At 41.8% G+C, this 72089-nt stretch overlaps 2 protein-coding genes across 9 annotated transcripts; one reads left to right on the forward strand and one right to left on the reverse strand.

Annotated features, from left to right (window-relative positions):
- Positions 1-5225: 5225 nt before the first annotated feature.
- On the forward strand, positions 5226-24945 carry LOC118389157 (myocyte-specific enhancer factor 2B-like). 7 transcript variants are annotated; one of them, XR_008146952.1, is made up of 10 exons: positions 5226-5486; positions 18055-18146; positions 18258-18461; positions 18774-18938; positions 19151-19340; positions 20046-20191; positions 21535-21649; positions 21733-21841; positions 22337-24357; positions 24833-24945. XR_008146952.1 is itself a non-coding variant. In XM_052529317.1 (9 exons), the coding sequence occupies exons 2-9, from the start codon at positions 18093-18095 to the stop codon at positions 22662-22664; spliced, it is 1311 nt and encodes a 436-aa protein (XP_052385277.1). In that variant the 5' UTR covers positions 5226-5486; positions 18055-18092; the 3' UTR covers positions 22665-24945. The 7 variants fall into 7 exon arrangements, 2 of the variants coding, with proteins under 2 accessions (XP_052385277.1, XP_035634858.1); XR_008146960.1 differs by having other exon boundaries at positions 22337-24332; positions 24658-24945; XR_008146953.1 differs by having other exon boundaries at positions 22337-24207; positions 24358-24945.
- A 7497-nt stretch (positions 24946-32442) lies between these two features.
- LOC118389164 (transmembrane protein 161A-like) lies at positions 32443-51330 on the reverse strand. Of its 2 annotated transcripts, none has more exons than XM_035778987.2 (12): positions 51119-51330; positions 50398-50501; positions 50065-50151; positions 49843-49934; positions 36534-36690; positions 36043-36194; positions 35865-35928; positions 35549-35692; positions 35334-35447; positions 35039-35213; positions 34826-34922; positions 32443-34206 (listed from the first exon to the last, which is right to left on the reverse strand). In XM_035778987.2, the coding sequence occupies exons 1-12, from the start codon at positions 51119-51121 to the stop codon at positions 33908-33910; spliced, it is 1488 nt and encodes a 495-aa protein (XP_035634880.1). In that variant the 5' UTR covers positions 51122-51330; the 3' UTR covers positions 32443-33907. The 2 variants fall into 2 exon arrangements, with proteins under 2 accessions (XP_035634880.1, XP_035634872.1); XM_035778979.2 differs by lacking the exon at positions 51119-51330 and adding an exon at positions 50692-51009.
- Positions 51331-72089: the final 20759 nt, after the last annotated feature.

Raw genomic sequence — 72089 nt, forward strand, 5'->3', positions numbered from 1 at the left:
CAATCTAAGCTAGATGCCCTCAATCTCACACAAATTATGAAGGAACCCACCAGGTACAACTCTAAATCTGTAAACATGGGCACCCTCATAGATATTATCTTGACAAACTTGCCCTCCAAATACAACTCTGCTGTTTTCAATCAGGATCTCAGCGACCACTGCCTCATTGCCTGCATCCGCTATGGGTCCGCGGTCAAACAACCACCCCTCATCATTGTCAAACACTCCCTAAAACACTTCTGCGAACAGGCCTTTCTAATTGACCTGGCCCGGTTGTCCTGGAAGGATATTGACCTCATCCCGTCAGTAGAGGATGCCTGGTCGTTCTTTAAAAGTAATTTTATCACCATTTTAAATAAGCATGCCCCTTTCAAAAAATGTAGAACTAAGAACAGATATAGTCCTTGGTTCACTCCAGACCTGACTGCCCTCAACCAGCACAAAAACATCCTGTGTCGGACTGCACTAGCATCGAATAGTCCCTGAAATTCTGCAACTCTTCACGGAAGTCAGGAACCAATACACGCAGTCAGTCGGTTTTGGGACACTGTGAAGTCCATGGAGAATAAGAGCACCTCGTCCCAGCTGCCCACTGCACTGAGGCTAGGTAACACTGTCACCACTGATAAATCTACGATAATCGAGAATTTCAATAAGCATTTCTCTACGGCTGGTTATGCTTTCCTCCTGGCTACCCCAACCCCGGCCAACAGCTCCGCCCCCCCGCAGCTACTTGCCCAAGCCTCCCAGCTTCTCCTTCACTCAAATCCAGATAGCAGATGTTCTGAAAGATCTGCAAAACCTGGACACCTACAAATCAGCTCTCTTTCTAAAATGATCTGCCGCCATTTTTGCAACCCCTATTACCAGTCTGTTCAACCTCTCTTTCATATTGTCCAAGATCCCTAAAGATTGGAAAGCTGCCGCGGTCATCCCCCTCTTCAAAGGGGGGGACACTCTTGACCCAAACTGCTACAGACCTATATCTATCCTACCCTGCCTTTCTAATGTCTTCGAAAGCCAAGTCAACAAACAGATTACCAACCATTTCTCGAATCTCACCATACCCTCTCTGCTATGCAATCTGGTTTCAGAGCTGGTCATGGGTGCACCTCAGCCACGGTCAAGGTCCTAAATGATATCTTAACCGCCATCGATAAGAAACATTACTGTGCAGCCGTATTCATTGATCTGGCCATGGCTTTCGACTCTGTCAATCACCACATCCTCATCGGCAGACTCGACAGCCTTGGTTTCTCAAATGATTTCCTCGCCTGGTTCACCAACTACTTCTCTGATAGTGTGTCAAATCGGAGGGTCTGTTGTCCGGACCTTTGGCAGTCTCTATAGGGATGCCACAGGGTTCAATTCTTGGACCGACTCTCTTCTCTGTATACATCAATGATGTCGCTCTTGCTGCTGGAGTGAGTCTCTGATCCACCTCTACGCAGACGACACCATTCTGTGTACTTCTATCCCTTCTTTGGACACTGTGTTAACAACCCTCCAGGCAAGCTTCAATGCCATACAATGCCATACAACTCTCCTTCCGTGGCCTCCAATTGCTCTTAAATACAAGTAAAACTAAATGCATGCTCTTCAACCGATCGCTGCCTGCACCTGCCCGCCTGTCCAACATCACTACTCTGGACAACTCTGACTTAGAATACGTGGACAACTACAAATACCTAGGTATCTTTCCCTACTGTATTTATTTTATTTATTTATTTATTTTGCTCCTTTGCACCCCATTATTTGTATTTCTACTTTGCACATTCGTCCACTGCAAATCTACCATTCCAGTGTTTTACTTGCTATATTGTATTTACTTTGCCACCATGGCCTTTTTTTTGCCTTTACCACCCTTATCTCACCTCATTTGCTCACATCGTATATAGACTTGTTTCTACTGTATTATTGACTGTATGTTTGTTTTACTCCATGTATAACTCCTTGTCGTTGTATGTGTCAAACTGTTTGGCTTTATCTTGGCCAGGTCGCAATTGTAAATGAGAACTTGTTCTCAACTTGCCTACCTGGTTAAATAAAGGTGAAATTAAAAAAATATTTTAAAAAGAAATTTGACCACCATTATTCCTGTGACTACACTACCGAACAAAAGTTTAGGGTCACTTAGAAATGTCCTTGTTTTTGAAAGAAAGGCACATTTTTTGTCTGTTAAAATAACATCAAATTGATCAGAAATACAGTGTAGACATTGTTAATGTTGTAAATGGAAAAAAATAACTGAAGATCTCATACAACGCTATGTACTATGGCTGTACTACTCCCACAGAACAGCGCAAACTGGCTCTAACCAGAATAGAAAGAGGAGTGGGAGGCTCCGGTACAAAACTGAGCAAGAGGACAAGTACATTAGTGTGTCTAGTTTGAGAAACTGACGCCTCACAAGTCCTTAACTGGCAGCTTCATTAAACAGTATCGACAAAACACCAGCTTCAACGTCAACAGTAAAGAGGCGACTCCGGGATGCTGGCCTTCAGTTTCTTGGCAATTTCTCACATGGAAAAGCCTTCATTTCTCAGAACAAGAAAAGGCTGACGAGTTTCAAAAGAAAGGTCTTTGTTTCTGGCCATTTTGAGCCTGTAATCGAACCCACAAATGCTGATGCCCCAGATACTCAACTAGTCTAAAGTTTTATTGCTTCTTTAATCAGGACAACTGTTTTCAGCTGTGATAACATAATTTCAAAAGGGTTTTCTAATGATCAATTAGCCTTTTAAAATTATAAACTTGGATTAGCTAATAACACAACGTGCCATTTGAACACAGTAGTGATGGTTGCTGATAATGGGACTCTGTACGCCTACGTAGATATTCCATAAAGATTCTGCTGTTTCCAGCTACAATACAATAGTCATTTACAACATTAACAATGTCTACACTGTATTTTTTTTATAAATGTGATGTTATTTTAATGGACAAAAAATGTGCTTTTAAAAAAACGAATTATGACATTTCCAAGTGACCCCAAGCTTTTGAACGGTAGTGTAATTATTTTTTGAATCCTAATCAATCTACACACAATAACCCATAATTATTATTATATATATTTTTTAACTGACATATCATATTTACATAAGTATTCAGACCCTTTACAGTCTTGAGTCTTCTTGGGTATGACACCACAAGCTTGGCACACCTGACTTTCTCCCATTCTTCTCTGCAGATCCTCTCAAGCTATATCAGGTTGGATGGGGAGCATCGCTGCACAGCTATTTTCAGGTCTCTCCAGAGATGTCCGATCGGGTTCAAGTCTGGGCTCTGGCTGGGCCACTCAAGGACATTCAGAGACTTGTCCCGATGCCACTCCTGCATTGTCTTGGCTGTGTGCTTAGGGTTGTTGTCCTGTTGGAAGGTGAACCACTACCACATATCTACAGTACAAAATCCATGTGTACTTGTGTATATAGTGTGTACGTTATCATGTGTGTGTGTGCATGTATCTGTGTCTATGTTTGTGTTGCTTCACAGACCCCGCTGTTCCATAAGGTGTATTTTTATCTGTTTATTTTAATCCAATTCTACTGCTGGCATTAGTTACTTAATGTGGAATAGAGTTCCATGTAGTCATGGCTCTATGTAGTACTGTGTGCCTCCCATAGTCTGTTTTGGCATGTCTTGTGGGGTATGCACGGGGGTCCGAGCTGTGCGCCAGTAATTAAAACGCACAGCTCTGTGCATTCAACAAGTCAATACCTCTCATAAATACAAGTAGTGAGGAAGTCAATCTCTTCTCCACCTTGAGCCAGAAGAGATTGACATGCATATTATTATTAGCTCTGTGTACATCCAAGGGGCAGCCGTGCTGCCCTGTTCTGAACCAATTGCAATTTTAGTAAGCCCCTTTTTGTGGCACCTGACCACATGACTGAACAGTAGTCCAGGTGCGACTGTTAAGAAGGTAGAGCAGTGCTTTATTATGGACAGACTTCTCCCCATCATAGCTACTGTTGTATCAATATGTTTTGACCATGGCAGTTTACAATCCAGGGTTACTCCAAGCAGTTTAGTCACCTCCACTTGCTCAATTTTCACATTATGTATTACAATATTTAGTTGAGGTTTAGGGTTTAGTGAATGATTTGTCCCAAATACAATGCTTTAAGTTTCAGAAATATTTAGGTTTAACTTATTCCTTGCCACCCACTCTGAAACTAACTGCAGCTCACCCTTCCATCACCAAACTTTTGGCAGAGATATGGCTTCAGGTCATGGCATCATTTGGTATGTCCTTCAATAGCCAGTGAAAAACGGAATTAAGCCTTTTTACACGTGAGTGAAATCCTAAAATAAGGTTATAGAAATATTATTTCATAATTGACTATTTTAATCTGCTAATACTTTGTCATAATGTATTATTATTAATAATAATAATAATGTATTAATAATGTCATGTCATGTACAGTAATGTGTATAATGAAACTATCACATTTAACAAAACATAAAAACTAAGAAGCACATTGAAATGCAATGGCAGTGGTGTAAAGTACTTAAGTAAAAAATACTTTAAAGGATTACTTAAGTCGTTTTTGGGGGTATCTTGTACTATTTATATTTTTGACTATGTTTACTTTTACTTCACTTACATTCCTAAAAAAAATAATGTACTTTTTCCTCCATACATTTTCCCTGACATCCAAAAATACTCGTTACATTTTGAATGCTTAGCAGGACAGGAAAATTGTCCAAATTTCTTGCAATTTATCAAGAGAACATCCCAGGTCATCCCTACTGCCTCTGATCTGGCAGACTCGCTAAATTTGTAAATTATGTCGGAATTTTGCCCCTAGCTATCCGTAAATTAAAAAAACAAGAACATTGTGCCATCTGGTTTGCTTAATATAAGGAATTTGAAATTACTTATACTTTTAGTTTTACTTTGATACTTAAGTATATTTTAGCAATTAGATTTACTTTTGATATTCAAATATATGTAAAACCAAATACTTTTAGACTTATACTCAAGTAGTATTTTACTGGGTAACTTACTTGAGTCATTTTCTACGAAGGTATCTTTTACTCAAGTATGACATTTGGGTACTTTTCCCACCACTGGTATTTGGGTAGTCAATTATGACAGCCTTCATTGAACGGTCCTTCTTGTCTCTCGTCAACTGAAATGATTGCCATCAGGGAGGCGGAGCCAACGGGCACAGCCGAAAGGGCGGTATATGGTCATTTACAAATGGGCTGCAGCCAGCTGTTGCTGCTGGAAATGTACGCGCGGTTGAAAGGAGCGCTCCTGAATCATTATCATCTAGAATCAGGTGGACATTTGTAGCCACGGCACCGCGTATTCACTTCAACGACAACGAATAGTTCTTGAATTTTTTTAAGACATTCCAAAAAATTATAAAATAGACACTGCTGTCATATTTATCCGTCAATACCGGCTCAAACACAGAGTAACCTACAGTTAAGAACAGGGCAGAACGTGACACCGGAGAGATATCAAAGAACAGGTGAGCTGGGAGCGGTCATTGTTTTCTTCTTATCAAAACAATATACATTTAGCCTCCACTCAGAGTTTCCTTAAAATGATCTGTGCTACTCTGAGAAAACGGTAAATGATGGCATAGGTTAGTAACATGCTATTACTGCTATAACTCATTTATAGTAGATACTTAGGAATGCGTAACTCTGGGCCATAAATACGATTATTAACCGAGTATTTTTGCATCAGAAATGCAGTAATTATTTGGGAGTCTTGTGTATTATTAACAACGACACATGCAGGCCTCACAGCTGTATTTATAGTGCTGTTGCCCAGTTGTATAATTTACTAAAGACTGCCATGTGCCTGGTTATGCTATATTTGACACAGTATTCCACTTGATAGGCTACATTCAAAGGGCCAATCATCGGGAGGCCTGTTTTTATTGATGGGTTCCTCTTGGTCAAAAGAGATAGGATCAATCAAAGATGTTTCTAACGTTAGCAAGAAGTTAGTTGTATTGTTCAGGCAGATGAAACGTGAGATTTCATCCAATAGAGAAAGTAGTGGGGAAAGTAAGCCTAACCCTTGCATGACAAATAATACATTTGCATTCTTTGGCTCTATCCCACTATGAGTCATCCCTAAGTCAGATCATATTTGTGTCACAATTGAAGATGAAAGGAAATGGATGGTGAGATTCTTACACATTTACAGTAGTGGAACAATAATGCCACAAGTGTACCTATCAAGACACAACACTTTCAAGTCATTTTTGCATCTACACATCATAGTAATGACTGACAAATACTGTGCCTATCATAAGTATTCACCCCCCTTGGAGTTCTTCACAGTTCATTGTGTTACAATGTGGGATTAAAATGTGATTCATTGTCATTCCTGTCAACAGTGTACACATACTATTCTGTAATGCCAACGTGGAATTAATGAAATAAAATAAAACATGTAAATGTTATCAAAATGAAAACACTAATATATCTTGATTAGACAAATATTCACCCCCCGGAGTCATGTTAGAATCACCATTTGGCAGTGATTACAACTGTGAGTCTTTTTGAGCAAGTCTCTAAGAGTTTGCACATCTAGACTGTGCAATATTTGCCCATTATTATTTTCAAAATTCTTCAAGCTCTGTCAAGTTGGTTGTTGATCATTGCTAGACAGACATTTTCAAGTCTTGCCATATATTTCCAAGCAGACTGTAAGTAGGCCACTCAGGAACATTCACTGCCTTCTTGGTAAGCAACTCCAGTGTTCCTTTGGCCTTGTGTTTTAGGTTATTGTCTTGTTGAAAGATTGGTCTCCCTCCCGGAGTCTGGTGGAAAACAGACTGAATCAGATTTTCCTCTAGGATTTTGCCTGTGCTTAGCTCCATTACGTTTGTTTTTATCTTGAAAAGCTCACCGTTCCTTGCCGATGACAAGCAAACCCATATTGATGCAGCCACCACCATGCTGACAAATATGAAGAGTGGTACTCAGTGTTGTGTTGTGTTGGATTTGCCCCAAACATAACAATTTTTATTCAGGACAAAAAGTATATTTATTTGCCACCTTTTTGGAGTATTATTTTACATTTACATTACACTTTACTGCCTTGTTGCAAACAGGATGCATGTTATGGAATATTTTTTATTCTGTACAGGCTCCCTTCTTTTCACTCGGTCATTTATGTTAGTATTGTAGAAGCATCCTCAGTTCTCTCCTATCACAGCAATAAAACCTCATAACTGTTTTAAAATCACCATTGGCCTTATGCTGAAATCCCTGAGTGGTTTCCTTCTTCTCTGGCAACTCAGTTAGGAAGGACATTTATATATTTGTGGTGACTGGGTCTATTGATTCACCATCCAAAGCCTAGTTAATTACTTCACCATGCTCAAAGGGATATTCAGTGTCTGCTTTAAAAAAATAAAATGTAAAGACCTACAGTGCATTCTGATAGTATTCAGACCTCTTGACTTTTTCCACATTTTATTAAGTTACAGCCTTGTTTTAAAATTAAAAATTAAAAAATCCTGGTCAATCTACACACAATACTCCATAATGACAAAGCAAAAAGCAGGTTTTGACATTTTTGCAAATATATTACAAATTAAAAACTGAAATATAATATTTACATAAGTATTCAGACCTTTTACTCAGTACTTTGTTAAAGCACCTTTGGCAGCGATTATAGCCTTGAGTCTTCTTGGGTATGACGCTACAAGCTTGGGACACCTGTATTTGGGAAGTTTCTCCCATCTACTCTGCAGATCCTCTCAAACTTTGTCAGGTTGGATAAGAAGCATTGCTGCACAGCTATTTTCAGGTCTCTCCAGAGATGTTCGATCGGGTTCAAGTCCAGATTCTGGCTGGGCCACTCAAGGACATTCAGAGACTTGTCCCGAAGCCACTCCTGCATTGTCTTGTGTCACACGGGACTAGGTGTGTGAGGTAAGAATCAGGCGCAGAGAGCAGAGAGTTCCAAAGGGAGAAGTGCACTTTAATATGGCACCAAAAGCAATGCCCAAAACACAGGGCGTGAAAAATATGGACCAACCCAAAACACAGGGTACCAGGTCCGGAGCACGAACACACCCAAGAACACAACACGTAACACAAGAACAATCCCGCACAAAACAAGGGCGGGTTTACTAGCCTTAAATAAGGAAGCCCATCAGGCAAACCCAATTAGACACAGATGCAACTAATAAGGCAAAACAAACAGAAAACGGAAAAGGGATCGGTGGCAGCTAGTAGGCCGGTGGTGGCTAGTAGGCCGGTGACGACGACGACCGCCGAGCACCGCCCGAACAGGCAGGGGAGCCAACCTCGGCGGAAGTCGTGACATCTTGGCTGTGTGCTTAGGGTCGTTGTCCTGTTGGAAGGTGAACCTTCGCCCCAGTCTGAGGTCCTGAGTACTCTGGAGCAGGTTTTCATCAAGGATCTCTCTGTACTTTGCTCAGTTCATCTTTCCCTCAATTCTGACTAGTCTCCCAGTCCCTGCCACTGAAAAACATCCCCACAGCATGATTCTGCCACCACCGTGCTTCACCTTAAGGATGGTGCCAGGTTTCATCCACTTGGCATTCAGGCCAAATAGTTCAATCTTGGTTTCGTCAGACCAGAGAATCTTGTTTCTCATTGTCTGAGAGTTCTCTAGGTGCTTTGGGCAAACTCCAAGCGGGCTGTCATGTGCCTTTTACTGAGGAGTTGCTTCTGTCTGGCCACTCTATCACAAAGACCTGATTGGTGGAGTGCTGCAGAAATGGATGTCCTTCTGGAAGTTTCTCCCATCTCCACAGAGGATCTCTGGAGCTCTGGAGCTCTCTCAGAATGACAATCAGGTTCTTGGTCACCTCCCTGACCAAGGCCCTTCTCCCCCAATTTCTCAACTTGGGACCTTCAATGCTGCAGACATTTTTTGGTACCCTTCCCCAGATCTGTGCATCGACACAATTCTGTTGCAGAGCACCACTGACAATTCCTTCAACCTCCTGGCTTGGTTTTTGCTCTGACATGTACTGTCAACTGTGGGACCTTATATAGACAAGTGTGTGCCTTTCCAAATCATGTCCAATCATTTGATTTACCACAGTGGACTTCAATCAAGTTGTCGAAACATCCCAAGGATGATCAATGGAAACAGGATGCACCTGAGCCTTTGAGTCTCATAGACTCAAAGACTCTGAATACTTATGTAAATCGTAAAAATAAAAATAAAATATTAGCAATAAAAAATTAACAGATTTTTTTTTAACAGATTTTGATTTGTCATTATGAGGTATTGTGTAGATTGAAAAAATATTAAATTAATCATTTTTAGAATAAGGCTGTAACGTAACAAAATGTGGAAAAAAGGAAGGGGTCTGAATACTTTACAAATGTGTTGTGTCTACCAATTGGTGCCCTTCTTTTCAAGACATTGAAAAGCTCCCTGGTTTTGTGATCGAATAGTGCTAGAAATGTACTACTGGACTGAGGGACCTTACATATAATTGTGTGTGTGGGGTTCAGAGATAGGGTAGTCATAAAACAATCTTGTTCATCTCTATTATTGAGTCCATGCAACTTATTATGTGATTTGTTTAGCAAATCTTTACCCAGGAACTCATTTAGGCTTGCCATAACAAAGAGGGTGAATAGTTATATAACCAAGAGATTCTAGTTTTTTTTTATGACAAGTAAAAATCACAATGAAATGAATTTAAAACCCAATTTCTCACGCACCAACATTTGAAGAAATCCAAGGGGGTGAATACTTATGATAGGCACTGTATAGCCTTTATACGGTGCATAAATAATGTACATTTGGGGGGTGTATTGTGTGTGTCCTTCAGGCCTATATACAGGTACAGTAGTTCATTCCCATTGCATGTACAATTCCTTTTTAAATGATACATATTTTTATGGAGAATTTTGTAAACGCTAGAGAACATTGAAACACTATTTGTATGGATTAAATTCATTTTAGATGATGCCAGTGGCTTAGAGGGTGTACATTATACTGTCACAATAGGGACGCAGGATTTTCTATCATGAAGGAAAGATTTGCCGTGGAGCAAATATGTAAAGTGGAATCTGGTCCAGCGGCCGTTTTAAATGGATTTTATTTCTTGCTTACATTATTATCCTTTCATTCAGCTCTGCAAAAATCTTAACTTGGAGCAAGGCATAGCCACCAGAAAATGTGCAAGCATCAACAGAAAGGCACAAATTATATGGTTAGGATACATAAAAAAATATATTTTCAAAGTAGTATATTTACCACAGTTTCCAGTAAAACACTGAAATACAGTATTTCCAATGCTTACAACAAATATTTGTTAATCGTGAACTGAAAGGTTGAATTCTTTGCATGACTTGACAACATCTGTGTTTGTTATTCTTGTTCTCTAGTTGCTTTTCCATGGACAGCAATATGTTTGTTTCTGAAAGAGAGCATCTTTGACCTTTTGGTTTTTTAATAAAACCACTAAACTTGGGCACTCAGTATTGAACCTATTGCCCCTGGTGCAGTCATGACTACATCTCTGTCTCTCTCTGTCTCCGTCTCTCTCTGTCTCTCTCTGTCTCCGTCTCTCTCTGTCTCGCTCTGTCTCTCTCTGTCTGTCTCTCTCTGTCTCTCTGTCTCTCTCTCTGTCTCTCTCTGTCTCTCTCTGTCTCTCTCTGTCTCTGTCTCTGTCGCTCTCTGTCTCTCTCTGTCTCTGTCTCTCTCTGTCTCTGTCTCTCTCTGTCTCTCTCTGTCTCTCTCTCTCTCTGTCTCTCTGTCTCTCTCTGTCTCTCTCTGTCTCTGTCTCTGTCGCTCTCTGTCTCTCTGTCTCTCTCTCTCTCTCTCTGTCTCTGTCTCTGTCTCTCTCTGTCTCTCTCTGTCTCGGTCTCTCTCTCTCTCTGTGTCTCTCTCTCTGTCTCTCTCTGTCTCTCTCTGTCTCTGTCTCTCTCTGTCTCTGTCTCTAAGCTGAGACACGACACTATGGTCTTGACATGTCTCTGTGGTTCACAAAAATCCCCAAGCTCTTCCAGAAAGATCAGGTGTCCTGTCCATAGTGTGTGTCTATTCTGACTCAATCCAAAATATACAGGCAATTTAATTATCTCCTGTTAAAATTAGCCAGATATTTCCTCACCTCTGCTTTGCAAATGTCCAGCCAGGGAGTCATTGCAAATAACAAAGCGCATAAACTGTCTGACCATGCTGTGTCACATTCGAGTTTTAAATAAACATGGGGTGAAATATAGATTTCTTAACCATAAATTAGTCTTGCAAATTGATACTGCATTGGCCCACTGCATTGCTTTTAGAAGATTTCACACAAACCTTAATCTGTGATAAATTCAGCGATGAATGAAGTGTTAACTTTTTTATAATCATTTGCATTTTATGTCAAGGTTTGCGGGGGCTTTATGTATTGGGTTATGCAAATATGATTCCTGCTTTCTATTTTGGGCCTGGTTTCTCATCTTGCCATTGAACTGAAATGACTGGAGCATCAGCAACTAATACTGAAAACACTCTGCTTTTATGCATTTTCCCAGCTAATATTGTATGGTAGCGTTCATCTAAGAGTATGGTTCTCTGTTCACTGTTATTGGCCTTAAAGGGGAAATGTATGCTTTCTCCTTCTGCAAGGGGTGAACATTAGCAAGTTTCCATTTCATGTATTTAATGGAATGTGGAATGACACAGTTGTTATTGTCATGTACATATACAGCAATGATCCGTGTTCATGAGTAAGTTCCCATTTAACGTTCACCAGTATTGCTATAATTAAAGCCAGTGTGTTAGTGAGAAGTACCACACCCCTGTATCAAGTCCTCCACTCACTCATATTGAAGTAGTGCTACAGTGTTGACTGGTAATGACAAAACTGTTTGTTGTCGGCGTTCTTCACCCTGTGGTGTCCCAGTGATACACACAGCAATTTCTCTGGGGACAGCCAGGGTGTCTTCGGGAGAGAGGGCCTGACTGTGCTAGAGGCCTGCTCTGTTAGTGTGTATGGTCTCGTTTCCACTGTCTGGCCTCTGGGAAGGTGTCAGAGGAAGCTGCACTCTGTCCCTAGGAACTCGAGACCCTGGGGCAACTGTGTGTGAGTGCAATTATTGCAGTATTACAGGACACAAAATGTTATTTTCTACTCCACTTACTGTATACAGTATATCATCTATAGTTTACCACAGGCATTTTCCTGGTCTTGAATACCATGGTCTCTTGAGTGGCAAAAAGTAATTGGATTCCATCCTATAGTGTGTGAACAAGATCATTGGAAATTAAAACCGTAACATTTGCTCTACCCCCCAAGGCAGACAAATGTACATTCTCAACAACACTCCAATGGTTTTTAAAGGGAGTGAAACTCAGGTACATTTCTCTCTAACTTGACTTTTATGAGCCTATTTGAGACCTCAAGTGGCGGTTGTCATGTGGACTACGTTATCCAGAATTAGCTGACATGATGCGTGTACAGGTTTACTGGCTTCGTCGCTGGGGGTTTGAGAAACCCTCAAAACAACGGTGAGGGCCAAGTCCTCACTGTTTAGAGGGGAGGTAAATGCTATATTTGCCCGGATGTGTGGTGTGTAATTCTGAGAGAAAGGAACTTTCTGTAAACCCCAATGTGATAAAGATCTCTCTGGCCTCTCTGTAGCTCAGATCTTCCACTTCCCTCTACTGTCTTCATTTACATCAGAGGCGAAATGCTCTCTTCTGCAGAACTGTACATGCTAGTCATGTAGAGTTCTCCTCTCAGTTGCAGAAAACGATTGTCTTTTTTTATTCAGTACAATGCAAGATGGTGCAATCCTAATTGGTGCAGTCATTTGGTGTGTTCTTGGTGGACCTCTTGTTTGTGCAATCCAATAGCTGACCAGTTACAACTATTTTGCCCCAGTATCTGTTACTAGTTTGCTGTACTAAAGATTTAGGAGACTTGTCTACTTTCTAATTCTGTCAGTCTTAATAAAGTGGTATTATTCAGAGAAGTTTCAGTAATCGAAAATGGAGTACCAACGATGGATATTTTTCCACACATTGATTGATTCTGTTCTATTTTACAGTTTGAGGTGTAAGTGTCTTGTCTTAGAGGCTGACTCCAGTGGATACTTTATAAGGTAATGACGGGGGGCACAGAGGTGGATTCCTCAGAAATGCCCTGAATGCCTGTGTGCCAAGCGTGGGCAAGGGGGCAGCGGGCACTCTGGGGGTCGTGGGAACACCGGCACCATATCCGCTCACTCACCATTTGGATGTGGCTTCTAAATATAGATGCCATACGTGTCCAACATGAGAAGGGAAACTCCTCTGGGCTTTGCATCCATAGAGACAGTACAGTACAGTCAGTTACTGCCAGCTGAGGACAGGGACGCAGAGAGTTGTACTAGACCTAACTTTCTAATCTCAACAGTGTACTTATCTGATGTTCAAAGTTTTTTTATGATATATTGTGGATACCATTGTTATGCTCATTGTAATTTATAAATGTGACGTTCCTGATCTTGTATACTGCTGTGTTTACAACGCAATTATATACAGGCCAATGGTGATTTTGTAATAGTTACAGAGTTTAATGGCTGTGATAGGAGAAAACTGAGGATGGATCAATAACATTGTAGTTACTTCACAATTGTAGTTACAACACCATAGTGCCCATCATAAAGCTAAGGACCCTGGGACTAAACACCTCCCTCTGCAACTGGATCCTGGACTTCCTGGCGGGCCGCCCCCAGTTGGTCAGGGTAGGTAAAAACACATCCGCCACGCTGATCCTCAACACAGGGGCACCTCAAGGGTGTGTGCTCAGCCCCCTCCTGTTCTCCCTGTTCACTCATGACTGCATGGCCAGGCACGACTACAACGCCATCATTAAATTTGCCGATGATACAAATTTGCCGATGATACAACAGTGGTAGGTAGGCCTGATCACCGACAACAATGAGGCAGCCTATAGGGAGGAGGTCAGAGACCTGGCCGTGTGGTGCCAGGACAACAACCTCTCCCTCAACGTGATCAAGACAAAGGAGATGATTGTGGACTACAGGAAATAGAGGACCAAGCACGCCCCCATTCTCATCGACGGGGCTGCAGTGGAGCAGGTTGAGAGCTTTAAGTTCCTTGGTGTTCACATCACCAACAAACTAACATGGTCCAAGCACACCATGACAGTCGTGAAGCAGGCACAACAAACCTATTCCCCCTCAGGAGACTGAAAAGATTTGGCATGGGTCCTCAGATCCTCAAAAGGTTCTACAGCTGCACTATCAAGAGCATCCTGACTGGTTGCATCACTGCCTGATATGGCAACTGCTCGGCCTCCGACAGCAAGGCACTACAGAGGGTAGTGCGTATGGCCTAGTACATCACTGGGGGCCAAGCTTCCTGCCATCCAGGACCTCTATACCAGGCGGTGTCAGAGGAAGGCCCTGAAAATTGTCAAGGACTCCAGCCACCTAGTCATAGACTGTTCTCTCTACTACCACACGGCAAGTTGTACCGGAGTGCCAAGTCTAGGTCCAACAGGCTTCTAAACAGCTTCTACCCCCAAGCCATAAGTCTCCTGAATATCTAGTCAAATGGCTACCCAGACTATTCACATTGCCCCCGACCTCCCCTCTCCACACCACTGCCACTCTCTTGTCATCTATGAATTGTCACTTTAATTAACTCTACCTACATGTACATACTACCTCAACTAACCGGTGGCCCCACACATTGAGTCTGTACCGGCACCCCCCTGTATATATTGTTATTTTTTACTGCTCCTCTTTAATTTCTTGTTACTTTTATCTCTTTTTCTTATCGATGTGTTTTGGAACTGCACTGTCGGTAAGTTACTATTTCACTGTAAGGTCTACTACACCTGTTGTATTCTGCGCATGTGACTAATACAATTTGATTTAACCTAAATGAAAAGAAGGAAGCTTGTACAGAATACAAAATATTCCAAAACATGCATCCTGTTTGCAATAAGGCATTAAAGTAAAACTACAAAACATGTGGCAAAGAAAATAACTTTATGTCCTGAATACAAAGCATTATGTTTGGGGCAAATCCAACAAAACACATCTTTGAGTACCACTCTTCACATTTTCAAGCATGATGGCGGCTGCATCATGCTATGGGTGCTTGTTATCGGGCAAGGACTAGGGAGTTTTTCAGGATAAATAGAAACAGAATAGAGCTCAGCACAGGCAAAATCCAATAGGAAAACCTGATTCAGTCTGCTTTCAAACAGACACTGGGAGACAAATTCCCCTTTCAGCAGAACAATAACCGAAAACAAAATGTCAAATTAACACTGGAGTTGCTCACCAAGACAACACTGAATGTTCCTGAGTGGCCTAGTTAGAGTTTTGACTTAAATCTGTTTTAAAAATCTATGTCAAGACTTGAAAATGTCTGTCTAGCAATGATCAACAACCAACTTGACATAGCTTGAAGAATTACAAAAACTAATAGCAGATATTGTGCAATCCAGGTGTGTAATGGTCTTAGAGACTTACCCAGAAAGATTCAAAGCTGTAATCGCTGCCAAATGTGATTCTAAGATATATATATATATACAGTTGAAGTCGGAGGTTTACAAACACTTAGGTTGGAGTCATTAAAATTCGTTTTTCAACCACTACACAAATTTCTTGTCAACAAACTATAGTTTTGTCAAGTTGGTTAGGACATCGACTAAGTCATTTTTCCAACAATTGTTTACAGACAGATTATTTCACTTATAATTCACTGTATCACAATTTCAGTGGATCAGAAGTTTACATACACTAAGTTGATTGTGCCTTTAAACAGCTTGGAATATTCCAGAAAAGGTACCACAATCATCTGTACAAACAATAGTACGCAAGTATAAACACCATGGGACCATGCAGCCGTGATACCGCTCAGGAAGGAGAAGTGTTCTGTCTCCTAGAGATGAACGTACTTTGGTGCAAAAAGTGCAAATCAATCCCAGAACAATACCAAAGGACCTTGTGAAGATGCTGGAGGAAACAGGTACAAAAGTATTTATATCCACAATAAAACAAGTCCTATATCGACATAACCTGAAAGGCCGCTAAGCAAGGAAGAAGTCACTGCTCCAAAACCGTATAAAAAAGTCAGACTATGGTTTGCAACTGCACATGGGGACAAAGATTGTACATTTTGGAGAAATGTCCTCTGGTCTGATGAAACAAAAATAGAACTGTTTGGCCATAATGACCATCGTTATGTTTGGAGGAAAAAGGGGGATGCTGGCAAGCCGAAGAACACCATCCCAACCGTGAAGCACGGGGGTGCTTTGCTGCAGGAGGGACTGGTGCACTTCACAAAATAGATGGCATCATGAGGATGGAAAATGATGTGGATATATTGAAGCAACATCTCAAGACATCAGTCAGGAAGTTAAAGCTTGGTTGCAAATGGGTCTTCCAAATGGACAATGACCCCAAGCATACTTCCAAAGTTGTGGTAAAGGGGCTTAAGAACAACGAAGTCAAGGTATTGGAGTGGCCATCACAAAGCTCTGACCTCAACCCCATAGAAAATTTGTGGGCAGAACTGAAAAAACGTGTGCGAGCAAGGAGGCCTACAAACCTGACTCAGTTACACCAGCTCAGTCAGGAGGAATGGACCATAATTCACCCAACTTATTGTGGGAAGCTTGTGGAAGGCTTCCCAAAACGTTTGACCCAAGTTAAACAATTTAAAGGCAATGCTACCAAATACAAATTGAGTGTATGTAAACTTCCGACTTCAACCGTATGTATATATATATTTTTTTACAAATGCTAGAATTTAGCTTACAGTTCGACATTACGTTTTGTAATGTATTTTGTGTAGATCGTTGACAAAAATTACAATTAAATACATTTGTAACACAACAAAATGTGGAAAAAGTCAAGGGGTGTGAATACTTTCTGAATGCCCTGTACTGTCACACCCTGACCTTATTATTCTTTGTTTTCCTTGTTATTTTGGTTAGGTCAGGGTGTGACATGGGTGATGTATGTGTTTTGGGCTTGACTAGGGGTTTTGTATATTTATGGGGCTGTACACTTTCTAGGTAAATTTTATGTCTATGGTTGCCTAGATTGGTTCTCAATTAGAGGCAGCTGTCTATCGTTGTCTCTAATTGGGAACCATATTTAGGCAGCCATATTCTGTGGGTGATTGTCTATGTCTATGTCAGTTGCTTGTGTCAGCACAGTTCTTATTATAGCTTCACATTCGTTTATTGTTTTGTATTCAGTGCTTTCTTTAATTAAAACATCATCATGAACACATACCACGCTGCATTTTGGTCCGCTTCTTACGACGATCGTGACATGTACAAACATTCATTTATTTTCACTATAATCTTCTCAATCCCAACTGTCATTTTCAGCCCTACCACTCAGTGGGGCTGCTCTTAGTTATTACATCCACATGACCAGGCCCATATGTCGCTACCATCTTTTTTTCTGAACCTGAACATGGGAGAAGAGGGGGTGGTGTAGAACTTTCCCTTCTGGAAAACACACTGTTTAACTTCCGCTGGTTTCACCAGGGCCTGTTGTACCTTACAGGCTGACTGGTTTATATTTGTAACCCTGCTCGCTCTGGTCCCAGGTTAACCCAGACTGAGGGGTGTCAGACTGCTCTAACCTCATCCCCCATCGCCTCATCAGAGTATAAATAAACAGGCTGCCATGACAAGGGGGAAGGGTGGGACTTAGGTCGCTTAAACAAAACACATGACATTTTCCCATCAGAATTGTCTGAAGGTTAAGACCCATACTGTACGGTGGTTGGTGCTCTTATTTTGTTAAGGTTGAGTGGCACCACTGTGTATGGGCCTACCCGTAACCCTTTATGAAGTGGCCAGAGGTCTCAACCATATGGTTTAGTTTTTGAAAGTTAGCTAGGTTTGATTGTGTAATGGGCTGTTGATGTTGCCTTGAGATCTACAAAATACTATATATCTCAATGGGCTATCCTGATGAAATAAAGTTAACGTAATTAAACGTTTTCATTACTAGGATGACATTTACATGCTGTGCTGAAAAGGGGATGAGTTCAAATGACTGAGTTTAGATTTTTTTATATATATATATTTATATCTATTTTCACAGTGTTAAGCCATCTGTCAGACACGCAGACCGTAAACACAATGGGAAGGAAAAAAATACAAATCTCTCGTATCCTAGACCAGCGGAATCGACAGGTACAACTCCTTAATTATTCTATCACTTTTGATTGATTACTACATTTGACATGGTATAGTTAAACAGTCACAGACCAAATAATACATGTACCAATATATTTCTGTTCCCAGGTGACATTCACCAAGCGTAAGTTTGGCCTGATGAAGAAAGCGTATGAGCTGAGTGTACTGTGTGACTGTGAGATCGCCCTCATCATCTTCAACAGCACCAACCGTCTGTTCCAGTACGCCAGCACTGACATGGACAAGGTCCTGCTCAAGTACACAGAGTACAGCGAGCCTCACGAGAGCAGGACCAACACAGACATACTGGAGGTATAAATACAGCTCCACACATTACTCAACATGTTCTCCTGTACGTGTAGTAATCTGTTGCATAACTATATGCAAGGTTACAATTACATTCATTCCCAATAAAGACACACTGTTGAGAGTGCTTTGACGTTGGAATGCATACGTTTATGAAATGCTTACTTGGGCTCCCCCACAAAGCATTGAAATAACAATGTTGGTACAGTCCACTTCGGTATTGTTAGGACATCCCCAAGAATCAATAGTATAAATAGTGCTGTCGTATCCTTGAGGTAATGTCTGTGTGCTGCTCTTTCCTCTGTCCTGCTACTGTAGACTCTGCGGAGGAAGGGCCTGGGCCTGGACGGGACAGAGCTGCTGGACACGGAGGAACCCATGCAGGTGGCAGCAGAGAAGTATGGCCCACACAGCGAGGGCATGGACCTCTCCCTGGCCCGCCAGCGCTACTACGTTAGTACTCACACGGGTCTTATCAGACAGGTGCTGTCTGAGCCAAAGGCTGTACATTAACTAAAGTTGTTTCATTGCTATCTTTTATTCTGTGAATAATGGCTACATTTGAGGAAATTATTCCATTGAACAGTCAAACCATTCATGTGACTCAGTGAGGACTTTAGCTCTGCAATGCAGCTGCAATAAACCTAACTTTCAAATCTTAACTCAAACAGACACTCTCTCATATTTCTCCTCAGGCCCCCTCCTTGCACTCACCAGAGGCCCAGTTCCTGGTGTCTACTGGCTGTGAGAATGGATACCCCAACTCCTCCAACCCCAGCCCGAGCTCCCACAGACCCCCGGCCTTCAAGCCCCTGGGCCCCAGACCAGGCTCAGCCAGCCCTGCAGGGCCCCACTGCCATGCTGCCTTCATGTCCCCACACTCAGGTGACCTGGCCCCCTAGTTCCTCTTTGCAAACATTCCTAGAGTGTTAGAGGTACCATTCTTGACGTGATTTGTCTACAGAATGGCTGGCGTGAATGAGTGTCCATGAGTGTAAGTCCATCTCAGTTCTGTGCAGCCAGCTGTGCACACAGGAAGTGAGTGTGTGTGTGTGTGTGCTGTCTGAAACAGTCCCCACAAGTGAAACAGCGTCTGGAGGCTGATCTGTGGTTTCTGAGCAGTGAGTGTGTTGCACCTGCTGGTCATCTCAGATCAGCTCAACCCCTCACTCTTCACACCATATAGTTATTAGTAGACATGTGTAGAGATGCCACTCAGTGGTGTGTGATCGCAACCAAGCTTTGTAGTCAATTAAATCAGCATTTTGAAAGACTATACACTACTGTACGATGCTTGTAATATGCCCTTTTTATCAATACAGGTCAGAGCTAAATGTATGGTAAAAATACGTATTATGCTTACTACCGGTAAGTTCATGTGTGAATACATTTTTTTGTTATCAGGTTGACATTAATAATGTACGTTTTGGTAATCTGAAGTAATCTGAAGTGGCAGACGTCTATTAGAGATCCAAAATGAACTTTTACAGGCAGAGCGAGTGAGAGAGATTGAGAGAGAGAGTGATTGAGTGTTCTGTCAGTGAGTGAAACATCTTGTTCTCACTTCCTATTTGTGTTCTCTCTGTTCAGGTATTGGCAACTCTATGTTCTCCCATGGCAACCTGAGCCGGGCCTTGGAGATGAAGACTCCTCCCCCTTTGAATCTGGGCAGTGAGAACCGGCGGACAGAGAGCCACCCAGGCATGGGTGGCACACGCGCCAACTTTAGCAGTTCTGTAAGGATCTCTTCAATCCTACTTGTCAGTCATAACGCGAGGTTAGCATGAGGTACTGCAGTACTGCAGGCTACATAGTTCCACTACCACTCATGGTGATTATGAAGGAGCAATCAGAGAGCAGGGTTATGACAATATCATTATGAAGGGACCAATCAGAGAGCAGTTATGAGGATGTTATTACAATGAGACCAATCAGAGAGCAGGTTTAATTTTATGTAATTAGGAATCGACCGATCAGAGAGCATGGTTATGACGATGATATTACAAAGGGACCAATCAGAGATTAGGGTTAGGACAATGTTATTATGAAGTGCCCAATTAGAGAGCAGGGCTATGACGATGTCATTATGATGTGTCAATCAGAGAGCAGGGTCATAAAAATGGCATTATGATGATGTAATTATGAATCAGAGGACAGGGTTATGATGATCTCATTATGAAGGGATCAATCAGAGAGCAGGGTTATGACGATATCCTTATGAAGGACTAATCGGAGAGCAGGGTTATGACGATGCCATTAAGAAAGGACAATCAGAGTACCAACCACACTCACATGGCCTGTATTGTTTTGTAGATAGCTTTTTAAAAGTAATTAATGAATATATTAGGCATATTTACTTTGGATGGTGCGCACATTGACCATGTCCACGCTTATACATTTCTGGGAAATTGGATTGATGAAAGGCTATCTTTTAAAAAGCATATTGAGGAGTTAGTTAGTTAAGAAGTTGAGAATGAAAATGGGCTTCTTCTATAGATATAGGTCATGCATCTCGTTAAATAGCAGAAAGCAGATTATTCAGTCAACATTCCCACCGGTTTTAGACTATGGCGACATCATCTATATGAATGCAGCTGCCACTACATTAAAGCCATTAGATGCAGTTTTTCATTGCACATTGTGCTTTATTATGAGCGACAGGTTCACTACACATCAACGCATTCTTTAACAAAAAGTAGGCCGGCCGTCTTTGAAGTTGTGGAGGTCGATTTATTGCTCTCTTTTTATTTATAAAGCTCTCTTGCAAAAACATCCCCCGTACCTAACATCATTACTAACTTTAAGACGTATGAGTTACCAGACCCGGTCTCAGGGAGGGCTAACTCTGAAGATCCCTTCAGTCTCTTTGGCAGTTCAAATTGTTAATTGGGGACCTCTTTGCTGAGGAATGTGATTGTTTTTTCTTGAGTGTGTTTTTTTTGTGGTAATCTTGTATATTTGTATCATGTGGTATTTGTAAAGTGTGTATTTGCAGGGCTCCCTTGTAAAAGAGACCTTAGTCTTAATGGGACTCCCTGCTAAGACAAAGAAAAAATATCTCTCTCCATGTGATGTTCAGAGAGGCCTACTGTACCCGGGCATGCACCCAGGGAACCACATGCTGGCAATGGGGAAGACAGGTCTGCTGACTCATGGTCTGGGGGCCTACAGCCTCTCCTCTGCTGGACCATCTGGTAAAGGCTGCAGCTCTGCTCCTCTTAAATCTTCACCTGCTTCTTAGTTAGTGATTTACAATAATTCTCCTCTTCCCTCCCAGACTACAGTCACCCAGGTTTCTCCCATGCTGTGAGTCTACATCGTGGGACTGTGAACCCATGGCAGACAGCACAACCACAGGAGCAGCATGTACCTCACCTCAGCCCAGCGTAAGACCACTGATATTTTATTTAACGAGGCAAGTCAGTTAAGAACAAATTCTTATTTTTAATGATGGCCTAGGAACAGTGGGTTAACTGCCTTGTTCAGGGGCAGAACGACAGATTTTTACCTTGTCAGCTCGGGGGTTCAATCTAGCAACCTTTCAGTTACTGGCCCAAAGCTCTAACCACTAGGCTACCTGCCACCTCTACACTCTAACCACTAGGCTACCTGCCACCTCTACACTCTAACCACTAGGCTACCTGCCACCTCTACACTCTAACCACTAGGCTACCTGCCACCTCTACACTCTAACCTCTAGGCTACCTGCCGCCCCATATACACCTTACTCAATTACTCAGTGTTCGCACAGTGATGGACCTGATAGTGTTGTGTGTCCTCTAGTGGCCTCTATAGGAAAAATAGCAAGTGAGGATTAATTTCACACTATATCATGCATGCATATACTATTCTCTTTTCTCTGTCCGCTTGCTGTGTACCAGGATGTCCAGTGGAGGGTGCTCTTTTCCTTCTCAGTCCTCAACCCCCACCCCTCCTCCTCACCCCTCCCTCAACCTCAGCATCAAATCGGAGCGCTGCTCCCCGGAGCACATCTGCTCCCCGACCTCTCCGCCCGTGTGCCACTTGAGGCAGCACTCTCCAATGAGCACCTCCAATTCCGCTCACCACACCCCCCAGGAGCCCTACCCAGCCAATGAGAGAGAGGATTTCCCCAAAGGAGGTGTTCCCTACCCGGCTCAGCACGGGGCAGAGGAGAAAGGAGGGCTGCCCCTGAGGCAATTAGAAATCAGCGACGGGTGGCAAAGATAGCTGGCAGCGACTACCACACACAAAAATCCTGCCACATGGTTTCCAATACACAGAGAGAGGTGAATGGGGAGATGGGGTTCACTCGTTCACATCATCCCAGAGGAAAGAAAGACCCCCCTTAGAACTGGGCTGGACTCTCCATTGTAGGCAATGAACATGTGGCACTGCCTCTCTGATTTTGATACAGTGAGGAGATACCGTGGGTGTGTTGTTGTTGGGTTTGGTTGGTTTGTCTGCATGTTGGTTCAAAGGGGTGTCAAACCACACATCTATGTGGTTCTCTCCTCCTGCTTGGGCTACAGCACAGAGCAGGGCAGGGGTGAGAGCATCAGTCATTTAGCCACGTAGCTTAGAGCACAGTGTTTCAGATTAATGCTTCACATTCAGGTCCCCATTTAATGTACATATATATATATATAACTTTAATGCTTAGTTTATCCTTCAGCCCAAAATCAATGAAGTGGTCAGCTCACAGGAGACCAATTAGGGAGCAGCAAGGTTCCATTCATCTGTCGTGGTCTCAATGGGCATGGCCTCGTGATAGTGAGTGGGAAGTTGGCCTGGATAGGAATTGATCACAGAAAAACAAAAATGTAATCTGCATTTATGGATTTTTGTATTGAAAATCTGTGCATTTTTAAGTCTCTCAGGGATTTAGATCATTGGTTCCATTACAAAGGTTTAGTGTTGCTTTTAATAATACTGAGCAAAGCTGTTTGTTTTTACACTATATCCTGCATAGTTTAATTATTTCTTTTTGGACACTGGCCTTAATCATGAAAAATGATGACATCAATTTAAGACCAAAGGATATGTAATGTGTTTATTTTCTTAAATATGAATATTCAATATAAACCAAAGTTTAGCATCTAATGTATTTCTAAAAATATCTAAAGGCATGTAAGAATTATCCATCAGTAGTATGTCATTATGCATCTTCAATCTATTCCCCCTTGTGAACAATTAAGGTCCATATTCAGTGTAACCATTTTATAAAGTTGAGCTTTTTTTTGTTTAAATAAATTAAAATGCTCAGGGCTGGACTACCGCATTTGGGGTCACTGGGGAACCGACCTCCAGGTCCCCTGCTTTTCAACATATTTTGTATTGGAAAAATGTGCAGTTTTATATCAAATCAAATGGTGTAGTAGACCTTACAGTGAAATGCTTACTTTACAAGCCCTTAACCAACAATGCAGTTTTAAGTAAGAGATTTCTTTTTTTAAGTAAGAGACAAGAATAACAAATGATTAAAGAGCAGCAGTAAATAACAATAGTGGAGCTACATACAGGGGGTACCGGTTACCCCGGTGTCGAGGTAATATAGTTACCCCGGTGTCGAGGTAATATAGTTACCCCGGTGTCGAGGTAATATAGTTACCCCGGTGTCGAGGTAATATAGTTACCCCGGTGTCGAGGTAATATAGTTACCCCGGTGTCGAGGTAATATAGTTACCCCGGTGTCGAGGTAATATAGTTACCCCGGTGTCGAGGTAATATAGTTACCCCGGTGTCGAGGTAATATAGTTACCCCGGTGTCGAGGTAATATAGTAACCCCGGTGTCGAGGTAATATAGTTACCCCGGTGTCGAGGTAATATAGTTACCCCGGTGTCGAGGTAATATAGTTACCCCGGTGTCGAGGTAATATAGTTACCCCGGTGTCGAGGTAATATAGTTACCCCGGTCTCGAGGTAATATAGTTACCCCGGTGTCGAGGTAATATAGTTACCCCGGTGTCGAGGTAATATAGTTACCCCGGTGTCGAGGTAATATAGTTACCCCGGTGTCGAGGTAATATAGTTACCCCGGTGTCGAGGTAATATAGTTACCCCGGTGTCGAGGTAATATAGTTACCCCGGTGTCGAGGTAATATAGTTACCCCGGTGTCGAGGTAATATAGTTACCCCGGTGTCGAGGTAATATAGTTACCCCGGTGTCGAGGTAATATAGTTACCCCGGTGTCGAGGTAATATAGTTTCCCCGGTGTCGAGGTAATATAGTTACCCCGGTGTCGAGGTAATATAGTTACCCCGGTGTCGAGGTAATATAGTTACCCCGGTGTCGAGGTAATATAGTTACCCCGGTGTCGAGGTAATATAGTTACCCCGGTGTCGAGGTAATATAGTTACCCCGGTGTCGAGGTAATATAGTTACCCCGGTGTCGAGGTAATATAGTTACCCCGGTGTCGAGGTAATAGAGGTAATATGTACATGTAGGTAGAGTTATTAAAGTGACCATGCATAGATAATAACAGAGAGTAGTAGCAGCGTTCTGGGGCGGGGGGTCCTTTTGAGGATATGAGGACCCATACCAAATCTTATATTACAATTCTACATTTTGTCATGAGGTTAAGAGAAAATGTTACATTTTTAAAGCACATTTTCTGCAATTCTACACTTTTTGGTATGGGTCATAGAGAAAAATGTACCGTTTTGTAGCTCATCTCATGCTATTGTTCACATTTTGCCAAGAGGTTGAGAGAAATTTTTGCAGTTGTAAAGCAAATTTCCTGCAATTCGACACATTTTGGTATCATATGATATCTGGGGGGAACCCGACCTCCAGGTGGCCCCCAACCCCTGTGTGCCCATTTGGTAATCCAGCCCTGCAAAAGCAATTTATTCATGTGTGGAAAGGGAAGCAATTGTCAGTGGGGCAATGGGAATAAGGTATGTTGAGAATCAGACACCTATCAAAGAAAGTAAGTTAACTTTTGTCTATGAAAAAACACTTTTTGTTGCTCGTGTGAGTTTGTGTTTTTGATTATTCTTTTTTTAATGATGTTTGTGTAGTATGCACTGGATTTTTGGTGTGTTATTGTTTCATTTATCCATTTTGTGTTTAAAAAGTCTGCAAAAATGTATAATGTAAAATGACCTTGTATCCATTTTGTTTCTCATTGTGGGTTTGTGTGTACATTGAAGTTAACTATTTTGTCCACAAGAGGGCAACATATTTCACACTATCAATCTGGAGGCAAGACAGAATGCAGGACAGAATCAGCCATTACTAGTGGTTGTTAATTCATCTGACAAAAATGACAGGTTCAAGCAGTGGACTGTGATGGTATTAAGATAAAACTGCATCATTAGTGTATTGAAAACATACACATAGAGCACTTCAAGTTATGGTTGACAACATGAAATTAATTTGTATATATGTGTCCATATTGACACAAATTACACTGAACAAAAATATAAACACAACATGTAAAGTGTTGGTCCCATGTTTCGTGAACTGAAATAAAATATCCCAGAAATGTTTCATACACACAAAAAGCTTATTTCTCTGAAATGTTGTGCACAAATTTGTTTACATCCCTGTTCGTGAGCATTTCTCCTTTACCAAGGTAAACCATCCATACGACAGGTGTGGCATATCACGAAGCTGATCATTACACAGGTGCACCTTGTGCTGGGGGACAATAAAAGACCATTATAGGAACGTAATGCCACAGATGTATCAAGTTTTGAGGGAGTGTGCAATTGGCATGCTGACTGCAGGAGTGTCCAGCAGGGCTGTTGGCAGAAAATGTTATGTTAATTTCTCTGCTGCCTCCAACGTCATTTTAGATTATACTCGTCGTCCTCACTAGGGTCTTGACCTGACTGCAGTTCGGCATCTTAACTGACTTCAAAGGGCAAATGCTCACCTTAGAATGCCATTGGCATGCTGGAGAAGTGTGCTCTTCACGGTTTCAACTGTACCAGGCAGATGGCAGGCAGCGTGTATGACGTCGTGTGGGCAAGCGGTTTGCTGATGTCAACGTTGGGAACAGAGTGCCTCATGGTGGCAGTGGGGTTATGGTATGGGTAGGCATAAGCTATGGACAACGAACACAATTGCATTTTATCGATGGCAATTTGAATGCACAAAGATAATGTGATGAGATCCTGAGGCCCGTTGCCGTGCCATTCATCCGCCGCCATCACCTCATGTTTCAGCATAATAATACACGGCCCCATGTCGCAAAGATCTGTACACAATTACTGGAAGCTGAAAATGTCCCAGTTCTTCCATGCATGCATTCTCACCAGACATGTTGAGGATGTTTGGGATCCTCTGGATCAACGCGTACGACCAAGTGTTCCAGTTCCAGGCAATATCCAGCAACTTCGCACCGCCATTGAAGAGGAGTGAGACAACATTCCACAATCAACAGCCTGATCAACTATATGCGAAGGAGATGCATGAGGGAAATAGTGGTCCCACCAGACACTGACTGTCTTTCTGATCCATGCCCCTACCTTTTTTAATCCATCTCTGTAACCGACAGATGCATAGCTGTATTCCTAGTCATATAAAAGCCATAGAATAGGACCTAATGAATTTGACTGAATTGACTGATTTGCTTCTATGAACTGTAACTCAGCAAAATATTTGAAATTGCTGCATGTTCCGTTTATATTTTTGTTCCGTATATTTCACTTGTGGATAAATGTAGAACGTGAAAAACAGATTTTTTTTGCATACATTAATTTGACATATTTTCTAAACACAGGTTATTGCAGCACATCAATAGTATCAGCGCTGGCTGTATTTATCAAAACAGCCCATGGCTTCATACTTATTTTAATGATGTGGCTGTCTTTTAATAAACATGATTTGACTTGTATCTTATTTCGACCACCTTAGGGCTGTAAATCTAATTGACTGATTTTTTAAATATTTTTAAATGTGATTTAGAAGTCACAGCATTTCCTTTCGGTGTAAATTAATCTGAAGACGGATACAATGATATTTGCCACGTGTATCTATCTTTCATGTGTCCATTGAAAACATCTGGTCACTCATTATAATGTCAGACCACTCTGTCAAGCCACCAGGTTCCAGCTGAGGGGAGAACAAGAATGGAGGAACACTTAAAAAAGCCTAAAAGCTTTCAACATTAAAAGACAGTGTGCATACAGTACACGATGCTTTACAGTCACAGCTGGACATCACATACAGTACACGATGCTTTACAGTCACAGCTGGACATCACATACAGTACACGATGCCTTACAGTCACAGCTGGACATCACATACAGTACACGATGCCTTACAGTCACAGCTGGACATCACATACAGTACACGATGCCTTACAGTCACAGCTGGACATCACATACAGTACACGATGCCTTACAGTCACAGCTGGACATCACATACAGTACACGATGCCTTACAGTCACAGCTGGACATCACATACAGTACACGATGCCTTACAGTCACAGCTGGACATCACATACAGTACACGATGCCTTACAGTCACAGCTGGACATCACATACAGTACACGATGCCTTACAGTCACAGCTGGACATCACATACAGTACACGATGCCTTACAGTCACAGCTGGACATCACATACAGTACACGATGCCTTAAAGTCACAGCTGGACATCACATACAGTACACGATGCCTTACAGTCACAGCTGGACATCACATACAGTACACGATGCCTTAAAGTCACAGCTGGACATCACATACAGTACACGATGCCTTACAGTCACAGCTGGACATCACATACAGTACACGATGCCTTACAGTCACAGCTGGACATCACATACAGTACACAATGCCTTACAGTCACAGCTGGACATCACATACAGTGAATACACTTCTCTATGCCTCCCTGCAATTTAGACTGACTGGGAGGAAATTGGCTAGAATGATCCCGTTCCCACACTGTGTCAGCACACCCTCTCTGCTCCCCAAATGAAAAGAGTGTCACAGGGGTCGTGTCTGGGCAGCTCCCTTGAGGATAGGGCCAGTCTGCAGGCCATGTCTGAAGTCTCCTCTGCCTGGTTGCTGCCTGGTCCCTATAGCAACAGCCCTGGCGGCTGCAGACGGCAGACATGGGGCCTCCAAACACATGCACATAATTAATGTGATTATATAGATATGTCAACCCTGTCACCTTCCAGTTCATTAAGCTGGACACTCTCCCAGACCTGTCAGAGGCTAGTAGAGGCCTGGGTCTGCCTGGCCATATACAGCGCTTTGCATTTGCCTTTTACCTGGAGGGACAATCAGAGCCAGCTTAATGCAGGGGCTTACTGGGGCTGAAGCCCCTGGGCCCCTGCCCGTGGGGGGCCTAAGAGACAGCAAATAGTACAAAATAAATAGCCTGCTGCTGCACTGCTAATCATCAGATGGGAGGAGAGAAGGTAGGGGGCCCATGTGGGTAACTGGGGGGCCCTACCTTGATTGGGTTACTGATTTTTTAATATATATATTTTTTTTTAAATAATAAACTGCATAATAAATAAATGTGACTGGTCAATTGTGTGAGTCAGGGGGGCTAGGTTCAATATTTTATCCAACCACAGGACTGGGGTTGGATAAAAAAAATTGAGCCTAGCCCCTGCCACACAATCTCTCGATGTTCAAAATAAACCAGAGAGCATAATTTATCCACAGAGTATCAATAGTTCATAAAAAATAACTGTGGAATAAGTTTTATCACAAGCACATACGCCAAAATGAAGGAAAAGTATTTGCCCCATTTTCATATTTTTGATACTGAATGTTATCAGAGCTTCAACGAAAACCTAATATTAGATTCAAGGGAACCCGAGTTTACAAATAACAAAAAAAATGGATACTTTATTTATTTATTTAATTAACAAAGTTATTCAACATCCAATATTCCTGTGTGAAAAAGTAATTGCCCTCTTACACTCAATAACTGGTTGTGCCACCTTAAACTGCAATTCCTGCAACCAAACACGTCCTGTAGTTTTTGTTCAGTCTCACATTGCTGTAGATGAATTTTGTCCCACTCTTGCACAGTTGGGTCATGCAGCAAGACAATGATCTCAAACACACAATCAAGTCTACATGAAAATGGCTAAAAAGCAACAAATTTGAAGTTTTTGAAAGGCCAATCCCAATTGTTGTGGCAGGATTGAAATTAGCAGTTCATGCTTGAAAACCCACAAATATCGCTGAGTTAAAGCAGTTCTGCATGGAAGAGTGGGACAGAGATCCTCCACAGTGATGTGAGAGGCTGATCAACGAATGCAGAAAGTGTTTGGTAGGAATCATTGCAGTTAAATGTGGCACAACCAGTTATTGAGTGTAAGGGGGCAATTACTCTTTCACACAGGGGCAATTACTCTTTCACACAGGGGCATTGGGTGTTACATAACTTTGTTTACAATATTAATGAAAAAAAGTATGTAATTGTTGTGTTATTTGTTCACTCAGGTTCCCTTTATCTAATATTAGGTTTTGGTTGAAGATCTGATAACATTTTGTGTAAAAAATATGCAAAAATAGAGAAACTTTGAAAGAGGCAAGTACTTTTTCACAGCACTGAATGTATTATATTTCTATGGTTGGTTGCCTTTTGCAGATATAAAAATACAATCCTAGGAAAAGCACACAGTTTGGAATCAAATGCCTACCACCGAAAAGAGAAGTGTGTAGAACCAATAGAAACCATGTTTTCTCAACAACTTCCAATTTGTAGCTAACAGAAGCATTGTTTTTCAAAGTAGCTCATCTTGAGAAAGGCTATTGCCACGACGAGCGCATCGGCCATCACCGTGAGTAGCCTATCGGGCCAGATTTAGAAATCATAGGCCCCAAGGCTTTGGGTTCTTTTCGATTTGTGGTCAAATTACTGTTTAACAAAAAGCCCCTTTATAATAAAGCCATAAAAACATTTGCCATGTGGCATAGGCTACAGTTGACTACATGCGTTTTTAGGATTTCCACACATGGAGAACATTTTTAGCAGCTTTTTAAAAATGCATTTCATGCAATTCTACATCATTCACATGACAGAAGACATTCATTGAATCTTTTTAATTTCACACAAATGACCAAAATGAGTGGCAACTCTGACACTGACAAGCTGAGCTCAATCTGGTCTTCAATTCAAACAAACAATAGCCAGGTCAATGAAGCAACACACAGATTGTACAATATTAGGAGGAAATATATACAGTATACAGTATATATATATATATATATATCAATGGCTACAGTAGGCTACTAAATAAAATTTCCATTGGCACACTGACTTACCTAATGATGAAGATGAAGCCATAGGCTCAACTGTGGCCTATGCCGCAAGCATTATCACGGCTTTATTATAAAGGGGCTTTTTCTTCATCAGTAAATTTACCCCAGCATCAAATTGCATCTTGGTGCACAGATTTGTTTACAGATCATGATGGTGTACTCGGAATGGGGGCTATAACAACAAAGCGCCAGGGCCTATGATTTCTTAATCTGGCAATGGAGGGTTTGGTGTGAATGTTAGGGAGAAAATTCTCCCAATGAAGTCAAAGTACTCAGATTAGCTGTGTTGCCATCATTGTAAAAGGCTCCATGATTTCAAAAGCATCACAAAGGCAAATGAATGATAAGATTAAAAAGGGGGGGGAATATTTCTTGAACATTTCACTCAAAGTTTTCCAGCACATCATATAAAAATCTATTGTTAAACTGTTAAAGTATTTTGTTATTGCAAGAGATATTTAGGATCAGAATCTCAGCCATCCATAATACACAGGGTTCCAAGGTGTTAACTGCTCCCCTCTCTGGTAAGTTCTCAGTGTTTGAGCACGATTTCCTCCATTGAAGCATATCCCAACTCACCGGCACATAAAGGCTCAGACAAGGGGCCGTCCCTCTCTAAATTGGGCATCTTTGTGGGTTTTGACTGGATGTGGAAGTCAAATAATATCTCCAATAAATCATGTCAGCTCTGAATAACACCCTGCTGGCCGCAGTCTGGCTGTGACACATCTGAGGGAAGGTTTTGTTACTTATTACCAGGGATATCTGACAGAAGTTTGCTGTACAATATCCAGCTGTTTTTAACCATATCATTCCACAGTAGGAGTGATATCCAGCTGTTTTTAACCATATCATTCCACAGTAGGAGTGATATCCAGCTGTTTTTAACCATATCATTCCACAGTAGGAGTGATATCCAGCTGTTTTTAACCATATCATTCCACAGTAGGAGTGATATCCAGCTGTTTTTAACCATATCATTCCACAGTAGGAGTGATATCCAGCTGTTTTTAACCATATCATTCCACAGTAGGAGTGATATCCAGCTGTTTTTAACCATACCATTCCACAGTAGGAGTGATATCCAGCTGTTTTTAACCATATCATTCCACAGTAGGAGTGATATCCAGCTGTTTTTAACCATATCATTCCACAGTAGGAGTGATATCCAGAAAAAAAGATACAATTTGAGGCAGAACAATGTTAAATTGTGATACTGCATCACATTGCTAAAAAGCTAAATGAAATTGATCACACAAAAATCTAAATATATTTAACACAAATATATTAGATTGGAGGAATAAGTGCAGTGAAATTATCAACGATTAAAATATTATCCACTCTGGAGGTTAAGGTCAGAGGTGAGGGTCAATTCAGCAGCTAGACACCATTGTCATGGATGATGTATTTTGTCAAATGGTGAATTAACTTCGAAAAAGCCCTTTCTTTTCTCCCACATATGATATACCAGACAAGTCAAGTCAGTGGGAGAAATGAAAAGCTTAAATTTTAATTAAAACATTTTGCTGGGATAATTAAAACATGTGGTATTGGCTAAGGTGCGATTAATCACCAATAATAAAAAGACAAGATTTAAAACAAGAGTTTAATAATTTCATAAGCCAATAACATTTGCCACACAGACAACAGAATAAAACATTTGGTATACAACTAAAAGTTCAAACCGTGCATTCATAAGTCTTCTGTTGAAAAAAACATTTTCATACAAACCACACAACGTAAAATGAATACCAAACATTCAATCAATCTGATTTTTATTTTATTTTTTTAAACACAGAAATCACACTTTCCAAAAACAAAACGACCCAAAAGTCCAACAGCATGACACCTGTACCTTTCCAACATGATCAGTGGCAATAGAGTATAAATAAGTCAATTCATTGTTTTTTAAACCGTTGACACGACAAAATCTGCAACACATTTCAGACCTAGGTTTAAGTTTCAGGCAAGATTTGTTCTAAGCCTACATCATCCTAAAAAGGGGCAATCTGCAGTTGCTACATAAAATGTTTCACTTATAAATTGTTACCCATTGATTCTTGAAGAATATAACTTAATGCCTCATGAGCTCAGTTCAACTGTTCTACCCTATCAGAACCAAAATAAGCTCGTTTTAATCCAATGTTTGTAAACAAAGTATATAGAAAACTATATAGCCTCAAAACACGGTTAAAACGATCATTTTGATATCATGGATGGTCAGTCCTTGCATCCATAGCTCTGTCTATACATTCAAGAGTGGATACATTTTCCCTCCCCATCCCTCAGCTTTTACCGAAACAGGGGCGGGGAAGGCGCTTCGTTATTGTTTCAACTGCTGATTGACGCTTTAAGTGTAAATGATTGTTTGGCAGCAAAACAAAATGCAGGAAATACTTTGTTCAAACAAATTCAACTGACAAACTTTGTTGGGACTGAAAGATGGTTGCTAATACAGGTAAGATTTGCCAAATCCAGGCTGGGCTGGAGTGTTATTGAATGATACAGATACAGATAGCTGTTATCACCCGTCTACTATTTTGCAGAAAAAAAGAGATATCTTATCATTGACTCAAAATCCCTGAGTTTCCAGGCACTTAGAATTCTTCACTGAATACCTCCATTAAAACACAGTAAAATATCCTCAGTGCTTTGTTTTAAAAGGTGGGTAACTAATGATTAAGGAGAATGGACGATCGAGTGGTGATGACTGCTGAATAGACTGAACTCCACAGGTTCATTTACAATCAGTACGGTACAGCAGAACTAAAGGACGAAAATAAATAAAGCATCAAGCACTTCTGAAATCAGCCTCTACTAGCAAACTAGGCTGGAAGTAGTGGTAGCTTTTCCTACTAGAAACAACTCATTTGCAACATTTCCTGATACTATATGATAAAATAAAAAGGTAACACTGGCTTCAAATGCATTTGTTAAAACAGAGAAATGTGATACATAGCAGTTGGACAGAATCCAGTCCACAATATACAGCATTTCATCATAGTCCTGGTCAAGGTCTAAGGGTCTGACTGGGCCCACAGGACAACAAGGTAGTAGTAGTAAGGTGTCAGCATGTCAGAAACCATCACATCCCTTTTGATATCGGTGACACCTTTGTTACAGTAACAGACAGGAGCACACACATCCTGTCCATTTGTTGTATTGAGTTTGACCTGCCTGGAACACTGGCACGGTGTTAGCTAGAGATTAAGGGTAGTGTAGTCCTCTTCAGTTCTGCATGAGGTACTGGTGGAAGTAAATGCCAAACAGGCTGCTGATGACTTGGCAGGCGGCCACCCACCAGGTGAGGAAGGCAAAGAGGCCTCTGAAGAAGAGGGGGGTGAGGACGGAGCGCAGGGCCGAGAAGCCCTCGGTTAGACGGGCCACCGTGGCCTGGATGTCCTCCTCCATGTCCTCCACCCCCTCTTCGTCCTCCTCCAGCCCTGGCAGGATGGGAGAGACCGTGGGCATTACCAGGGCAGGGGTCACCCCCGGAGCCTGCTCTGCACCACTCCATGAGAAGTCACCTGAGATACAAAAAAGTCAGTAGGAACAAATTGGTGTTACAACGAGACATTTGAAAGGCACAACTGAAATACATTACATTTCCATGGATCAAGCATTGTGATGAAACTGTTGGTATATTATCATAACTCCATATTGTTAAATTATAGAATGCAGATTCTCAGCATTTACATAGGGCCACCTAAGGCCTCACTAAAAATCGGATGAGAATTTGTGGTTTGCGTACAGTTTAGCAGCTGTTATAGCAGTGTACCAAAATTATTATGCTACTAGCTCCTAGCAACGCAGTCAAATGTCAAACAGCTAACATGTAAAGAAAAATACAACAACAAAAAAGGCAAGAACGGCAGGATGAATCCAATTAACAAACCAAATAGCACTGAAGCAGTATCAAAATGCAATCTATGCAAATGTACATCAGCGGAATTTACACAACAGCTAAGAATGACATGCAGAGCAGTAGATATATTATAGTGAGATATGTGAAGAATCCAGTATATAAATAAATATGCAGTGTGTATAAATAATGAAACTATTATTAGAATATAAGAAAAAGCGAGGAATCATTTTCCCCCCCCTCAAAGCTAGTTGTTGCCATGTTAGGTACTGTACATGTCTTACCAAGGGCCTTCAGAGCCAGAGTAGAGAAGAGGATGAGTAGAACAGGGACCATGTACTGCAGGGTGACTATGGTCAGGTAGCAGAACACACGGGTCACCTGGAAGGACAACAACGTCAAAAGACTCATGGGTTTAAGGCCTCATCTGGTTCTCCAAACAACTCAAAATAATTGCTTTCACATGAAAGCGTTGCCATTTAGATGTGTTGTCGGACCTTCCTCTGGATGTCGATGGCGGCAATGCGCCCCGCCTCCTTCTTCATCTGGTCCACCCACTTCTGGGAAAGGTTGAGGTAGGCTTGCATGTGGTAGCGGGTGAGGGCCAGCCTCAGGCAGCACAGAACCACCACTGTCCACAGACGAACACTGTCAAACACCGCACTTGACATACTGGGAATATATCACACACACACACAAGATCTGTTAACACCTTGAGAAGGAATCAGCACAAGAGAGTGCTAAATGGTCACATTTGTAATATTGGAGTCCAGGAAACAAACACACACTTACAGGGTGACTGAGGTCTTCCCCATTGGAGCGTTCCCCAGGAAATCCCTAGCAATGGGTTTGATCCACAACACGATCACCACAACTGGGGCCAGGAAGCTCATGTGCAACAACATTCTATGGGAAGCAGAAAACAGCACAACACCCAAACAGTAGTAGTCAGTGGAACCAGTTGGTTATTTGGTTTCACAGTTAAACACTTATTTATGTGTTCTTACTGGATGAATGGGCGGTCTGAGTTCATCTGAACTGCGTCCAGGTGGGTCTGGGCTAGGCGGAGGCCAGGGAAGGCCAGCAAAGCACCAATAAAAGCACAGATGGCAGCCAGACCCAACTTCACAGTCAGCTTGGTCACAGGGACTCTGATGGGAGTCCAAATATAATAGCAAACATTAAAGGGGCACATTTGCCAACACAGATCACTAAAAGCATATTGTCGGTCAATGAATGACTGGCAACTACTCTATGGACCCAAGTTGTGATTTTAATTTTTGAAAAGAAACAAATTCAACTGTCCAACTAAAAGATACTTACGACCAATCAGCAAAGCCTTGATGTTTTGCGAAAACCTCAAGGTTGTCAAAAAGACTGTTAAAACCTGCAATACAAATGATGAAAAAGCCCAAACTGAAATGATAAAATTAACTAAATAAATGTGTTATACATAGCCTAATGAGGCATGCCATAGTAGGGGTTAATGTAGTGCACATACCAGGCTCCAGGCCAAACTCCAGGTAGTCCTCTCTGACCACCAGCACCAGCATGGCCACCAGCAGAGACAGGAAGCCAAAGGCCAGGCACACCGAGCGCTCGCCTCCCTCGTCAGACCTGAAGTAGTGGCCCATCAGGGAGTGGAGGGTTTTCCTGTGAGAGTTAAGGGAAACACAGGGACAACCGGACAGTCCTTTGGAAACAAAACGGCTCCAATCAAGGAGCAGCACAATATTGATGCATCCAAGTATTTTTCTGGCACAGTACATGTTTGGGTTATTCATTTTACCAGGGTCCCACTTTGTAGAAAGTGACGAACACAGTTCTTACATAATAACATTGGCAAGTACAGTGAGTACAACTTCAGTTAGTCTAAGTTGACATTGTAACATAGTACTTACAGCTGTTTTCTTACAAATAGTTCATAATAATACTTTTTCAAAATTGTAATACAATTGTGGTTTTCCAGAGCGAGGGTGAACTGAAGGATACAGGCAGCAGAGAACGGTCAGCACACACCAGATGGCCCCAATGTGGACCTCCTTGGCAGGGTCCACTACACAAAAGTAGCCCTCAGTGAAAAGGTAGATGCCCATGGCATACACTGCAAAGTCAATCAACCACTGGTACTCCAGGAAGAATCGCAGTACTGAGAATGGGAAAGGAGAGGCAAAGCAGAAACATTGTAAGGAAAAGATAAGGCCTAAAATACAAAGCCAGCTAAGGCTTGGAGGGCATTTCAGTTTGCAGTAGTGGTGAAAAAACAGCTAGCTGGAGCTCGTCTGAGCGGTCGGCCACATCCTTTCCCCTATACAAGTCCATTCCTAATTGTAACACAAAGATTACCCCTATGATGTGTGTGTGTGTGCGCTCACAACTGTGTGGTGGTGATCAAGAGACAACAACTCTGGATATGGACACATCTGCCTTGTTCTAGCCTGACAGCCTGTAGCAAGTCAGAACCTTAACAATCAGCATTACGTACTAGCTGTGAGGGAATTCCCAGCTGACCGCTCAGACGAGCTCTAGTTAGCTGTTTTTTCAAGGTTCTTCGAATCGTTGGGATTCTGACCTGGCTACAGTGATGGCGTGCGTACCAGTGAGCTGCGAGGCCTTACGCACCTCTCACATCCTACAGTCGTCCAACCCAGCTCCAGGCCTTCTCAGCAGTCAGGGAGTGACCACACTAGGGTTGGGTGATAACCAGATTTTTACGAGGACCTGCGTCATGTGCAGGAAGAGATCAGGAGGGCGTACTCACCACCGCTGGAGCACCATTTCTGCCGCTACTCTCCTGACCGTCACCACTCTAGGCCCCCCCGGTTAGAGCCATCATCCCCACCTTGGGAGTGCCAACACAGCCTATACTCCCCGAGTCAGCCAGGCTCCCTAATCCACGAGAGACACTACTCCACGAGAGACACTACTCCAGGCCTCTCCAGCCAGAGCACTTGCCACCTCCATGGGACCGTTGGGACTTCCACTATGTCCAGAGGTGACCCAGTTATTTACCAGATCGTCGTCACTCAGGCCCCCCTGGCTGGAGGCGTATATACAGTTGAAGTCGGAAGTTTACATACACTTAGATTGGAGTCATTATAACTCATTTTTCAACCACTCCTCAATTTTCTTGTTAACTAACTATAATTTTGGCAAGTCGGTTTCTTTGTGCATCACACAAGTCATTTTTGCAACAATTGTTTACAGATTATTTCACTTATAATTTACTGTATCACAATTCCAGTGGGTCAAAAGTTTACATGCACTAAGTAGACTGTGCCTTTAAACAGCTTGGAAAATTCCATTCCATGGCTCGTGATTAGGCGAATTGACATAATTTGAGTCAATTGGAGGTGTACCTGTGGATGTATTTCAAGGCCTACCTTCAAACTCAGTGCCTCTTCACTTCACATAATGGGAAAATCTAAAGGAATCAGCAAAGACCTCAGGAAAACAAATGTAGACCTCCACAAGTCTGGTTCATCCTTGGGAGCAATTTCCAAACGCCTGAAGGTACCACGTTCATCTGTACAAACAATAGTAAGCAAGTATAAAAAGCATGGGACCACGCAGCAGTCATACAATGCAGGAAGGAGAAGCGTTCTGTCTCCTAGAGATGAACGTACTTTGGTGTGAAAAGCGCAAATCAATCCCAAAGAAATGTCCTTTGGTCTGATGAAACAAAAATAGAACTGTTTGGCCATAATGACCATGGTTATGCTCGGAGGAAAAAGGGGGAGGCTGGCAAGCCAAAGAACACCATCCCAACCGCGAAGCACAGGCGTGGCAGCATCATGTTGTGGGGGTACATTGCTGCAGGAGGGACTGGTGCACTTCACAAAATAGATGGCATCATGAAGATGGAAAATTACGTGGATATATTGAAGCAACATCTCAAGACATCAGTCAGGAAGTTAAAGCTTGGTCGCAAATGGGTCTTCCAAATGGACAATGACCACAAGCATACTTACAAAGTTGTTTCAAAATGGCTTAAGGACAAGAAAGTGAAGGTATTGGAGTGGCCATCACAAAGCCCTGACCTCAATCCTATAGAAAATTTGTGGGCAGAACTGAAAAAGCGTGTGCGAGCAAGGAGGCCTTCAGGGTAGTCCTCTACTCACAGTGCGGACTCCCTGGTGGTCGAGGCGGATGCTTGGGTGTCCAAGGTTCGACTGTCTGCTGCCCTGAAACCTTCAGCCATAAAGTCTCCAACCCCCTCCTGCTCCGGAGCCCAAACTAGCGGTGGATTATTCACCCATGCCTAGGATGGAGGAACAGCCTGCAGTTCAGATGTTGGGGCCTCCCCCACCATGGTCGGGTGGGATCAGTCCTACCCGGCCTTCAGTCTCTGAACTTAGTTGCAGGTTCACACTGTTCTGACTTAGGTTCCGGGACTTCTGCCTTAGAATGGAATATGACTGGGGGCCTAGCACTATGATCCCTGCACTAATAGCCCCTAAGTTTGCTGCTCTGCCAAGTCCTAAGCAACTTACCCAGATATGTCCCATGTTTGCTCCACCGTCAGGCCGGGGGCCCCTGCAGCTCCCTAGCCCACCAGGTTTAGAGACGCGTAAGAGCTAAGCCCTCAGTTAGCTGCCCTGCTTGCAGTCTCCTGCCTTAATTGGACGGCAGATCCCTAGCTGGCCAGGCTTTCAGCTTCCTGACCTGCTAGGTGACAAGTTTCCTGTGCTAGGCCCTCAGTCTTTACCACCAGGTCCTCAGTTGTACTAGGTCCGCTTTCTCCTGCCCTAGTCAGCCCTCAGTCCCTAGCCCATGTGAGTCATCAGGTTCCTACGCCGCTAGGCTCAGTTACCTAATCTACCAGTAGGCCCAAAGATCTACCACTCTCCCAGCTCTCAGTCGTTCACCCTGGCAGGTCCAGGGTCAGTTCACCCTGGCAGGTCCAGGGTCAGTTCACCCTGGCAGGTCCAGGGTCAGTTCACCCTGGCAGGTCCAGGGTCAGTTCACCCTGGCAGGTCCAGGGTCAGTTCACCCTGGCAGGTCCAGGGTCAGTTCACCCTGGCAGGTCCAGGGTCAGTTCACCCTGGCAGGTCCAGGGTCAGTTCACCCTGGCAGGTCCAGGGTCAGTTCACCCTGGCAGGTCCAGGGTCAGCTCACCCTGGCAGGTCCAGGATCAGCTCACCCTGGCAGGTCCAGGGTCAGCTCACCCTAGCTGGTCCAGGGTCAGTTCACCCCGGCAGGCCCAAAGTTATCAGTACTAGCCTCCCAGCCATCTGCCGTTCTAGTTTCGCTGTCTCCAGCATTAGTTAGACCTCAGTCCACTGCTCCGCCAAGCTATAAGTTCTCTGCCCCACTAGGTCTGCAGCCTCTGCCCTCAGTTGGTCCACAACCCCCAGCCTTAGTCAGCAAGGAGACAGCTCAGTGCTACATGCCAAACCACTTGTCCTAGTTCTAGGCCCTTGGTCTCCTGTCCCCTTAGGATCTGGGTTATCTGCTCCTCTAGGTGTGTAGTCCCTGCCTCTAGCCAGTTCGCAGCCTGTCCTAGCGCGAGGCTACAAGTTCCCTGCTCAGCTAGTTTTGTAGCCTCCCGCTATACCTGGCTTGCAGTCCTCAGTCTTAGTATTGGTTTCAAGTCCCCTGCACTGTTAGGCCCTCAGCCCCCTGACCCAGGGTGGCTGCTGTCTCCAGTTCTGGAGGGCCGCCGGCCTCCTGCACTGGTTAACCCTCCGTTCAGTCGCAACTCGGAGACCACCTGACAGTCTCCGAGCCTGCACCTGCCTCCGGATCGTCTAACTTCGGTCTGTAACGTCTGAACCGTTTGGGCTACACTAATATACAGTACTAGTCAAAAGTTTGGACACACTCATTCAAGGGTTTTTCTTAATTTTTTACTATTTTCTACATTTTAGAATAATAGTGAAGACATATGGAATCATGTAGTAACCAACAAAGTGTTAAATCTAAATACATTTGAGGTGAGATTCTTCCAAGTTGCCACCCTTTACCTTGATGACAGCTTTTCACACTCTTGGCATTCTCTCAACCAGCTTCATGAGGTAGTCACCTGGAATGCATTTCAATTAACAGGTGTGCCTTGTTAAAAGTTAATTTGTGGAACCTCTTTCCAACTTATTGTGTTTGAGCCAATCAGTTGTTTTGTGACAAGGGGCTAAAGTGGGCTAAGTCCATATTATGGCAAGATCAGCTCAAACAAGCAAAGAGAAACGTACACAAACGTCATATACAGTCCATCATTACTTTAGGACATAAAGGTTAGTTAATCCGTAAAATTTCAAGAACTTTGAACGTTTCTTCAAGTGCAGTCGCAAAAACCATCAAGCGCTATGATGAAACTGGCTCTCATGAGGACCGCCGCAGGAAAGGAAGACCCAGAGTTACCTCTGCTGCAGAGGGTAAGTTCATTAGAGTTACCAGCCTCAGAAATTGCAGCCCAAATAAATGCTTTAGAGTTCAAGTAACAGACACATCAACATCAACTGTTCAAAGCAGACTGCGTGAACCAGGCCTACATGGTCGAATTGCTGCAAAGAAACCACTACTAAAGGACACCAATAAGAAAAAGAGACTTGCTTGGGCCAAGAAGCACGAGAAATGGACATTAGACCAGTGGAAATCTGTCCTTTGGTTTGATGAGTCCAAAATTGAGATTTTTGGATCCAACCGCCGTGTCTTTGTGAGACGCAGAGTAGGTAAACAGATGATCTCCGCATGTGCAGTTCCCACCGTGAAGCATGGGGGAGGTGGTGTGCTTTGCTGGTGACACGGTCTGTGATTTATTTAGAATTCAAGGCACACAATCAGCATGGCTACCACAGCATTCTGCAGCGATATGCCATCCCATCTGGTTTGCGCTTAGTGGGACTATAATTTGTTTTTCAACAGGACAATGACCCAACACACCTCCAGGCTGTGTAAGGGCTATTTGACCAAGGAGAGTGATGGAGTGCTGCATCAGATGACCTGGCCTACACAATCACCTGACCTCAACCCAATTGAGATAGTTTGGGATGAGTTGGACAAAAGAGTGAAGGAAAAGCAGCCAACAAGTGCTCACCAAGACCACTGGAAAATCATTCCTCATGAAGCTGATTGAGAGAATGCCAAGAGTGTGCAAAGCTGTCAACAAGGCAAAGGGTGGGTTCTTTGAAGAATCTAAAACATATTTTGATTTGTTTAACACTTTTTTGGTTGCTACATGATTCCATGTGTTATTTCATAGTTTTGAAGTCTTCACCATTATTATACAACGTAGAAAATAGTAAAAGGAAAAATCCTTGAATGAGAAGGTGTGTCCAAACTTTTGACTGGTACTATATATGGAGACTGTTTAATGCCAAAAATTTGGGGTTAAATACATGTAAAAAATAATGTTTCCTGATCTTTCTTATCTCTCTCAGATATAGGAGAGACAATTCAGAACAAACTTCTTTTTGATATATTTTGGGGACTCTCTTATTCAATGTGCTTATATGTGCTAATAGCAGTAAGACCCTAAATCATTTAAAATTGTTAAAAACATTTTTTTAGTTCAAGGGGTTTTAAACTCAAAATCAAAAAGCTAAATGATCCTTGATATGACCTTCTTAAAACAATTCCATATAGCTTAGTAGAACCCCCCCCCTCCCGTGGATTAGAGACTAAGTTAGAGACTAAGTCCCCCAGTACAACCTTTTTCAAGTTGTTTGGATTTATATAAGAAATCCAAGGGCAGCTGTAAAAAAGGCCATGCCTGTGCACAGGACTTTCCCCACAGTCCCTTAAGGGTGGATCACTCTCCATCACAGCTGTCCATCACAGCCCTTCGTTTTCAGCCAATCAGTGGGCTTGGACACGCATGTGGACACTGCACCTGCCCATTCTAGCTGACACAAGAAGAGGACACAGGTTTTGGTGACCAAGTTACTTGACTACATTTGTAGTACTGCTGTGATTATGCACCTAATTCCCTTGTAAATTTAGGATGGCCTACAGCTGGTGGAAATTGTGTATATCATTATTGCATTGCTTGCATGAGTATTTATGCACAATATGTTAGTTTAGAAATTGTTATTTTATAGCTTGTAATGTTTGCACATTCTACCACTGCGCATTCATGGTTCTCACTAGTGCTATGCAATGGCGAGTTTCTAGAAGTTTCAGACGGTCCTCGAAGCTCGCTCGCTCGCTCGCGCGTGCAGTCTGATGTACGACTCTGTAGGACCAGAGACAGACCAGATAAGATCTACATCAGGCCAGAGAGAGAGGGCTATAAATCGTGCCTGTCCGAGTTATTAGTTCTCTCTCTGCTATGTGTGTATGTAATGCCATTATGTAAAGATCCTGTTGTATTGCTACATTATAGTAGATCTTATCTGGTCTGTCTCTGGTCCCACAGAGTCGTACATCAGACTGTGCAAGTGCGAGCTTCGAGGACCGTCTCTGAAACTTTTATCAGGCTCTAGAAACATGCCATGGCATAAGACTAACGCAAACTATGAATGCGCAGTGGTAGAATGTGCATACACTACAAGCTATACTATAATAATTTCTAAACAAACATATTGTGCGTAAATACTTATGCAAGTGATGTAATAATGATATACAGTGGCAAGAAAAAGTATGTGAACCATTTGGAATTTCTGCATAAATTGGTCATAAAACTTGATCCGATCTTCATCTAAGTCACAACAATAGACAAACAGTCTGCTTATACTAATATCACACAAACAATGATATGTTTTCATGTCTTGATTGAACACACCGTGTAAACATTCACAGTGTAGGGTGGGAAAAGTATGTGAACCCTTGGATTTAATAACTGGTTGACCCTCAATTGGCAGCAATAAACTCAACCAAACATTTTCTGTAGTTGCAGACCAGACCTGCACAACAGTCAGGAGGAATTTTGGACCAGTCATCTTTACCAAACTGTTTCAGTTCAGCAATATTCTTAGGATGCCTGGTATGAACCGCTCGAGGTCATGCCACAGCATTTTAAAATGGGGTTGAGGTCAGGAATCTGACTGGGCCACTCCAGAAGGCGTATTTTCTTCTGTTGAAGCCATTCTGTTGTTTGATTTACTTCTGTGTTTTGGGTCGTTGTCTTGTTGCATCACCCAACTTCTGTTTAATCTGTCCACAGAATATTTTCCAGAAGGGCTGTGGAACTTCCAGGTGCTCTTTTGCGAACTTCAGACGTGCAGCAATGTTTCTTTTGGACAGCAGTAGCTTCATCCGTGGTGTCCTCCAATGAACACCATTCTTGTTTAGTGTTTCACGTATTGTAGACTCATCAACTGAGATGTTATCATGTTCCAGAGATTTCTGTAAGTCTTTAGCTGACACTCTCAGATTCTTAACCTCATTGAGCATTCTGCGCTGTGCTCTTGCAGCCATCTTTGCAGAACAGCCAGGAGAGTAGCGACAGTGCTGAACTTTCTCCATTTATAGACAATTTGTCTTACCGTGGACTGATGAAAATCAAGGCTTTTAGAGATACTTTTGTAACCCTTTCCAACTTCATGCAAGTCAACTATTCTTAATCTTAGGTCTTCTGAGATGTCTTTTGTTCGAGGCATGGTTCACATCAGGCAATGCTTCTTGTGAATAGCAAACTCAAATTTTGTGTGTGTTTTTTATAGGGCAGCTCTAACCAACATCTCCAATCTCGTCTCATTGATTGGACTTCAGGTTAGCTGACTCCTAACTCCAATTAGCTTTTGGAGAAGTCATTAGCATAGGGGTTCACATACATTTTCCAACCTACACTGTGAATATTTAAATGATGTATTCAATATAGGCATGAAAAACACAATAATTTATTTGTTATTAGTTTATGCACACTGTGTTTTGTCTATTGTTGTGACTAAGATGAAGATCAGATCAAATGTTATGACTAATTTATGCAAAACTCCAGGTAATTCCAAAGGGTTCATACTTTTTCTTGCCACTGTACACAATATACACCAGCAGTAGGCCATCTGAAATATTCAAGGGAATGAGGTGCAGGATAACAGTAGAGCTACAATACAGACCAATAAACTAAACAGCTAAGCATTACTAAACAGCATAAAATCCCCAGTCGTAGACCCCACAACTTACTTTCCTGGATGCACACACAATGTTCCTTGAGTAAACAGTAAACTAGGTCACCAGCCAAAACTTGTGTACTCTTCTTGTGACATCGATAAAACTCTGAGCTACAACGGGCAGGTGCGGGGTCCACATGCGTGTCCAAGCCCACTGATTTAAAATGGTAATGGCGCCGTAGGGGATGGCTGCTGTTTTATGGGCTCCTAACCAACTGTGCTATTTTGTGTGTTTTTTTTCACATTGTTTGTAACTTATTTTGTACATAATGTTGCTGCTACCTTCTATTATAACCGAAAAGAGCTTCTGGATATCAGAACAGCGATCACTCACCTCGAACTGGACAAAGATTTTTTTTCTTTAATCAGTCTGACACGAAGGATATACTGCTTCTCTGAGACCAGGCCCAAATCTCTGTCATTCGCGTGAAGAACAGATGGAATTACAGGGGGCGGAGATTAGGGAGCCTTGTGAGAATTTGTTGGTGAGTGGGTAACCCACCTCTACCATGAGTTCAATTAGCCAACGTGCAATCACTGGAAAATAAACTGAATGATCTTTGCTCGAGACCATCTTACCAACAGGAGATGAAAAATTGTAATATCTTACATTTCAACGAGTCGTGGCTGAATGACGACATGCAAAATATACCGCTGGCTGGGTTATCCGTGCATCGGCAGGTCAGAACAGCTACGTCTGGTAAGACGAGCGGTGGGGGAGTGACCATTTGTGAATAACAGCTAGTGCACAATGTCTAATATTAAGGTAGTCTCGAGGTATTGCTCACCTGAGGTAGTGTACCTCATGATAAGCTGTAGACCACACTATCTACCAAGAGTTTACATCTATATATTTCGTAGCTGTCTATTTACCACCACAATGCTGGTGCTGGCACTAAGACGTACAGCTTGTTGAGTGCAAAGGCCATAAGCAAACAGGAAAATGCTATTCAGAAGTGACGCACCTAGTGGCCGGGGACTTTAATGCCGGCAAACTTGTGTCCGTTTTTACTTCATTTCTACCTGCATGTCACATGGGCAACCAGAGAGGGAAAAAAACTATTGTTCACCTTTGCTCCACACAGAGATGCATACAAAGCTCTCTCCCTCACCCTCCATTTGGCAAATCGGACCATAACACTCCCGATTCCTGGTCACAAGCAAAAACTAAAGCAAGAAGTACCAGTAACTTGCTCAATACAGAGGTGGTCAGATGAGGCGGAAGCTAGGCTACAGGACTGTTTTGCTAGCACAGTACACGCTGATTCGGTGAGCGAGTTTATTAGCAAGTGCACCAGTGATGTTGTACCCACGGTGACAATTAAAACCTTCCCCAACCAGAAACCGTGGATTGATAGCAGCATTCGCGCAAAACTGAAAGCGCAAACCACTGCTTTTAATCATGGCAAGGCGACCAGAAACATGACCGAAGACAAACCGTGTAGCTATTCAATCCGCAAGGCAATCAAACTAGCTAAGCGTCCATAAGTAGAGTCGCAATTCAACGGCTCAGACATGAGACGTGTGTGGCAGGGTCTACAGTCAATCACGAATTACAAAAAGAAAACCAGCCCTGTCGCAGACACCGATGTCTTGCTCCCAGACAAACTAAACAACTTCTTTGCTCACTTTGAGGACAATACAGTGCCACGGACACGGCCCGCTACCAAAATCTGCGGGCCCTCCTTCACCGCAGCCAATGTGAGTAAAACATTTAAAGTGTTAACCCTCGCAAGGCTGCCGACCCAGACGGCCTCCCTAGCCACGTCCTTGGAGCATGCGCAGACCAGCTGGCTAGTGTGTTTACAGACATATTCAATCAATCCATATCCCAGTCTGCTGTTCCCACATGCTTCAAGAGGGCCACCATTGTTCCTGTTCCCAAGAAAGCTAAGATAACTGAGCTAAACGACTACCGCCCCGTAGCACTCACTTCCGTCATCATGAAGTGCTTTGAGAGACCAGTCAAGGATCATATCACCTCCACCCTACCTGACACCCTAGACCCACGCCAATGTGCTTACCACACCAATAGGTCCACAGACGACACAGTCGCAATCACACTGCCCTAACCCATCTGGACAAGAGGAATAGCTATGTAAGAATGCTGTTCATCGATTACAGCTCAGCATTTAACACCATAGTACCCTCCAAACTCGTCATTAAGCTCGAGACCCTGGGTCTCAACCCCGCCCTGTGCAACAGGGTCCTGAGCTTCGACGGGCAGCCTCCAGGTGGTGAGGGTAGGAAACAACATCTCCATCCCACTGATCCTCAACACTGTTGCCCCACAAGGGTGCGTTCTCAACCCTCTCCTGTACTCCCTGTTCACCCATGACTGCGTGGCCATGCACGCCTCCAACTCAATCATCAAGTTTGCAGACGACACTAGTGGTAGGCTTGATTACCAACAACGATGAGACGGCCCACAGGGAGGAGGTGAGGGCCCGCTGAGTGTGGTGTCAGGAAAATAACCTCATACTCAACGTCAACAAAATAAAGGAGATGATCGTGGACTTCAGGAAACAGCAGAGGGCACACCCTCCTATCCACGTCAACGGGACAGTAGTGGAGAAGGTGGAAAGTTAAGTTCCTCAGCGTACAAATCATGGACAAACTGAAATGGTCCACCCACACAGACAGCGTGGTGAAGAGGGCGCAACAGCACCTCTTCGAACTCAGGAGGCTGAAGAAATGTGCCTTGTCACCAAAAAACAAACTTTTACAGATGCACAATCGAGAGCATCCTGTCGGGCTGTATCACTGGCTGGTACGGCAACTGCATCGCCCACAACCGTAAGGCTCTCCAGAGGGTAGTGAAGTCTACACAACGCATCACCGGGGGGAAACTACCTGCCCTCCAGGACACCTACACCACCCGATGTCACAGGAAGGCCATAAAGATCATCAAGGACAACAACCACCCGAGCCACTGCCTGTTCACCCCGCTATCATCCAGAAGGCAATGTCAGTACAGGTGCATCAAAGCAGGGACCGAGAGACTGAAAAACAGCTTCTATCTCAAGGCCATCAGACTGTTAATCAGCCACCACTAACATTGAGTGGCTGCTGCCAACACACTGACTCAACTCCAGCCACTTAATTAAAAATTGGATGTAATAAATGTATCACTAGTCACTTTAAACAATGCTACTTTATATAATGTTTACATATCCTACATTACTCATCTCATATATACAGTTGAAGTCGGAAGTTTACATACACTTAAGTTCGAGTCATTAAAACTCGTTTTTCAACCACTCCACAAATGTCTTATTAACAAACTATAGTCTTGGCAAGTCAGTTTGGACATCTACTTTGTGCATGACACAAGTAATTGTTCCAAAAATTGTTGACAGACAGATTATTTCACTGTATCACAATTACAGTGGGTCAAAAGTTAATCAACACTAAGTTGATTGTGCCTTTAAACAGCTTGGAAAATTCCAGAAAAGAATGTCATGGCTTTAGAAGCTTCTGATAGGCTAATTGACATCATTTAAGACAATTGGAGGTGTACCTGTGGATGTATTTCAAGGCCTACCTTCAAACTCAGTGCCTCTTTCCTTGACATCAGAGGAAAATCGAAAGAAATCAGCCAAGACCTCAGAAAAAAATTGTAGACCTCCACAAGTCTGGTTCATCCTTGGGAGCAATTTCCTAACGCCTGAAGGTACCACGTCCATCTGTACAAACAATAGTACGCAAGTATAAACACCATGGAACCACGCAGCCATCATACCGCTCAGGAAGGACAAGCGTTCTGTCTCCTAGAGATGAAAGTACTTTAGTGCGAAAAATGCAAATCAATCCCAGAACAACAGCAAAGGACCTTGTGAAGATGCTGGAGGAAACTGGTACAAAAGTATCTATATCCACAGTAAAACTAATCCTATATCGACATAACCTGAAGGCCGCTCAGCAAGGAAGAAGCCACTGCTCCAAAACCGCCATAAGAAAAGAAAAGCTTTGCTGCAGGAGGGACTGGTGCACTTCACAAAATAGATGGCATCGTGAGGAAAGACAATTATGTGGATATATTGAAGCAACATCTCAAGACATCAGTCAGAAAGTTAAAGCTTGGTCACAACTGGATCCTGGACTTTCTGACGGCCTCCACTGGTGGTAAGGGTAGACAACAACACATCTGAAGCGCTGAATGTCAACATGGGGGCCCATCAGGGGTGCGTGCTTAGTCCCCTCCTGTACTCCCTGTTCACCCACGACTGGAAGGTCTGATCACAGACAACATTGAGACAGCCTATCGGGAGGTCAGAGACCTGGCAGTGTGGTGCCAGGACAACAACCTCTCCCTCAACGTGACCAAGACAAAAGGAGCTTATCGTAGACTACAGGAAAAGGAGGGTCTACCACACCCCCATTCACATCGACGGGGCTGTAGTGGAGAGTTTCAGATAACTTGGTGTCCACATCACCAACAAACTATAATGGTCCAAACACACCATGACAGTCGTGAAGAAGACCAGTTGCATCACCGCCTGGTATGGCAACTGCTTGGCATCCGACCCGTAAGGCACTACAGACGATAGTGCTTAAGGCCCAGTACATCACTGGGGCCAGGCTTCCTGTCATCCTGGACCTATATACTTGGCGGTGTCAGAGGAAGGCCCAAAAAATTGTCAAAGACTCCAGTCACCAAAGTCATAGACTGTTCTCTCAGCACGGCAAGGGGTACCAGAGCGGCAAGTGTAGGTCCAAAAGACTCCTTAACAGCTTCTACCCCCTAACACTGCTGAACAATTAATCAATTGACCACCCAGACAATTTATATTGACCCCCCCCCCTTTCTTTCTTTTTACACTGCTGCTACTCACTGTTTATTATCTATGCATAGACACTTTACCCCAACCGACATGTGCAAACTACCTCGACTAACCTGTACCCCCGCACACTGTCTCAGTACCGGTACCCTCTGTATGTAGCCTTATTGTTATTTTATTGTGTTACTTTTTATTTTATTACTTAAGTGTATTTAGTAAATATTTTCTTAACTCTATTTCTTGAATCGTTGGTTAAGGGCTTGTAAGTAAGCATTTCACAGTAAGGTCTACACAATATATATTCGGCGCATGTTACAAATACAACTTGATTTGATCTTTGATTGTCCGAAAATGATGGGCTATGATTGACAGCTAAGATGGAGAGATAGCCACCCTAAAAGGATTTTTGGGAAAGTCCCATGCACAGGCATGGCCTTTTTTTTTTTACAAGTGGTGCTTTTGTTTATTTACCAAGGGCATCAAGGACGCCGACTGGAGCTTTTTCTAAGTGAAGGTCAATGTCCTTGGGAACTGTGAGAGGCTTGCTGTCCCCGTTCTGTCTCCTACAAAACAGAAGTAGTCAGCAAACATTTCCTTTAACAGCCAGTCTACCACCATAAGAGTGCTACAAAGGCAGCAGACACCAGTTGTACTGTATCATCATGCCCCCTCCCACCTGTCCCCAGCTCACACCTGTCTCTCTTGCTGGGCTTGCTGGGCATCTGTTTTCCAGCTAGGGCACACAGCTCTCCCTCAGAGGGGTGTTTGAACCGGAAAAGACTGAAAGGATAAAGTTAGATTTGTTTAAAAAATATATACACACCCCAAGTAAGTTATTAGCTAGTAGTAGGGTTACAGTTGTTTTTTCAAATAAATGGCCCCTGATAAGGTCTAAGAGTTTATCATGGCCTTATGATCATACCAGGAATGTCAAGACCCTTACCATGAAGTCAACATTACCAAGACATAGCTACACCCAATCTCCAAAGCCACTTCTGTATATGACATTTGTGTACATGACTTTACCTGCCATTGCACAGGAGCCAGCGGGCAAATGAACAGTGTGGAGCCATTCTCTGCATGATGCTAGCAGCCAGCAAGCTGACCACCAGCTGCACTCCAATCAGCGCCTGCTCAGTGAGAGAGAACACACACTTGGTTAATCAAACTAAAGTACAAAAATGTGTTAACCCAACTTTTATAGACAGCCAACATGGAATTTCCAGATACATTTTTCATCTGACACATCAGCTGCTCTGCATTTCAAAGGAGTCGCTACTAACATTACATCTGCCAAAGGGTGGGGGGCGCACTCCCTACCGTGTCAGTCATTCAACTTTTCAACGAAGAAACCAAATCCTCTACAGCCAATGAAATAAATTGCCCAAGATAGCCACGACAGGAGGTATAGTGGCTGTGAAGGTTTAAGTTAACCATCCATGATAGCAGCCCAAGCAAGCTAGCTAGCGTATTGTGCAACGTGTACATAACTAGTAAAATTAATGGAAAGAGCTATTTATGCTGCTAGCTAACTTCAAACTGACACCCAGCCAGCTATCAGCTTGCAGGGAACCTATAGCTAGCTAACTTCGTTCCTTTACAGGTAGTTGATCATGCTAAGCGAGCTAGGCTAACTATTTTGTAGTCAAATACGTGTAACAGTGGCTAAAAGCTAGCTACAAGCATTAGCTAGCGAAGCTTTACATGCTGCGTGCAAGTGGCTACAGCAAAAGATTTAGCTACTCACCATCTCTTCAATTATCCGAAGTTTTTTTCGTAGTGTTAGCTACACACGCGTGTAGGTAGCTTTCAGTGTCTTGACAGCTGATGACATGTGAAACTCGGGCTGCATTCAGTACATAAAAACGTAATAGAACGTTTCATTTGAACCAAAACGGGGCTGTACACCAGGAGCGCGTACGTATCTCAAAGTCTGTTCAGGAACGTAAAAGAACGTTTTGGGAAAACGTGTGTTCAATACAAACTGTTCCGCAACGTATCAAGCGGTCATGCTAATTGAACGCACCCCCTGATTTGGGTTCCATGATCCTCAGAAAGACAAGCGTTTTCATTGGATCGAGAAGCCTGTTGACGATTTAATTGGATACCCTTATAAAATATTTTTAAAAAATTGGAAGATTTCCAGTAAAAATATTCCTCGGTCACAATGGCTGTGTTCGAGAGCATCAAAACCGTGATGTATCTTGGGTAAATTGTGACTGACTGATCTTCAAATAATATTGAGTAGTTATTTAGACTGCAAGGTGATTTGTAGATCAGTCAGTCTCGACTCTCATTTCAAGTCGGCTACAAGGTCGAACGCACCCAATAACAATAATCATGTATTTTCTCATGGAGAAAATCAATTGTTTCACCAGCTTAGCAATAAAAAGCAGTGGTGGGAAAAGTACCCAATAGTCATACTTGAGTAAAAGTAAAGATACCTTAATTGAAAATGGCTCAAGTAAAAGTGAAAGTCACCCAGTAAATTACTACTTGAGTAAAAGTCCAAAGTGTTTGGTTTCAGATATACTTCAATATCAAAAGTTGCTAAAATATACTTAAGTATCAAAGTGTAAATTATTTCAAATGTGTTATACTAAGGAAACCAGACGGCACCTTTTTCTTATTTTTATTTACATATAGCCAGGGGGACACTAACACTCAGACATCATTTACAAACGGAGCATGTGTGTTTAGTGACTCCGTCAGGTCAAAGGCAGTACGGGTGACCAGGGATGTTCTCTGTTTAGTGAGTCCGTCAGATCAGAGGCAGTACTGATGACCAGGGATGTTCTCTGTTTAGTGAGTCCGTCAGATCAGAGGCAGTACGGGTGACCAGGGATGTTCTCTGTTTAGTGAGTCCGTCAGATCAGAGGCAGTACGGGTGACCAGGGATGTTCTCTGTTTAGTGAGTCCGTCAGATCAGAGGCAGTACGGGTGACCAGGGATGTTCTCTGTTTAGTGAGTCCGTCAGATCAGAGGCACTACGGGTGACCAGAGATGTTCTCTTGATAAGTGCTTGAATTGGACCATTTTCCTGTCCTGCTAAGCAGTCAAAATGTAATGTGCACTTTTGGGTGTCAGGGAAAATGTTTTGAGTAAAAAGTACATACTTTTTTTTAGGAATGTAGTGGAGTAAAACTAAAAGTTGTAAAAAAAATATAAATAGTAAAGTACAGATACCCTAAAAGACTACATAAGTAGTACTTTAAAGTATTTTTACTTAAATACTTTACACCATGATGAAAATGTTTTTTTTGAGATACTGTATCATAAAGCTAAGTACATGGGCTTATTATTGTGGGAGAATCTAAAAATCTTGGTGTCATAGTGTGCTCCAACATATGGAGTTTGTCTATATTCTGAAATACACATTTTCAAATTAATTTATTAAACATTTAAAAAAATATTAATATTAATATCTCAGAAATACCCTTTTTGAGTTTGTTTATTTTAAGACATATTGTTTGGAACAATATACTCTACAAGTACATTACATTTACAGAGTTGGCTTTATGCTAATTCTAAGGTTATGATACATTTTAAGAGCACTGCCAACAGTGACTGATACATGGATTCAAAGGGAACTCCCTCTGCTCGTGATTTGCTGGATGCGCAATCCTAAAGAAGGACTGTGATTCATTGTCTATAATGTCCATTTCTATGTATAAAATGTGTCATATCATTAAAAGTACCAGAGAGCCCACTCTGGAAATGTGATTTGTTTGAAGACTATATTGTTACAAACAATTTGTCTAAAAATAAGCAAAATCAGAAAGGGTAGTTTTGATATATACATATACACATGTTTTAATGTTGAATAAAAGAATGGAAAATGTTGTATTTCAGAATCTAGACATACTCCATACATTACCGGTCAAAAGTTTTAGAACACCTACTCATTCAAGGGTTTTCTTTATTTTTTACTCTTTTCTACATTGTAGAATAATAGTGAAGAAGTCAAAACTATGAAATAACACATATGGAATCATGTAGTAACCAAAAAAGTGTTAAATAAATCTAAATATATTTGAGATTTGAGATTCTTCAAAGTAGCCACTCTTTGCCTTGATGACAACTTTGCACACTCTTGGCATTCTCTCAACCTACTTCACCTGGAATGCTTTTCAATAATCTTGAAGGAGTTCCCACATATGTTGAGCACTTGTTGGCTGCTTTTCCTTCATTCTGCAGTCCGACTCATCCCAAACCATCTCAATTTGGTTAAGGTTGGGGGATTGTGGAGGCCAGGTCATCTGATGCAGCACTCCATCACTCTCCTTCTTGGTCAAAGAAGTTAGAGCACAGTATAAGGAGTATAATGGCACCAAGATGTTGTCTGAATCATGTACGGTGCATATTTCCGTTGGGGAACGCCTACTCTGTGAAGTGCGCATATGCAATAAATAAATTCGCCTTTTCAGTCCTGCTAAACAAGGCAATATTAAGGACACTTTAGCAAGGGGTAAAGTCTACAAAACTTAGTCCACTCTGTTTGTGACAGATTATAGTTTTGGGAGCAGAAAACTGTATTGAGATCAAATGTTTAATTGATGAGTAAATGTGCAGAATGTCAGCCAAAATCCATCTCCTTCTATCTTCTCCCACTGCCGGCCACTGGGCTTTCTCTCATTACCATATTTGGTAGTGAGTGGAAACGCCAACCGTATGCTTCACATTTATACTTCTGGTGAAATATCTGTCTCGTTGTTCCATCTGTTCCTTAGCTACTGTAAAGTGTTTCAAGGAAATGTTCAACTAATTCCTTGCTGCACTTTATAGATGTAACGGCTGTATGGAAGCATTCACATATTACCATTACAAAGTGTAGCTAGAGAACACCCTGTATACTGCATATTACCATTACAAAGTGTAGCTAGAGAACACCCTGTATACTGCAGCTCGCCCATGTTTTGTACAGTTTACAGATTTACAAGGAAACCAAAACTATTATATATTTTAATACATTTTAATAGTTATTTTTATATCTGCCTCCTGACTGTTTGCCTATCAATGGGCCTCGAACCTGTAGTTTTATTAGATGTTACATTTGGATGATGGGTGGTAAATCATGTTGAATAATAACTGTTTGATTCTTAAGTTCTGTCGGTCTGTCTTTCTGCCTATGTGTCTTTCTATCTCTCTGTTCATGGCTAATTATCACATTCTTTGTCTGTGCAGTTTTATCCCTGACTTAGTTCCACCCCATGTCTCCTTAAAACCCTGAATGCCTCGCTTATAGGATCTCCCTAATGATAATCTCCCTGTTGCATGCTTTGAACACGGTGGGTCCTACGTCTGGAGATAAATATTATGGGCAATTCCATGGTAACATGAAGATGCTGAGACTACTATTTTTTTTCACTTTAAAAGTAAGCCAAATAAAGACTGTTCATTGCAAAGTTAAACAAACCATGAACCTCTATGCACATGAACTACTAACAATTTCTACAGAAAATTTTACAAAAACACATTTACTTGAAGAACAATGCAGATTTAATAACATAATGAGGTCAAATCGCCCTCAGTCTTTTATGTGAACACGTTTTCCAATATCTTAAATATTTCCTAAATATACACTCCGAATTAAGATTCAAAGATGTCTGCAGAAAGAATGGACTCTCAACTATGATACAATATGTTACCTTGAGTTAGATTTTTTTCTTCTATTTCTGTTATTGAACTAAAGTAAGTAAAGCAGATTACCACTCGGAAACAAAATGAAGGGTAACATGATCATGGATCCCAGATCTACAAACAAGACCACATTTGGTTGGTCCGGACCGCATCATGTCTGTACCAATCATAGATGTCTATGTTTCTAAGTTTGGACATCACAGTACAGCACCGTAGAGTAGAGTAGAGTTCAGTAGAGTATAGTATAGTTCAATTCAGTATAGTTCAGTCAAATAGAGAACAGTTCAATCAAGTAGAGTATAGTTCAGTTCAATAAAGTAGAGTATAGTTCAGTTGAGTAGAGTATAGTTCAGTAGAGTACAGTAAATTATAATATACTCTAGTGTGCTCTATTGTACTTTACTGTACTAAACTAATCAGATGATAATGGCGCCGAAGAAGATGACCAATTGTGCTATTGTGTATGATTTTTTGCATTGTTTGTAACTTATTGTTTCTGTCACCATGTCTTATTACCAAAAAGAGCTTCTTGATATCAGAGCAGCGATTACTCACCCCATACTGGAGGAATTCTTCTTCTTCAACGAGTTGGATGGGAAGGATTTACTCCAGACACAAGGCCCTCATCCCCATCATTCGCAGGAGGAAAAGACGGAGGTATCGTGGACGACGGTCCGGGTGCCTTGTAAGGATCCATCGCCGAGAGGGTAATCTACCTTTACCATCGGTCCTATTAGCAAACATACAATCAATCGATAACAAAAATAGACGAACTACAAGCACTTATGTCCTACCAACGGGACATTAAAAACTGTAATATCTTATGTTTCACCGAGTCGTGGTTGAACTGTGCAGTTTGGACATCATGATTAACATACAGCTGGTGGATATTAAGCTTTAACGGCAGGATAGAACAGTGGCCTCTGGTAAGACAAGGAGCAGCGGCCTATGCAACAGCTGGTGCATGAAATCTAAGGAAGTCTGGAGGTTTTGCTCGCCTGAGGTAGAGTATCTCATGATAAGCTGTAGACCACACTATTTACCAAGAGAGATTACATCTATATTTTTTGTAGCTGTCTATATACCACCGCAGACCAACGCTGGCACTAAGACCACACTCGATGAGCAGTATACAGCCATAAGCAAACAGGAAAACGCTCATCCAGAGGCGGCGCTCCTAGTGGCTGGGGACTTTAATGCAGGGAAACTCAAATCAGTTTTACCTCATTTCCATCAGCATGTTAAATGCCATCCTGACTGGTTGCATCACTGCCTGGTATGGCAACTGCTCCGAACACAAGGCACTACAGAGGGTAGTGTGTACGGCCCAGTCCATCACTGGGGCGAAGCTTCCTGCCATCCAGGACCTCTTTACCAGGCGGTTTCAGAGGAACCATACACTGTTCTCTCTGCTACCGCACGGCAAGCGGTACCCGGAGCGCCAAGTCGAGGTCCAAAAGACTTCTTAACAGCTTCTACCTCCAAGCCACAAGACTCCTGAATAGCTAATCAAAGGATTACCCAGACCCCTCTTTTACGCTGCTGCTGCTCTCTGTTTATAATCTATGCATAGTCACCTTAACTCTACCTACATGTACATATTACCTCAATTACCTCAATTACCTGGCACTGAATTTTCCTTTTTCTTAACTTCTTAAAGCATTGTTAAGGGCTTGTAAGTAAGCATTTCACTGTTGTATTCGGCGCATGTAACAAATCAAATTTGAATTTATTTGATTTTATTTCAACTCTACTGTGCAGTTCTGTACTGTATTGTATTGACCTATACTCCTATACTATACTGCACTGCGCTGTCCAAGCTTTTGAAACAGACATCTATGATTGGTTCAGATTTGGACTGACCAAATTTAAACTACTTTCAACATCCATGGACGTCCGGTGTCGGTCGGTGTTCAGTGGGTGAGAGGGCTGATTACATGGAAAGAGAGGGGGCTCATGGGTAGGTGTAAGTAAGAGCCTGGAGCGGTGACATGAAAAGGAGAGAGAGAGAGAAGAGAGACGGGGAGAGAGAAAGAATGTTTTCATACCTTTTGTTTTGACCACCACGCTACAGAAAGAGAAAGAAAACAATTATGAGCTGAACATACAGTACCAGTATGCCAGTGGAAGGAAGGACAGTAGCAGGTGACCCAACTCTGGTTTGTGATTAGAATGAATTCCCATTGTAGCCAGTTCAGTTGCAGTCATTCTGTTTTTGGTTTTAGATTTTTGGTTCGTTCTGTTACCAATTTGGTAACAGAATGACGTGTTTTAATCACTTAATAAATCATAAACCAAATTGTTATCATTGAAAACACACTCACTAATTGGCTGGTCTACAGTTACTTGTTACTTCTGTGAACATTTATTATCCTCCCTCCTCATGAGAGAGAGAAATGATACAGTCAGGTCTGCAATGATTGGAACCCTTGATAAAGACGAACAAAAAATACTTTATAAAATAAATAATACAAATACTGAGCTGGATTCCATGCTAAAAAAAATTATAATAATACAATTGCTCAGAGAAATAGATTTTGTTCAACAAGTAATTAAAATGATTTAGCACCCATGTTTGTAGTGTGCCTGGCTACCCGAACTCTTTGCTCCGACCAAACGCTACGCCACGCCAACGGACGTTAGTTTCTTCTGCACAATGAGTCTGGATCTGAGTACTCTACCCAAAGAGTTTTTAAACGCAAACACATTCTAACCGTTCTGATTGGTCCCAGAAACCGATGGGTTGGGCCAGAGCCAGAACACACGTGGGTAATGTGGCGTTTTGAGCATTGGCTTTGATACTCTGATTGGTTAGAGATGAGCCAATCACTGATTACTTTGTTTTGAAGTCATTTTGAAGTCACCACAAACAACTTCAACAATGGCAGTCTTAGACTGAAGTTTGTAGCGAATTAGAGCAGCGGAATAATTCAGTTTGAGTCGTCAGGCAAATGTTTAGTACTCCAGTACCACAGCACCTTACCTTTCATAACAACACTGAGCCTTTTCTAAAAGGTTTTATGAGATTGGAGAACACATTGGGAGAGATCTTAGATCATTCCTCCATACAGAATCCGTCCAGATCCTTGATATCCTTCATCTGTTCTTATGGACGGACCTCTTCAATTCAAACCAAAGGTTTTCAATGGGGTTCAAGTCTCGAGACTGAGATGGCCGTTGCAAAATATAGATTTTTGTGGTCAATTAACCATTTCTTTGTGGATTTTAATGTGTGCTTTGGGTTATCGTCCTGCTGGAAGATCCACTTGTGGCCAAGTGTCAGACTCCTGGCAGAGGCAAGCAGGTTTTTGGCTAAAATGTCATAGTACTTGGTAAAGTTCATGATGCCGTTGACCTTAACAAGGTTTACAAGACCAGTGAAAGCAAAATGGCCCCATAACATCAAAGATACACCGCCATATTTTACCGTAGGTATGAGGTATTTTTCTGCATATACTTCTGTTTTTTGATGCCAAACTCACCACTGGTATGTGACCAAAGAGCTCTATTTTCATGTTATCTGACCATGGGATTGTTTACATATGACAACACATCATACATTATTTTACATGCAAAATAATGCACCTTGGCTAGAATTGTGCGACTAAAATCTCCTCTGCAAAAATGTCATAATTAATGACAGATTTATTGAGTTATCTTAGATTAATTCTGACTATCTTGAGGAAGTTATACTAACTTTTTTCCAACGGTGTCCTCATGGGGGATAAACATCAGTAACGACCACACCCCCCCAGAAAAACACGTGCAGTCGCTCTTCAAGGCGTTTGTCTTGCAGCTGTCTTTTGTATTGCAATTCATGTTTGATTGCAGTTGCTAACGGTTCTTTCTTTCAATCAGAATGTTTTGTTTGTCACTGGTTTTGGTCGTTCTTGTGGACTCAGTCAATAAAGTTAGGTCTCTGTGAAAGCACTGTAGCCCTGGAGCCATCCTGTGACAAATAATGTGTCATCGCAGCATTTGCTTTCACACATTATCCCAGGGCGAAGAGCCTTCTAAGCCCTGGGCTAAGGGAGATTTTAGCCCTGGGAAAAGCAAGTGTTCACACGTGCACATTCTAAAGTGGGCTAACACCTATGTTAGTCCAGGGCTAGCTGGCCCCGCTCCGGAGTGGGGGGCAGACAGAGATTCGGGATCCTTGGGATGTCCAACTTTGACGTCACCATATTGAAGTTGAAACGTAAAATGGTTAAGGTAAGGGTTACAGTTAGGGTAGAATATGTTTATTTATATTTGTCACATACACCACATACGCCCCTTGCACAAATTAGGGTTAAGTGACTTGCTCAACGCCACGTGAACAGTTTTTATACCTTGTCGGCTAGGTTATTCGAATCAGCAAACTTTTGGTTACTAGCCCAACACTCTAAACAGGTTAGGGTAAGGTTACCTGTTAGGATTTAGGGTAGGGACATCCCAAGTATCTGGGGATTGCACAAACCCATTTTCTAACTAACGGATTTCAGTTCGAGCAGGGCCTGAAAGTCATTTGTATGGGTAGGGCTTAAATCCAATGCCCATGCAGGACTCTATGTAGAACGTAACGTTGGTCACGTGTTGGGCTTGTCCGTTAGCCCTGGGTTAACAAATGCTTGTGTGAACACAAGTTAAGCTAGCCCAGGGCCAGTCTTAGCCTGGAGCTAAGATAGCCTGGGAGCTAAGAACAATGCAGTGTAAAAAGGCTGAATGTGTTTTACTGTAGCCTGTTTCAGGCAAACCTTAATTAATTTCATTTATGTTTTAATTTTATTTTATATAGAAATATAGTGGTATAGAATGCGTGATTTGATCAGATGTTACAGATTTGAAAGATAATGTCTGAGCCTGAGCTGTCTTGCTAAGCCACTGCTGGGGGAATAGTTTGGCAACAAGGACGTTTGTACGTGCCTCTAACCTTCCGCAGTGTGGTTTGCTTGATCGGCTGATAAAGCATGGCCCACCACACACGCACACACACACACACACACACACACACACACACACACACACACACACACACACACACACACACACACACACACACACACACACACACACACACACACACACACACACACAGGTCCAGGCCATGCATAGAAATGACAGATCATCCTCTATAAAGCAGTCTCCTGTATTCCTCCACTGGAGCATACAGAGCAGAACCTCTCAGATCTTTTGCTAAAAAGCCATTCATTGCATTCAAATCTGAGTTTAGCATGTGTGTCCACTTGTTTGTGAGGATCTTTTAAAAAGCTGATACAATTTCCACTTTTTGCTAATTGGCAGCACCCGTCTTGCTGAATTTGTGTCGGATGTTTTGCCCACAGAGCTTGTGCACAAGAGCATGTGATTTCTATCAGAATGGTGAACGACAACAAAAGAAGCATTGTGGAAGATGGTAACATCTCGCTTAAGCAAGTGTGCACCAACGGGCCTACGTCTTTGCCTGTAAATCAAGACGAAAGAGCTACCCAGTGAAAATGCAAACAATTTCCTCTTGAAAATGTGTTACAAAATTGCGTGTGACAGTTGACTGTAGTGTTGTACAATCAGTGGAGAAAGCGGGTATCTGGTCTACAGACCTGAACATGTGTGCTGCTGTATAAAGAACTGCATTGTCCATACTGTGTAAGTAAAATCTTAATCTGCAATGTAGGCCTATGTGTTTCAAAGATTTGAGCAGGAGGTTGATGTGTCTTTGAATTGTGTCTCAATGTCTTCCATGGTTGGATGTTGAACATCTTTCTAATAGACACATTTCAGTATGCAAGAAAAATGGCACCTTGAAAAACACCTTCACTATCATCTTTGATACAAATTGTAACTCCTCAGACATATTAACCATCTCTGTCCAGACATTACTGGGAAATGGGCACAAATTGAATGCTAATATTCTGGGGGCCACAAGTGTCTCCCTCCTGCATCACTCAGGGGCCGCTCTGCTCTCACACCACTTCCCTGTCGCCGTCCCAGGGTGCTGCTGTGAATACAGTGGGCTTGTGGGCTGGCGGGAAAGAGGCCTTGTCATTGGCCCGTCTTTGTTTGCTGCATGCATGTTATTCATGCTTTATTTGAATACATGCAAATGTGGTAGCGGTGGCCCTGTCAGTGGACCCTCCCACCTCCTGCACCTTTCTCTCCACTCACAGGCTGCCTCATCCACTCTGCATGTGCATGGCGCAGGGATAGCTATGGAAACTGAGGAGACTGGGACTGATTTGTCAGAGGGATTTAAAAGAGGTGTGAGATTCATGACTATGACATTTCAGACACTGCCATATCTCAGGGGGGAGTCTTGGGCAGGCAGGGAGGGAGGGAGGGGAGGGAGGGAGGGAGGGAGGGAGGGAGGGAGGGAGGGAGGGAGGGAGGGAGGGAGGGAGGGGGACAGGGAGTAGGCTACAATGCAGAAAAAGTAGAGACACTGCGCACAGTGCACAGCCCATCCCTATAACATTCATCGTCTGTACTGTACTGAATTGGTGGTGCCACAATATATGGCTTTTCAAAGAGGATTGATTAACCAGTTGGCATCTGACTAGCACAGCGAGGGTGACATGTGGCAAGCAGCACATGAAAGTGTTTGCCTCCAAATGAAGCCTGTCCTATCATATCACACTTTAACAGATCATAGATTCTCTCTTTCCTGTTGGTGCCTTCTTCACTCATTGGCAGACTGGTGTCTTCATTTAGTCAATAGCAAAATACAAATGTATAATTCTGCTTAAACGTGCAACTGAAGAGAGGAAGTCAAGCTACAGTCTCAGTTATGATAGCATTTTGTGTCTAACTGATGTGGGCCACCCTCAGTCTAACTAGGCCTAGTAACATTGGAATGTATTGACATTTCTGTATGTTCAGGCAATTATTCATATTCAAATGGAGGTATATAGCTTTGGTTATCCTGGATGGCCATCCATCCACTTCATTTGATTCAGACTGCTTGGAAGAAAGGAATAGCATCAGCGTTGTGTACACGTGGGTGTTATCCTGCTCTTTCTCCCTTCTTTATTACACAACAACAAGGTCCAAAGGGCCACATCTGCAATAGGATGCAAGTATTTCATAATCCTGAACAGTGAGAAATTAAATGAAACCATTAAATGACCACGTATATTCACATTCACATCTTCCCATAGTGTTCCTGATTAGGGATTTAGGCTACATAAATGCAGCTAATTCGGCTGAGCCAAGCCAAATTGGATTGGAATGACTCTGAGGCACGTTTGCTATAGCTTGTCCTCATACTGATTCAGGATTTTGACTACATGAATGAGTGCACATGTACACGCATAATTACTTAAATGTACAGCGGTAATTAAGTCGTGCTGAGTGCTTCTCGGTGTTCATCGCATCTGGCAGGTAATCTTTTGTAGCGCACGCGTGTTTGTGTTTGTGTGTGTCTCAACATGAACGAACGGCTGTGTTCTGAGTAATTGGAACTACTGTACATAGGACTATGATATTTTATCAGGAGGTACATTTATATACATTTTTTTTTTTTTTTTTACATCTAAACGACCATTTAGACATTATTCGTTTTTTAAATGTTTAAATGTTATTTCATAGCCATTTTCTGTCCAGGTATATATCCTAAATCTTCTTGTGCTTCATACATCTCTGATACTCTTCTCTACTGTTACCCTACCGTTCCCTTCACGGACCATTTTATAGGCCTACTGTATGTTGAGACAGGGAAACTAAATGGGAATTTTAGAGGTACCATATGGTGGTTGTTTTTGTTGTACTGTACCTCGACAAAACATGAAATGGAGCTGGATTGGCCAGATGTATGAACTTTGAATGATGTGCACTTGTTCTTTTCAAGAGGGAATGTGATGAGAATAAATAATACATTGAGAAAGTGAAGCAGTTCAATTGAATTGTATTTCCTAACACTTACCTACTCTATATGTTTGCGACATGTTATCGGAATGTAGGCCTCCCTCTGAATTCAAATGTTCACTGATCATTAGAAAAATAAATTGAGCCAAATCTGTTCAATGTCATGTTTAAGCTATTTCATTGTCTTTATGGTTTTAAATCTGGCTATTGATTATTTTCGAGATACCTTGATGTCATCTTCATATTCCACAAGGGGGGTAGGTAATTATAGCAAAATGGCTGGCTCTACCAAAATGCCTAAATGGTAAAGAAACATTTTGAGGACTACCTCCCCCAACGAATTTTGCACATAGGCTATGTTCCTATACACATACGTGTTTTGAATGATAATTGTCTGCAAGTCTCTGCGCTTGAACTTGACCGTCGGAATTGCATGGGAAAGGAGAGGCGAATTTGGCCCTTGCTCCCTTCCTTTATGCTGGGCGAGTTGTCCTCATTAGCATAAAATTCATCCCGCTTGTAATTAAAGAGGGGAGGCAGATAGAACCCAGTCTTTTTTCTCATGGCAGGGAACGAATAAGCATCTCCCTCTCTGCAGGAACTCTCCAGGACACACACTGTAAGTTTATCAACGGTATTCTTCTTCTTGCGGATATAGGCCTCAACGCAGGCTGCTTTACAACCTTCATTTCACAGACATTTTTTTGTATTATTCATTATGCATCGACTACCATCTGTGGATTATTGCTTATCATTTCAGAGTAAACATTTTGCAATTTAACAATGTACGCTAAATTAATTACATTCCATGGGTATAATGTTGAGTCGTGCGTAATGCTACTAGCTAGATAATGTAATTATTCTGAATGTACATTTCCTTCACACATTTTATGTTATGCATATAAAAGGAATTCCATATTTCATATGTATCATTGCTGTGGGGAGACAAACGTACAGGTTATACCTTACCTATCAAGTTAAGATTATTAGCCTATTTCCATTTGTTATCATTCACATGGGAATTCTTGTGAAATGGTAGGCCAGCTCAAGTTCAGAGCTGCGCAAGTTGAGGCTGTTTATTACATTACACGTATTTATTGATGTGTCGTGGATATATTCACGTTGACATATGCCATGTATTTTCATCGCGTGATTTATTGTTTCTGATGTCAGAATTGTGTAGACAGAATCCAGAATTTGCCCAAAGTGAATGTGCTTGCTCCCGTATCAAACTTGCCTCTAGACCTCCCTCCATTGATGATGTTGATTATATATTTATTGATGATACAGGTGGGCGTTATCCCTCCGAGAGCCTCTGCGTTAAGTCAATTGGAAATGTCTGCTGATAGTATACTGTACATTGCAGGTCACAGGGCATGGCGTCGGTGCAATAACTGCTACACTGACTCACTTGTGTTGCTGGCATAATGAGTGTTGATGTTAGATTTGGCTCAGGTTCTCCTTACTCAACTGTTTAGGTGGGGGGTGGTGGTAGCTGCATCAGGGTAGAAAAGGGTGAATAGTATAGGTTACTAGACCTAGACCCTGGCAGTAGTAGTCATGGGTGCCATCTATGCAGGTTTTGTTTTCTGGTTTATAGGACGTTGCATAACAATGAATATGGTGTAAATCAAACTTAGCTACATCTCATATGTGTATGAATCTTAAGTGGATTGAAGAAGCACGTGCTGTTCCCTCTGCATGCCATGCTCTGTAGATTGTTTGACTGATGTTACACTCTTGAACTCTGGCATTTCTCTGGGAATACCTTCCAAATGTCTTCTCCCTGAATAGCATGCAGGGATATTTTCAGTTGATAATGGCTGATTCTATAGGTCATGCATTAGTGAGCATAGCTATGAGGCGGTTTCCTAGACTAATTTCACCCAGCAGTTAATCTTTTGATAATATTCTGAAGCTAATTTAGATTTTAAACTGAGCCCTGTCATCAAAATAGCTCTTTATAGCCTATAGGCAGTTAGTACTAATTGGTGTAGGGTTAGCGGGCTACGGTGCCTTCAAATATTTGGTCTCTCTTTGACTTGATGCATGACCCATGAGACTCCTTAATGCCCTTATGTGAGGTCAAGCCCTTTGAAGTATGGCTTTTGTCATTCTCAAAAGTGGGACCCTTGATTTGGTCACTTGTAAACCATTGAACCTGACTCTAGTGATTCAGTGGTGTTATGCGGTTATATCTGGTAGAATACATAAAAAAAATGTGATTTATGGATTATGTTAAATGCAGAATATTATGGCAATTTTGTACTTCTGTGTCTATAATTGAGTAATTCTGTGTCTATTGATTTGAGGGTTGATTTGAAATTCTGTCTATCAATGACTGATCAACTCACCGCTGAGAGGGGATTGATAGACACAAATGTATGGGACTAATCGTGTACATGCTTTTGCATAATTTAAAATGGGATGTTTGTGTTTGTATAACTCACTGTGTCAGGTTGGACGATATTGCCTTCGATTCTACTATTATGCATTCAATTATAACATTTACATATAGCAGTTTATATGCTGAAATTATAAGATAATTAAAACATGCATATATGATGGAAAGAAATTATATGATAATAGTCATTTATAGTCTAATACTGCAGTGTGGCAGTTAAATGATGTTTTTGTCGTTCTGTTTCTCCTCATCAGAGGGAGACAAGATAAAATCATTGTTTATTAAATTCAACTCCAAGTAGCCATTTCCTGCAGTCAAATTAGCTAGTGGCCCAATGGGTGGAACGTTATTCATATTTTTCATATTTTCATAAATATCAACTTTTAAAAAAACAACAGAAAATCCATTGTTTCTATGTCAAACTGTTTTGTTATATTTCAGTCTTCTGTAATGTATATAAAGTCTAATATTGGGATGCAAACTTAAAATTGAATACATTTCAACTATATATCTGACATGGTACAGGTGTCTTCCTTTTTTTAAAGCCCATAGCCATGTGTGTGAGGTGTATACTTTTGTTTCAAAGTAGATTTGTTTAAGACTACCGAGAAACACTGTGTATGACCCTGAATTAAGCCACTGCAAATTAATTAAAGGAGTCTCTGTCATAATAATATGCTGAAATACACATAGTGTACATTTGGGATATTTATAGCAAACCATATACAGACCATTAATCTGCAGTCGGTTAAGGTATTCCACCAATAGCAGCATCCAACAGAAATCCAGTTACTCAAAAGGAATTGCTGCTGTTACAGATATATTACAGATATATGAGTTTAATACTGTACAATACGTCATATATTTCAAAACTCCAAACTGTCATGAAATTGTTATTTAATCATGGTTGTGGTAGGATAGGGTGGTAATAGCCCGATACAGTAAGACGATGCTATTAGAGTGGTCGACTGAATTTCCTTTCAACACGTGATTACCAAGATGTTTTGACTTTGTTTACATAGATAACATATGACTCTTTCAAAAGCATAGAGATGTATACTGCATAAAGACACTGCAACGAGCACAATCACATTCTCTCTGAGGCACAAATACATTATATACACACTGCAATATGTTACATTGTCCAATCAGGCAATAGGGCTTTTTGTTACTATATTTTTCTGAATGATCTTAGTGAATCCTGCTCCTCTGTCCAATCAATCATACGAATTGTATGCTCATAAACAAGATTATTTTGAGTTTTGCCCTGAAGGAACTTTTCCTGTGAGATTATATGTCCCATCAAGATTCTTTTGAGTCTAGCCCTGAAGGAACTTTTCCTGTGGGATTATATGTACCATCAAGACTCTTTTGAGTTTAGCCCTGAAGGTACTTTTCCTGTGGGATTATATGTACCATCAAGACTCTTTTGAGTTTAGCCCCGAAGGAACTTTTCCTGTGGGATTATATGTACCATCAAGACTCTTTTGAGTTTAGCCCTGAAGGAACTTTTCCTGTGAGATTATATGTCCCATCAAGACTCTTTTGAGTTTAGCCCTGAAGGAACTTTTCCTGTGGGATTATATGTACCATCAAGACTCTTTTGAGTTTATCCCTGAAGGAACTTTTCTTGTGAGATTATATGTCCCATCAAGACTCTTTTGAGTTTAGCCCTGAAGGAACTTTTCCTGTGGGATTATATGTACCATCAAGACTCTTTTGAGTTTAGCCCTGAAGGAACTTTTCCTGTGAGATTATATGTACCATCAAGACTCTTTTGAGTTTAGCCCTGAAGGAACTTTTCCTGTGAGATTATATGTACCATCAAGACTCTTTTGAGTTTAGCCCTGAAGGAACTTTTCCTGTGAGATTATATGTACCATCAAGACTCTTTTGAGTTTAGCCTTGAAGGAACTTTTCCTGTGAGATTATATGTACCATCAAGACTCTTTTGAGTTTAGCCTTGAAGGAACTTTTCGTGGGAGATTATATGTCCCATCAAGACTCTTTTGAGTTTAGCCTTGAAGGAACTTTTCCTGTGAGATTATATGTACCATCAAGACTCTTTTGAGTTTAGCCCTGAAGGAACTTTTCCTGTGAGATTATATGTCCCATTGATAGATTATTGATAGATTATTGATAGTTCAGATAATTATAAATATATTATATTAGATTGATCATATACTCCTATATGTTTCACTTAATTGGAAAATAGGTAACATGAGAGTGTTCTTTGATAAATAGAAATGCAATTACTGGATAAGGTGTTCCACACAGATCACATTTAAAACGGAGTCTCACTCTAAATGCACCTTTCATTTGAATGGCAATAGTGAACCTCTTTTTTTCTGTAGTTGGGCAGCACGTGTTTAATGTATGTTCTCTCATAGGTTTTACCACACCCTTTTTCAGCGAAAAGTAATATTGCTCTGCTCTTATGCCCAGGTTGAAACATGAAAACAACAACGCTTTATAAGCATATTAATAATAAACCCCTCAGATTTTGAATCTATGTTAGCATAAAATTGATACAATAGTTCAAATGATTATTCACTATGTTAAATAAAAGTCAATGCAGAATCATATAGTTAATGTTAGGCAACCACAATTTCCAATTTCCAATTATCGGTTGTTAGCTTTGTTTGATTCACTTTCGATAAATGCATAGATCTCGTCACCAACTGTCTTGATAGAATTTGATTGTGGTCGGGTCCAGTAGGCTACAGGTTTTTCAGGCGTTGTGATCTTCTAGCTGTATATGTTCTTATGGGGATTTTTCAATAACACAGCATGACTCCAGTTTTATTTTCTTTATATTTAAAATACTGAGGATAATCAAATGACGTTTTAATTGTTCTCTTGGGTTATTAACATCATGTCACCTGGAGTTTTCTTCCAGCATACCTTTTTAAACATGGCATTTATGATTATTCTTGTATCTATTTTATGTCATCCACATTATTATTTAAGAAAACGTTTAATTGAGTGCAATTAAATAAATTACCAAATGTGATTAGGTCTATATCTCGTAAAAATATTCAAAATGATGTGTCTCGTCTGTTTATAGACGGCTACAAATATACTACTAATTGCTACGACTAATAATGATACGTACCTTACAATGTAATGAAAGTGTGACCAATAGCCATTTCATTTTGTATAATAGGTTATTCATAAATATTAATCAGATTTCGTGCATTCCATGGACTAGTACTTTCGTCCGATGGGCGTCGCTGTTTCTACAGTTGCTACCGTCCTTGCTTGAATCCTTTATCTTGGGGTGGTTTAGGATTTAAACAAAATTGCCAGTTTAGAGATAGCCTCTCAAAAACGGTCATGTAGGCTTATTTTATAGGCTTGTATTCACAAGTTCACAATGTTTCGTAGTCAATAGGAGCTATTAACGCCAAAAATATGCCTTTGCAAGGCATAGATAGGCTTGTAACTGATTTTTACAGTGAGATAAATTAAGTCTGCTACCACGCGATGCCATGAATTAGGTGAAATGCTGCATTTTCAGTTTGTATAAATTTACAGTACAAATCAGGTTTATACTAAATATTACACCCACAATTCAATTAAAATACGTTGTTAAAATTATAATAGTAATTTTATTTAACTAGGCAAGTCAGTTAAGAACAAATTCTTAATTTCAATGACGGCCTAGGACAACGATAGATTGTCCTAGAACGATAGATTGTCCTAGGCCTCAGCTCGGGGGTTTGAATTTGCAACGTTCCGGCTACTAATCCAACGCTCTAACCACTAGGCTACCCTGCCGCACCAATAATAATAGATCCTAATATGTTTGATATGTAGGCTATTTAGGTTATTTCAAGCGTTGCGGTTGTGTGAAGTGTAGGCTGTCTGGCATTCCTGACCAACAAAACAACTAGTTATTCAGTATCTTTCATGGATAAACTATAGATTACATGAATGAGTTCCATTTACCTCCAAGTTATAGCTTGCTGATAATTAGCTAAATTAATCTGTGGATTTACGTCTGTTAATAAAATTATCCTATATACTTTGTCCAATTGGTTCTTTGTATACACTGAGAACCGTTACAAATTGTAGAGGCCCAAGTTAGGGGCCAGATCATTCAAACGAGTTCTGCTGCCCTTGACATTGATCGTTAAAGATTATGGTTATTATCAAAATCAAATTGTTTCTCAAAGGGACATTGAGTTGCAGCAAAGATGTAAGTTTTTACTTCAGATTTAATCGAAAGATGTAGGCATCATTATTATTATACTTTTACTGCTTTTCTTTGCGTCGACCAAAACTATATCTGGTCAGATGAGCTGCGAAAAAGACTGTAAAGACAGTCAATCAAACGAAACGCTTTGATATGAATTTTTATATGATCTAAATAAATTCATGCTAAACATGGGCAATGCTAAACTACTCTCGTGCAGGTGTCTATAGGCCTATTCCATAATTCATTTCACCAGAAGCTGTTTTGTCTGATGCCTTCAAAACTTGCAAAGGTTGTCATTTGTTATTACCATGGCCTAATTGATCAATGTGATGCCTATTATATTCAGATATTCAACAGACGTAAATTAAGAGAAATTTCAGCACCACAATAGGATGTAGTCTTCGTACATCAATTGAAATCATGATCAATGCCATGATCAAATATGAGGAGAACCCAATCAAATATGTTGAGGAAAGCTGATCAACTTGTTGCACACACACACACACACACACACACACACACACACACACACACACACACACACACACACACACACACACACACACACACACACACACACACACAGAAACACATCAAAGGAAACTGAAACTGAAAAAATAACATGTGTATAAGCCTATCATAGTTTGTAGTGTAAATAAATGCAGGGGCACATTAAGTGAAACAGATATCTCGCTCTCAAAATGTATTACATTTACAGTTTAGCAGACGCTGTGATCCAGAGCGACTTACAGTAGTGAGTTACATACATCTTCATGTGTTTTCGTACTGGTCCCCCGTGGGAATCGAACTCACAACCTTGGCGTTGCACGTGCCATGCTCTTCCAACTAAGACACGTTATTTGCCAAAATATCAACCATAGCTATACACTATAATGCACAAAACGTTGTTTTTGCTAATAACCCACTGAAACCTCTCACGATCCCATTGAATCGTCTAAGGAGGGTAACGATCCCGGTTCCTGACGTAAGCACGTATTCACTCACGTCGTGAAATACGAGGCGCTTGGACTTGCACGTATCTTTCAACTCAACGCGGAATCCACCTGCAATCAGGCTATCCGTCGTGTTTTCGAATGAAGTACCTGCTCATTTGTTACAAGCGTTAACTCTGTGGTCGCATGAGAAAACACTATTCAACAGCACACGGTTGTGCGCGGTCTGAGGATGGAGACGTAGCCACCGAGACCCACGTAAGGCAACGTGACCCAGAACCTATACAGAACCCAGAGGAAATCATCCTTTCTCATAGTGGTCCTCGACAAGAGGAGGCTGTAGTCAGTGCTTCGCTCATTTGCTCGGCTGAAACGGTGTCTTATCCACCCCTAATAATTGCGCTTGCATGTTCCTTGTTATTTCTGAACGGGACTAAAGGCTTGGCGCGTATTCACTCTCTCGTGTTTTGACTCAGTAACTAGGCAGGCAGTTGACGCAAGTGTTACTTCAAGCAACAAGGCGCAGCACGGGGACCCGTGGTTGCAGTGACGGGTCCCTCTCCGCTGATGGCGATGGTGCCGAAATGTAGGCCAGCAATTTTTAGAACTGTGCCATCCAAGCCTTTCTGCGAGGATTGCAAGAGAGTCGACTTAAAATAATGTGGAGTTGGATGATGGAGTTGTAATTGTAGCCAATGTTAAGTGGGAAAAAAGGAAACATTTGATGGGTAAAAGTTCAGATTCACTTGGAGGTGTAGCTGGCTGGCATTTGGGTGTATTGCGTCTTGGCGAGTGATGGGAAAAGGCTTTCAAGCATTCTATTTCTCTGCTCATGGATCTAAGTCGTGTTGGATCCCTTCTATAGATCTCTCTACTTCTGCTTCCACACTAGCCTACATATATCTATCTCTGTCTCTTGTCTAGCGAGTGATTCAAAAAAAGATTATGGGCGTAACTAAAAAGGGTAAAGGAGAATTCACACAGATTTGGAACAATAGACATCAATTCACAATGGACAATGAATAGAGGAACAGAACTGTTTGGGTTTCTGGACACGTCCACGCCAGGCGGGCTCGTGACGAGGCCAACGACATGTGGTGCGGGACTGACTGGCAGTCTGGACACTTGCACAAATTAGAGAGTCGTTTGGCCAGTTTTCTTGTCTCAGGCCACTCAAGCAAAAGTAGACTAATGCCAGTGTTTGTAGTAAACTGCTCCGGATTGGATTGACTCAGTACATACCTTTGGTCTCTTTCAAAGTGTATCTATGCAAGATAGCTCCGGGTTTATTTCTCGCTGGCTCTCAGTTCAAACTCGTATAGCTGTAGCAAACTCTACACTGCTGCTGCAGAACTCGAGTTTTTCTATCATCAAAAATTCTATAGCCTAACTGAAATTCAATGTGGACATCAGTAACGCCTATTTTATTGGATTTACGGTATGTAAGTATGCATGACAATTATTATTATAGCAACGGGTGTCAAGCCTACTTGAGTTGGTTATAAGATCTTAAAAAACGTCAATTTTGGTGGTACTTTGGAATTGCTTAGGTAGGCCTACTGCTTTTCATGTTTTATTGTTTTATTGTTTTACTTGTTACAAAAGTAGTCTATAATAATAATATGTGTCCTAATAGCGGAATAACATCATTATAATCCACTTGCATTTATTGTTAGTTTTT

The sequence above is a fragment of the Oncorhynchus keta genome, chromosome 1, assembly GCF_023373465.1.
Source record: "Oncorhynchus keta strain PuntledgeMale-10-30-2019 chromosome 1, Oket_V2, whole genome shotgun sequence".
Classification (NCBI taxonomy): Eukaryota; Metazoa; Chordata; class Actinopteri; order Salmoniformes; family Salmonidae; genus Oncorhynchus; species Oncorhynchus keta.

Excerpts from the sequence above, each read along its gene's own strand:
- LOC118389164 (XM_035778979.2), bottom strand. Across the intron at positions 49,935-50,064 it reads AAGCCCAGCAAGAGAGACAG|GAGACAGAACGGGGACAGCA; the intron begins GTGTGAGCTGGG and ends TCTGTTTTGTAG. Across the intron at positions 35,929-36,042 it reads GGAGTTTGGCCTGGAGCCTG|GTTTTAACAGTCTTTTTGAC; the intron begins GTATGTGCACTA and ends TTTGTATTGCAG.
- LOC118389157 (XM_052529317.1), top strand. The coding sequence starts at position 18,093 with ATGGGAAGGAAAAAAATACAAATCTCTCGTATCCTAGACCAGCGGAAT. Across the intron at positions 18,147-18,257 it reads TAGACCAGCGGAATCGACAG|GTGACATTCACCAAGCGTAA; the intron begins GTACAACTCCTT and ends TTCTGTTCCCAG. Across the intron at positions 18,939-19,150 it reads ACACGGGTCTTATCAGACAG|GCCCCCTCCTTGCACTCACC; the intron begins GTGCTGTCTGAG and ends ATTTCTCCTCAG.